The following is a 69,670-nucleotide window of genomic DNA, read 5'->3' on the forward strand; positions in this document are numbered from 1 at the left end:
ATTGTCACTATTTTGTTTTGCGAGGGGTGGTTGTGGTTTGATGTGATTGTCACTGTTTTGTTTTGCGAGGGGGTTGTGGTTTGATGTGATTGTCACTGTTTTGTTTTGCGAGGTGGTTGTGGATTGATGTGATTGTCACTGTTTTGTTTTGCGAGGTGGTTGTGGATTGATGTGATTGTCACTGTTTTGTTTTGCGAGGTGGTTGTGGATTGATGTGATTGTCACTGTTTTGTTTTGCGAGGGGGCGTTCTAATTTGCTGTCATTGTCACTGTTTTGTTTTGCTAGGGGGGGTTGTAGTTTGATGTTATTGTCTCTGTTTTGTTTTACGAAGGGGGTTTGTGGTTTGATGTGATTGTCACTGTTTTGTTTTGCTGGGGGGGGGGTTCTAATCTGCTGTCATTGTCACTGGTTTGTTTTACGAAGGGGGTTTGTGGTTTGATGTGATTGTCACTGTTTTGTTTTGCTGGGGGGGGGTTCTAATCTGCTGTCATTGTCACTGGTTTGTTTTACGAAGGGGGTTTGTGGTTTGATGTGATTGTCACTGTTTTGTTTTGCTGGGGGGGGGTTCTAATCTGCTGTCATTGTCACTGGTTTGTTTTACGAAGGGGGTTTGTGGTTTGATGTGATTGTCACTGTTTTGTTTTGCTGGGGGGGGTTCTAATCTGCTGTCATTGTCACTGGTTTGTTTTACGAAGGGGGTTTGTGGTTTGATGTGATTGTCACAGTTTCGTTTTGCGAGGGGCGGTTGTAGTTTGATGTTATTGTCACTGTTTTTTTTCGCGAGGGGGTTTGTAGTTTGATGTGATTGTCACTGTTTTGTATTGCGAGGGGGTTGTGGTTTGATATGATTGTCACTGTTTTGTTTTGCGGGCGGGGTTGTGGCTTGATGTGATTGTCACTGTTTTGTTTTGTAAGGGGCGTTGTGGTTTGATGTGATTGTCACTGTTTTGTTTTGCGAGGTGGGGTTGTAGTTTGATGTGATTGTCACTGTTTTGTTCTGTGAGGGGGGTTTGTCGTTTGATATCATTGTCACTGTTTTGTTTTGCGAGGGGGGTTGTAGTTTGATGTGATTGTCACTGCTTTGTTTTGCGAGGTGGATTGTAGTTTGATGTGATTGTCACAGTTTCGTTTTGCAAGGGGGGTTGTGGTTTGATGTGATTGTCACAGTTTTGTTTTGCGAGCGGGTATGTAGTTTGATGTGATTGTCACTGTTTTGTTTTGCGAGGGGCGGTTGTAGTTTGATGTTATTGTCTCTGTTTTTTTTTTCGCGAGGGGGGTTGTAGTTTGATGTGATTTTCACGGTTTTGTTTTGCGAGGGGGGTTGTGGTTTGATGTGATTTACACTTTTTTATTTTGCGTGGGGTGTTGTGGTTTGATGTGATTGTTACTGTTTTGCTTTGTGAGGGGGTTGATAGTTTGATGTGATTGTCACTTCGTTTTGCGAGGGGGTTTGTAGTTTGATGTCATTGCCACTGTTTTGTTTTGCTAGGGGGCGTTCTAATTTGCTGTCATTGTCACTGTTTTGTTTTGCTAGGGGGGGTTGTAGTTTGATGTTATTGTCTCTGTTTTGTTTTACGAAGGGGGTTTGTGGTTTGATGTTATTGTCACTGTTTTGTTTTGCGGGGGGGTTGTGGTTTGATGTTATTGTCACTGTTTTGTTTTGCGGGGGGGTTGTGGTTTGATGTGATTGTCACTGTTTTGTTTTGCGGGGGGGTTGTGGTTTGATGTGATTGTCACTGTTTTGTTTTGCTGGGGGGGGGTTCTAATCTGCTGTCATTGTCACTGGTTTGTTTTACGAAGGGGGTTTGTGGTTTGATGTGATTGTCACTGTTTTGTTTTGCTGGGGCGGGTTCTAATTTGCTGTTATTGTCACTGGTTTGTTTTACGAAGGGGGTTGTGGTTTGATCTGATTGTCACTGTTTTGTTTTGCCAGGGGGGGTTGTGTTTTGATGTGATTGTCACTGTTTTGTTTTACGAGGGGGTTGTGGTTTGATGTGATTGTCACTGTTTTGTTTTGCGGGGGGGTTGTGGTTTGATGTGATTGTCACTGTTTTGTTTTGCGGGGTGGTTGTGGTTTGATGTGATTGTCACTGTTTTGTTTTGCGGGGTGTTGTGGTTTGATGTGATTGTCACTGTTTTGTTTTGCGAGGGGGTTGTAGTTTGATGTGATTGTCACTGTTTTGTTTTGCGGGGGGGTTGCGGTTTGATGTGATTGTCACTGCTTTGTTTTGCGAGGGGGGGTTGTGGTTTGATGTGATTGTCACTGTTTTGTTTTGCGAGGGGAGGGTTTGTGGTTTGATGTGATTGTCAATGTTTTGTTTTGCGAAGGGGGTTTGTGGTTTGATGTGATTGTCACTGCTTTGTTTTGCGAGGGGGGGTTGTGGTTTGATGTGATTGTCACTGTTTTGTTTTGCGAGGGGGGTTTTGTGGTTTGATGTGATTGTCACTGTTTGTTTTGCGAGCAGGGTTGTAGTTTGATGTGATTGTCACTGTTTTGTTTTGCGAGGGGGGGGTTTGTGGTTTGATGTGATTGTCACTGTTTTGTTTTGTAAGGGGGGTTGTGGTTTGATGTGATTGTCACTGTTTTGTTTTGCTGGGGGGGGGTTCTAATTTGCTGTCATTGTCACTGGTTTGTTTTACGAAGGGTTTTTGTGGTTTGATGTGATTGTCACTGTTTTGTTTTGCGAGGGGGTTGTGGTTTGATGTGATTGTCACTATTTTGTTTTGCGAGGGGTGGTTGTGGTTTGATGTGATTGTCACTGTTTTGTTTTGCGAGGGGGTTGTGGTTTGATGTGATTGTCACTGTTTTGTTTTGCGAGGTGGTTGTGGTTTGATGTGATTGTCACTGTTTTGTTTTGCAAGGGGGGGTTTGTGGTTTGATGTGATTGTCACTGTTTTGTTTTGCGAGGTGTTGTGGTTTGATGTGATTGTCACTGTTTTGTTTTGCGAGGGGATTGTGGATTGATGTGATTGTCACTGTTTTGTTTTGCTAGGGGGCGTTCTAATTTGCTGTCATTGTCACTGTTTTGTTTTGCTAGGGGGGGTTGTAGTTTGATGTTATTGTCTCTGTTTTGTTTTACGAAGGGGGTTTGTGGTTTGATGTTATTGTCACTGTTTTGTTTTGCTGCGGGGATGTGGTTTGATGTGATTGTCACTGTTTTGTTTTGCTGGGGGGGGTTCTAATCTGCTGTCATTGTCACTGGTTTGTTTTACGAAGGGGGTTTGTGGTTTGATGTGATTGTCACTGTTTTGTTTTGCTGGGGGGGGTTCTAATCTGCTGTCATTGTCACTGGTTTGTTTTACGAAGGGGGTTTGTGGTTTGATGTGATTGTCACAGTTTCGTTTTGCGAGGGGCGGTTGTAGTTTGATGTTATTGTCACTGTTTTTTTTCGCGAGGGGGTTTGTAGTTTGATGTGATTGTCACTGTTTTGTATTGCGAGGGGGTTGTGGTTTGATGTGATTGTCACTGTTTTGTTTTGCGGGCGGGGTTGTGGCTTGATGTGATTGTCACTGTTTTGTTTTGTAAGGGGCGTTGTGGTTTGATGTGATTGTCACTGTTTTGTTTTGCGAGGTGGGGTTTGTAGTTTGATGTGATTGTCACTGCTTTGTTTTGCGAGGTGGATTGTAGTTTGATGTGATTGTCACTGCTTTGTTTTGCGAGGTGGATTGTAGTTTGATGTGATTGTCACAGTTTCGTTTTGCAAGGGGGGTTGTGGTTTGATGTGATTGTCACAGTTTTGTTTTGCGAGCGGGATTGTAGTTTGATGTGATTGTCACTGTTTCGTTTTGCGAGGGGCGGTTGTAGTTTGATGTTATTGTCTCTGTGTTTTTTTTCGCGAGGGGGGTTGTAGTTTGATGTGATTTTCACGGTTTTGTTTTGCGAGGGGGGTTGTGGTTTGATGTGATTTACACTTTTTTATTTTGCGTGGGGTGTTGTGGTTTGATGTGATTGTTACTGTTTTGCTTTGTGAGGGGGTTGATAGTTTGATGTGATTGTCACTGTTCGTTTTGCGAGGGGGTTTGTAGTTTGATGTCATTGTCACTGTTTTGTTTTGCGAGGGGGGTTGTGGTTTGATGTGATTTACACTTTTTTATTTTGCGAGGGGTGTTGTAGTTTGATGTGATTGTCATTGTTTTGTTTTGCTAGGGGGGGTTGTAGTTTGATGTTATTGTCTCTGTTTTGTTTTACGAAGGGGGTAGGTGGTTTGATTTTATTGTCACTGTTTTGTTTTGCGGGGGGGTTGTGTTTTGATGTGATTGTCACTGTTTTGTTTTGCTGGGGGGGGTTCTAATTTGCTGTTATTGTCACTGGTTTTTTTTACGAAGGGGGTTGTGGTTTGAAGTGATTGTCACTGTTTTGTTTTGCCGGGGGGGTTGTGGTTTGATGTGATTGTCACAGTTTTGTTTTACGAGGGGGTTGTGGTTTGATGTGATTGTCACTGTTTTGTTTTGCGGGGGGGTTGTGGTTTGATGTGATTGTCATTGTTTTGTTTTGCGAGGGGGTTGTGGTTTGATGTGATTGTCACTGTTTTGTTTTGCGGGGTGGTTGTGGTTTGATGTGATTGTCACTGTTTTGTTTTGCTGGGGGGTTGTGGTTTGATGTGATTGTCACTGTTTTGTTTTGCGAGTGGGTTGTAGTTTGATGTGATTGTCACTGTTTTGTTTTGCGGGGGGGTTGCGGTTTGATGTGATTGTCACTGCTTTGTTTTGCGAGGGGGGGTTGTGGTTTGATGTGATTGTCACTGTTTTGTTTTGCGAGGGGAGGGTTTGTGGTTTGATGTGATTGTCAATGTTTTGTTTTGCGAAGGGGGTTTGTGGTTTGATGTGATTGTCACTGCTTTTTTTTGCGAGGGAGGGTTGTGGTTTGATGTGATTGTCACTGTTTTGTTTTGCGAGGGGGGGGTTTGTGGTTTGATGTGATTGTCACTGTTTGTTTTGCCAGCAGGGTTGTAGTTTGATGTGATTGTCACTGTTTTGTTTTGCGAGGGGGGGGTTTGTGGTTTGATGTGATTGTCACTGTTTTGTTTTGTAAGGGGTGTTGTGGTTTGATGTGATTGTCACTGTTTGTTTTCCGAGCAGGGTTGTAGTTTGATGTGATTGTCACTGTTTTGTTTTGCGAGGGGGGGTTTGTAGTTTGACGTGATTGTCACTGTTTTGTTCTGCGAGGGGGGTTTGTCGTTTGATATCATTGTCATTGTTTTGTTTTGCGAGGGGGTATGTAGTTTGATGTGATTGTCACTGTTTTCTTTTGCGAGTGGGATTGTAGTTTGATGTGATTGTAACAGTTTCGTTTTGCGAGGTGCGGTTGTAGTTTGATGTGATTGTCACTGTTTTGTTTTGCTAGGCGGGGTTGTAGTTTGATGTTATTGTCTCTGTTTTGTTTTGCGAGGGGGGTTGTGTTTTGATGTGATTGTCACTGTTTTGTTTTGCAAGGGGGGTTGTGGTTTGATGTGATTGTCACTGTTTTGTTTTGCGAGCGGTTATGTAGTTTGATGTGATTGTCACTGTTTTGTTTTGAAAGCGGGATTGTAGTTTGATGTGATTGTCACAGTTTCGTTTTGCGAGGGGCGGTTGTAGTTTGATGTTATTGTCACTGTTTTTTTTTCGCGAGGGGGTTTGTAGTTTGATGTGATTGTCATGGTTTTGTTTTGCGAGGGGGTTGTGGTTTGATGTGATTTACACTTTTTTATTTTGCGAGGGGTGTTGTGGTTTGAAGTGATTGTTACTGTTCGTTTTGCGAGGGGGTTTGTAGTTTGATGTCATTGCCACTGTTTTGTTTTGCGAGGGGGGTTGTGGTTTGATGTGATTTACACTTTTTTATTTTGCGAGTGGTGTTGTAGTTTGATGTTATTGTCACTGTTTTTTTTTTGCGAGGGGGTTTGTAGTTTGATGTGATTGTCACGGTTTTGTTTTGCGAGGGGGGTTGTGGTTTGATGTGATTTACCCTTTTTTATTTTGCGAGGGGTGTTGTGGTTTGATGTGATTGTCACTGTTTTGTTTTGCTAGGGGGGTTTGTAGTTTGATGTTATTGTCTCTGTTTTGTTTTACGAAGGGGGTTTGTGGTTTGATGTAATTGTCACTGTTTTGTTTTGCGGGGGGGATGTGCTTTGATGTGATTGTCACTGTTTTGTTTTGCGAGGGGGGGTTGTGGTTTGAAGTGATTGTCACTGTTTTGTTTTGCGAGGGGGGGTTGTGGTTTGATGTGATTGTCACTGTTTTGTTTTGCGGGGGGGTTGTGGTTTGATGTGATTGTCTCTGTTTTGTTTTGCTGGGGGGGGTTCTAATTTGCTGTCATTGTCACTGGTTTGTTTTACGAAGGGGGTTTGTGGTTTGATGTGATTGTCACAGTTTTGTTTTGCGAGGGGGTTGTGGTTTGATGTGATTGTCACTGTTTTGTTTTGCAAGGGGTGGTTGTGGTTTGATGTGATTGTCACTGTTTTGTTTTGCGAGGGGGTTGTGGTTTGATGTGATTGTCACTGTTTAGTTTTGCGAGGGGGTTGTGGTTTGATGTGATTGTCACTGTTTTGTTTTGCTAGGGGGCGTTCTAATTTGCTGTCATTGTCACTGTTTTGTTTTGCGAGGGGGGTTGTGGTTTGATGTGATTGTCACTGTTTGTTTTGCGAGCAGGGTTGTAGTTTGATGTGATTGTCACTGTTTTGTTTTGCGAGTGGGGGTTTGTAGTTTGATGTGATTGTCACTGTTTTGTGCTGCGAGAGGTGTTTGTTGTTTGATATCATTGTCACTGTTTTGTTTTGCGAGGGGGTATGTAGTTTGATGTGATTGTCACTGTTTTGTTTTGCAAGGGGGATTGTAGTTTGATGTGATTGTCACAGTTTCGTTTTGCGAGGGGCTGTTCTAGTTTGATGTGATTGTCACTGTTTTGTTTTGCTAGGGGGTGTTGTAGTTTGATGTTATTGTCTCTGTTCTGTTTTGCGAGGGGGGTTGTGTTTTGATGTGATTGTCACTGTTTTGTTTTGCAAGGGGGGTTGTGGTTTGATATGATTGTCACTGTTTTGTTTTGCGAGCGGGTATGTCGTTTGATGTGATTGTCACTGTTTTGTTTTGCAAGGGGGATTGTAGTTTGATGTGATTGTCACAGTTTCGTTTTGCGAGGTGCGGTTGTAGTTTGATGTTATTGTCACTGTTCTTTTTTCGCGAGGGGGGTTGTAGTTTGATGTGATTGTCACGGTTTTGTTTTGCGAGGGGGTTGTGGTTTGATGTGATTTACACTTTTTTATTTTGCGAGGGGTGTTGTGGTTTGAAGTGATTGTTACTGTTCGTTTTGCGAGGGGGTTTGTAGTTTGATGTCATTGCCACTGTTTTGTTTTGCGAGGGGGGTTGTGGTTTGATGTGATTTACACTTTTTTATTTTGCGAGTGGTGTTGTAGTTTGATGTTATTGTCACTGTTTTTTTTTTGCGAGGGGGTTTGTAGTTTGATGTGATTGTCACGGTTTTGTTTTGCGAGGGGGGTTGTGGTTTGATGTGATTTACCCTTTTTTATTTTGCGAGGGGTGTTGTAGTTTGATGTGATTGTCACTGTTTTGTTTTGCTAGGGGGGTTTGTAGTTTGATGTTATTGTCTCTGTTTTGTTTTACGAAGGGGGTTTGTGGTTTGATGTAATTGTCACTGTTTTGTTTTGCGGGGGGGATGTGCTTTGATGTGATTGTCACTGTTTTGTTTTGCGAGGGGGGGTTGTGGTTTGAAGTGATTGTCACTGTTTTGTTTTGCGAGGGGGGGTTGTGGTTTGATGTGATTGTCACTGTTTTGTTTTGCGGGGGGGTTGTGGTTTGATGTGATTGTCTCTGTTTTGTTTTGCTGGGGGGGGTTCTAATTTGCTGTCATTGTCACTGGTTTGTTTTACGAAGGGGGTTTGTGGTTTGATGTGATTGTCACAGTTTTGTTTTGCGAGGGGGTTGTGGTTTGATGTGATTGTCACTGTTTTGTTTTGCAAGGGGTGGTTGTGGTTTGATGTGATTGTCACTGTTTTGTTTTGCGAGGGGGTTGTGGTTTGATGTGATTGTCACTGTTTAGTTTTGCGAGGGGGTTGTGGTTTGATGTGATTGTCACTGTTTTGTTTTGCTAGGGGGCGTTCTAATTTGCTGTCATTGTCACTGTTTTGTTTTGCGAGGGGGGTTGTGGTTTGATGTGATTGTCACTGTTTGTTTTGCGAGCAGGGTTGTAGTTTGATGTGATTGTCACTGTTTGTTTTGCGAGGGGGGTTGTGTTTTGATGTGATTGTCACTGTTTTGTTTTGCAAGGGGGGTTGTGGTTTGATATGATTGTCACTGTTTTGTTTTGCGAGCGGGTATGTCGTTTGATGTGATTGTCACTGTTTTGTTTTGCAAGGGGGATTGTAGTTTGATGTGATTGTCACAGTTTCGTTTTGCGAGGTGCGGTTGTAGTTTGATGTTATTGTCACTGTTCTTTTTTCGCGAGGGGGGTTGTAGTTTGATGTGATTGTCACGGTTTTGTTTTGCGAGGGGGTTGTGGTTTGATGTGATTTACACTTTTTTATTTTGCGAGGGGTGTTGTGGTTTGAAGTGATTGTTACTGTTCGTTTTGCGAGGGGGTTTGTAGTTTGATGTCATTGCCACTGTTTTGTTTTGCGAGGGGGGTTGTGGTTTGATGTGATTTACACTTTTTTATTTTGCGAGTGGTGTTGTAGTTTGATGTGATTGTCACAGTTTTGTTTTGCTGGGTGGGGTTGTAGTTTGATGTTATTGTCTCTGTTTTGTTTTACGAAGGGGGTTTGTGGTTTGATGTGATTGTCACTGTTTTGTTTTGCGAGGGGTGGTTGTGGTTTGATGTGATTGTCACTGTTTTGTTTTGCGAGGGGTGGTTGTGGTTTGATGTGATTGTCACTGTTTCGTTTTGCGAGGGGGTTGTGGTTTGATGTGATTGTCACTGTTTTGTTTTGCGAGGGGGTTGTGGTTTGATGTGATTGTCACTGTTTTGTTTTGCGAGGGGTGGTTGTGGTTTGATGTGATTGTCACTGTTTCGTTTTGCGAGGGGATTGTAGTTTGATGTCATTGTCACTGTTTTGTTTTGCTAGGGTAGTTGTGGTTTGATGTGATTGTCAGTGTTTTGTTTTGCGAGGGGGTTGTGGTTTGATGTGATTGTCACAGTTTTGTTTTGCGAGTGGGATTGTAGTTTGATGTGATTGTCACAGTTTCGTTTTCCGAGGTGCGGTTGTAGTTTGATGTGATTGTCACTGTTTTGTTTTGCTAGGGGGGGTTGTAGTTTGATGTTATTGTCTCTGATTTGTTTTGCGAGGGGGGTTGTGTTTTGATGTGATTGTCACTGTTTTGTTTTGCAAGGGGGCTGTGGTTTGATGTGATTGTCACTGTTTTGTTTTGCGAGCGGTTATGTAGTTTGATGTGATTGTCACTGTTTTGTTTTGCAATCGGGATTGTAGTTTGATGTGATTGTCACAGTTTCGTTTTGCGAGGGGCGGTTGTAGTTTGATGTTATTGTCACTGTTTTTTTTTCGCGAGGGGGTTTGTAGTTTGATGTGATTGTCACGTTTTTGTTTTGCGAGGGGAGTTGTGGTTTGATGTGATTTAAACTTTTTTATTTTGCGAGGGGTGTTGTAGTTTGATGTGATTGTCACTGTTTTGTTTTGCTAGGGGGGTTTGTAGTTTGATGTTATTGTCTCTGTTTTGTTTTACGAAGGGGGTTTGTGGTTTGATGTAATTGTCACTGTTTTGTTTTGCGGGGGGGATGTGGTTTGATGTGATTGTCACTGTTTTGTTTTGCGAGGGGGGGTTGTGGTTTGAAGTGATTGTCACTGTTTTGTTTTGCGAGCGGGTTGTGGTTTGATGTGATTGTCACTGTTTTGTTTTGCGAGGGGGTTGTGGTTTGATGTGATTCTCACTGTTTTGTTTTGCTAGGGGGTTGTGGTTTGATGTGATTGTCAATGTTTTGTTTTGCGTGGGGGGTTGTGGCTTGATGTGATTGTCACTGTTTTGTTTTGTAAGGGGGGTTGTGGTTTGATGTGATTGTCACTGTTTGTTTTGCGAGCAGGGTTGTAGTTTGATGTGATTGTCACTGTTTTGTTTTGCGAGTGGGGGTTTGTAGTTTGATGTGATTGTCACTGTTTTGTGCTGCGAGGGGTGTTTGTCGTTTGATATCATTGTCACTGTTTTGTTTTGCGAGGGGGTATGTAGTTTGATGTGATTGTCACTGTTTTGTTTTGCGAGGGGGATTGTAGTTTGATGTGATTGTCACAGTTTCGTTTTGCGAGGGGCGGTTCTAGTTTGATGTGATTGTCACTGTTTAGTTTTGCTAGGGGGTGTTGTAGTTTGATGTTATTGTCTCTGTTTTGTTTTGCGAGGGGGGTTGTGTTTTGATGTGATTGTCACTGTTTTGTTTTGCAAGGGGGGTTGTGGTTTGATATGATTGTCACTGTTTTGTTTTGCGAGCGGGTATGTAGTTTGATGTGATTGTCACTGTTTTGTTTTGCAAGGGGGATTGTAGTTTGATGTGATTGTCACAGTTTCGTTTTGCGAGGTGCGGTTGTAGTTTGATGTTATTGTCACTGTTTTTTTTTCGCGAGGGTGGTTGTAGTTTGATGTGATTGTCACGGTTTTGTTTTGCGAGGGGGTTGTGGTTTGATGTGATTTACACTTTTTTATTTTGCGAGGGGTGTTGTGGTTTGATGTGATTGTTACTGTTTTGTTTTGCGAGGGGGTTGATAGTTTGATGTGATTGTCACTGTTCGTTTTGCGAGGGGGTTTGTAGTTTGATGTCATTGCCACTGTTTTGTTTTGCGAGGGGGGTTGTGGTTTGATGTGATTTACACTTTTTTATTATGCGAGTGGTGTTGTAGTTTGATGTGATTGTCACAGTTTTGTTTTGCTGGGTGGGGTTGTAGTTTGATGTTATTGTCTCTGTTTTGTTTTGCGAGGGGGTTGTGGTTTGATGTGATTGTCACTGTTTTGTTTTGCGAGGGGTGGTTGTGGTTTGATGTGATTGTCACTGTTTCGTTTTGCGAGGGGTTTGTAGTTTGATGTCATTGTCACTGTTTTGTTTTGCTAGGGTGGTTGTGGTTTGATGTGATTGTCAGTGTTTTGTTTTGCGAGGGGGTTGTGGTTTGATGTGATTGTCACAGTTTTGTTTTGCGAGGGGGGTTGTAGTTTGATATTATTGTCATGGTTTTGTTTTGCGAGTGGGGTTTTGTCGTTTGATGTGATTGTCACTGTTTTGTTTTGCGAGGTGGGTTTGTGGTTTGATATAATTGTCACTGTTTTGTTTTGCGAGGGGGTATGTAGTTTGATGTGATTGTCACTGTTTTGTTTTGTGAGGGGGATTGTAGTTTGATGTGATTGTCACAGTTTCGTTTTGCGAGGGGCGGTTGTAGTTTGATGTGATTGTCACTGTTTTGTTTTGCGAGTGGGGGTTTGTAGTTTGATGTGATTGTCACTGTTTTGTTTTGCGAGGGGTGTTGTTGTTTGATGTGATTGTCACCGTCTTGTTTTGCGAGGGGTTGTAGTTTGATGTAATTGTCACTGTTTTGTTTTGTGAGGGGTGGTTGTGGTTTGATGTGTTTGTCACAGTTTTGTTTTGTAAGCGGGGTGTTACTTTGATGTGAATGTCACAGTTTTGTTTTGCGAGGGGGTTGTGGTTTGATGTGATTGTCACAGTTTTGTTTTGCGAGGGGGTTGTGGTTTGATGTGATTGTCACTGTTTTGTTTTGATAGTGCGGGTTTGTAGTTTGATGTGATTGTCACTGTTTTGTTTTGCGAGGGGGGTTTGTGGTTTGATATCATTGTCACTGTTTTGTTTTGCGAGGGGGTATGTAGTTTGATGTGATTGTAACTGTTTTGTTTTGTGAGGGGGATTGTAGTTTGATGTGATTGTCACAGTTTCGTTTTGCTAGGGGGGGTTGTAGTTTGATGTTATTGTCACGGTTTTGTTTTGCGAAGGGGGTTTGTGGAGTGATGTGATTGTCACGGTTTTGTTTTGCGAGAGGTGGGGTTGTGGTTTGATGTGATTGTCACAGTTTTGTTTTGCAAGGGTTTGTGGATTGATGTGATTGTCACTGTTTGTTTTGCGAGAGGGGGTTGTGGTTTGATGTGACTGTCACTGTTTTGTTTTGCGAAGGGGGTTTGTGGATTGATGTGGTTGTCATGGTTTTGTTTTGCGAGTGGGGGATTGTAGCTTGATGTGATTGTCACTGTTTTGTTTTGCGAGGGGGGTTCGTGGTTTGTTATTATTGTCACTGTTTTGTTTTGCGAGGGGGTATGTAGTTTGATGTGATTGTCACTGTTTTGTTTTGCGAGGGGAATTGTAGTTTGATGTGATTGTCACTGTTTCGTTTTGCTGGCGGGGTTGTAGTTTGATGTTATTGTCACTGTTTTTGTTTCGCGAGGGGGGTTGTAGTTTGATGTTGTTGTCACGATTTTCTTTTGCGAGGGGCGTTGTGGTTTGATGTGATTGTTGCTGTTTTGTTTTGCGAGGGGGTTGGTAGTTTGATGTGATTGTCACTGTTTCGTTTTGTGAGGGGGTTGTAGTTTGATGTCATTGTCACTGTTTTGTTTTGCGAGGGGGTTTGTAGTTTGACGTTATTGTCACTGTTTTGTTTTACGAAGGGAGTTTGTGGTTTGATGTGATTGTCACTGTTTTGTTTTGCTAGGGGGGGTTCTAATTTGCTGTTGTTGTCACTGGTTTGTTTTACGAAGGGGGTTGTGGTTTGATGTGATTGTCACTGTTTTGCTTTGCGAGGGGGTTGTGGTTTGAGGTGATTGTCACTGTTTTGTTTTACGAGGGGGTTGTGGTTTGATGTGATTGTCACTGTTTTGCTTTGTAAGGGGGGTTGTGGTTTGATGTGATTGTCACTGTTTGTTTTGCGAGCAGGGTTGTAGTTTGATGTGATTGTCACTGTTTTTTTTTGCGAGGGGGTGTTGTGGTTTGATGTGATTGTCACTGTTTTGTTTTGCGAGGGGGTTGTGGTTTGATGTGATTGTCACTGTTTTGTTTTGCGAGGGGGTTGTGGTTTGATGTGATTGTCACAGTTTTGTTTTGCGAGGGGGGTTGTAGTTTGATATTATTGTCATGGTTTTGTTTTGCGAGTGGGGTTTTGTAGATTGATGTGATTGTCACTGTTTTGTTTTGCGAGGTGGGTTTGTGGTTTGATATCATTGTCACTGTTTTGTTTTGCGAGGGGGTATGTGGTTTGATGTGATTGTAACTGTTTTGTTTTGCGAGGGGGGGTTGTGGTTTGATGTGATTGTCACTGTTTTGTTTTGCGAGGGGGGTTGTGGCTTGATGTGATTGTCAGTGTTTTGTTTTGTAAGGGGGGTTGTGGTTTGGTGTGATTGTCACTGTTTGTTTTGCGAGCAGGGTTGTAGTTTGATGTGATTGTCACTGTTTTGTTTTGCGAGTGGGGGTTTGTAGTTTGATGTGATTGTCACTGTTTTGTTCTGCGAGGGGTGTTTGTCGTTTGATATCATTGTCACTGTTTTGTTTTGCGAGGGGGTATGTAGTTTGATGTGATTGTCACAGTTTCGTTTTGCGAGGGGCGGTTGTAGTTTGATGTGATTGTCACTGTTTCGTTTTGCTAGGGGGGGTTGTGGTTTGATGTGATTGTCACGGTTTTGTTTTGTAAGGGGGGTGTTAGTTTGATGTGATTATCACTGTTTTGTTTTGCGAGGGGTGTTGTTGTTTGATGTGATTGTCACCGTCTTGTTTTGCGAGGGGTTGTAGTTTGATGTAATTGTCACTGTTTTGTTTTGTGAGGGGTGGTTGTGGTTTGATGTGTTTGTCACAGTTTTGTTTTGTAAGCGGGGTGTTACTTTGATGTGGTTGTCACTGTTTTGTTTTGCTAGGGGGGATGTGGTTTGATGTGATTGTCACAGTTTTGTTTTGCGAGGGGGTTGTGGTTTGATGTGATTGTCACAGTTTTGTTTTGAGAGGGGGTTGTGGTTTGATGTGATTGTCACTGTTTTGTTTTGATAGTGCGGGTTTGTAGTTTGATGTGATTGTCACTGTTTTGTTTTGCGAGGGGGGTTTGTGGTTTGATATCATTGTCACTGTTTTGTTTTGCGAGGGGGAGTTGTAGTTTAATGTGATTGTAACTGTTTTGTTTTGTGAGGGGGATTGTAGTTTGATGTGATTGTCACAGTTTCGTTTTGCTAGGGGGGGTTGTAGTTTGATGTTATTGTCACGGTTTTGTTTTGCTAAGGGGGTTTGTGGAGTGATGTGATTGTCACGGTTTTGTTTTGCGAGAGGTGGGGTTGTGGTTTGATGTGATTGTCACAGTTTTGTTTTGCGAGGGGGAGTTGTGGTTTAATGTGATTGGCACTGATTTGTTTTGCGAGGGGGTTGTGGTTTGATGTGATTGTCACTGTTTGTTTTGCGAGGGGGTTGTGGTTTGATGTGATTGTCACTGTTTGTTTTGCGAGGGGGTTGTGGTTTGATGTGATTGTCACTGTTTTGTTTTGCGAGGGGGGTTGTGGCTTGATGTGATTGTCACTGTTTTGTTTTGCGAGGGGAGGTTGTGGTTTAATGTGATTGGCACTGATTTGTTTTGTGAGGGGGTTGTGGTTTGATGTGATTGTCACTGTTTGTTTTGCGAGCAGGGTTGTAGTTTGATGTGATTGTCACTGTTTTGTTTTGCGAGTGGGGGTTTGTAGTTTGATGTGATTGTCACTGTTTTGTTCTGCGAGGGGTGTTTGTCGTTTGATATCATTGTCACAGTTTCGTTTTGCGAGGGGCGGTTGTAGTTTGATGTGATTGTCACTGTTTCGTTTTGCTAGGGGGGGTTGTGGTTTGATGTGATTGTCACTGTTTTGTTTTGCGAGGGGTGTGGTTGTTTGATGTGATTGTCACCGTCTTGTTTTGCGAGGGGTTGTAGTTTGATGTAATTGTCACTGTTTTGTTTTGTGAGGGGTGGTTGTGGTTTGATGTGTTTGTCACAGTTTTGTTTTGTAAGCGGGGTGTTAGTTTGATGTGGTTGTCACTGTTTTGTTTTGCTAGGTGGGATGTGGTTTGATGTGATTGTCACAGTTTTGTTTTGCGAGGGGGTTGTGGTTTGATGTGATTGTCACAGTTTTGTTTTGAGAGTGGGTTGTGGTTTGATGTGATTGTCACTGTTTTGTTTTGATAGTGCGGGTTTGTAGTTTGATGTGATTGTCACTGTTTTGTTTTGCGAGGGGGGTTTGTGGTTTGATATCATTGTCACTGTTCTGTTTTGCGAGGGGGTATGTAGTTTGATGTGATTGTAACTGTTTTGTTTTGTGAGGGGGATTGTAGTTTGATGTGATTGTCACAGTTTCGTTTTGCTAGGGGGGGTTGTAGTTTGATGTTATTGTCATGGTTTTGTTTTGCGAAGGGGGTTTGTGGAGTGATGTGATTGTCACGGTTTTGTTTTGCGAGAGGTGGGGTTGTGGTTTGATGTGATTGTCACAGTTTTGTTTTGCAAGGGTTTGTGGATTGATGTGATTGTCACTGTTTGTTTTGCGAGAGGGGGGTTGTGGTTTGATGTGACTGTCACTGTTTTGTTTTGCGAAGGGGGTTTGTGGATTGATGTGGTTGTCATGGTTTTGTTTTGCGAGTGGGGGGTTGTAGCTTGATGTGATTGTCACTGTTTTGTTTTGCGAGGGGGGTTCGTGGTTTGTTATTATTGTCACTGTTTTGTTTTGCGAGGGGGTATGTAGTTTGATGTGATTGTCACTGTTTCGTTTTGCGAGGGGCGGTTGTAGTTTGATGTGATAGTCTCTGTTTCGTTTTGCTAGGGGGGGTTGTAGTTTGATGTCATTGTCACTGTTTTGTTTTGCGAGGGGGGTTGTAGTTTGACGTTATTGTCACTGTTTTGTTTTACGAAGGGGGTTTGTGGTTTGATGTGATTGTCTGTTTTGTTTTGCTAGGGGGGGTTCTAATTTGCTGTTATTGTCACTGGTTTGTTTTACGAAGGGGTTTGTGGTTTGATGTGATTGTCACTGTTTTGCTTTGCGAGGGGGTTGTGGTTTGATGTGATTGTCACTGTTTTGTTTAACGAGGGGGTTGTGGTTTGATGTGATTGTCACTGTTTTGTTTTGCGACGGGGTTGTGGTTTGATGTTACTGTCACTGTTTTTTTTTCGCGAGGGGGGTTGTAGTTTGATGTGATTGTCACGGTTTTCTTTTGCGAGGGGGGTTGTGGTTTGATGTGATTTACACTTATTTATTTTGCGAGGGGCGTTGTGGTTTGATGTGATTGTTACTGTTTCGTTTTGTGAGGGGGTTGTAGTTTGATGTCATTGTCAGGGTTTTGTTTTGCGAGGGGGGTTGTAGTTTGACGTTATTGTCACTGTTTTGTTTTACGAAGGGGGTTGTGGTTTGATGTGATTGTCTGTTTTGTTTTGCTAGGGGGGGTTCTAATTTGCTGTTATTGTCACTGGTTTGTTTTACGAAGGGGTTTGTGGTTTGATGTGATTGTCACTGTTTTGCTTTGCGAGGGGGTTGTGGTTTGATGTGATTGTCACTGTTTTGTTTTACGAGGGGGTTGTGGTTTGATGTGATTGTCACTGTTTTGTTTTGCGGGGGGGTTGTGGTTTGATGTGATTGTCACTGTTTTGTTTTGCGACGGCGTTGTGGTTTGATGTGATTGTCACTGTTTTGTTTTGCGGGGGGGTTGTGGTTTGATGTGATTGTCACTGTTTTGTTTTGCGGGGGGGTTGTGGTTTGATGTGATTGTCACTGTTTTGTTTTGCAAGGGGGTTGTGGTTTGATGTGATTGTCACTGTTTTGTTTTGCGGGGGGGTTGTGGTTTGATGTGATTGTCACTGTTTTGTTTTGTAAGGGGGGTTGTGGTTTGAAGTGATTGTCACTGTTTGTTTTGCGAGCAGGGTTGTAGTTTGATGTGATTGTCACTGTTTTGTTTTGCGAGGGGGTGTTGTGGTTTGATGTGATTGTCACTGTTTTGTTTTGCGAGGGGGTTGTGGTTTGATGTGATTGTCACTGTTTTGTTTTGCGAGGGGTGGTTGTGGTTTGATGTGATTGTCACTGTTTCGTTTTGCGAGGGGTTTGTAGTTTGATGGCATTGTCACTGTTTTGTTTTGCCCGGGTGGTTGTGGTTTGATGTGATTGTCACTGTTTTGTTTTGCCGGGGGGTTGTGGTTTGATGTCATTGTCACTGTTTTGTTTTGCGAGGGGGGTTGTAGTTTGACGTTATTGTCACTGTTTTGTTTTACGAAGGGGGTTTGTGGTTTGATGTGATTGTCTGTTTTGTTTTGCTAGGGGGGGTTCTAATTTGCTGTTATTGTCACTGGTTTGTTTTATGAAGGGGTTTGTGGTTTGATGTGATTGTCACTGTTTTGCTTTGCGAGGGGGTTGTGGTTTGATGTGATTGTCACTGTTTTGTTTAACGAGGGGGTTGTGGTTTGATGTGATTGTCACTGTTTTGTTTTGCGGGGGGGTTGTGGTTTGATGTGATTGTCACTGTTTTGTTTTGCGACGGGGTTGTGGTTTGATGTTATTGTCACTGTTTTTTTTTCGCGAGGGGGGTTGTAGTTTGATGTGATTGTCACGGTTTTCTTTTGCGAGGGGGGTTGTGGTTTGATGTGATTTACACTTATTTATTTTGCGAGGGGCGTTGTGGTTTGATGTGATTGTTACTGTTTCGTTTTGTGAGGGGGTTGTAGTTTGATGTCATTGTCACTGTTTTGTTTTGCGAGGGGGGTTGTAGTTTGACGTTATTGTCACTGTTTTGTTTTACGAAGGGGGTTTGTGGTTTGATGTGATTGTATGTTTTGTTTTGCTAGGGGGGGTTCTAATTTGCTGTTATTGTCACTGGTTTGTTTTACGAAGGGGTTTGTGGTTTGATGTGATTGTCACTGCTTTGCTTTGCGAGGGGGTTGTGGTTTGATGTGATTGTCACTGTTTTGTTTTACGAGGGGGTTGTGGTTTGATGTGATTGTCACTGTTTTGTTTTGCGGGGGGGTTGTGGTTTGATGTGATTGTCACTGTTTTGTTTTGCGACAGGGTTGTGGTTTGATGTGATTGTCACTGTTTTGTTTTGCGGGGGTGTTGTGGTTTGATGTGATTGTCACTGTTTTGTTTTGCAGGGGGGGTTGTGGTTTGATGTGATTGTCACTGTTTTGTTTTGCAAGGGGGTTGTGGTTTGATGTGATTGTCACTGTTTTGTTTTGCGGGGGGGTTGTGGTTTGATGTGATTGTCACTGTTTTGTTTTGTAAGGGGGGTTGTGGTTTGATGTGATTGTCACTGTTTGTTTTGCGAGCAGGGTTGTAGTTTGATGTGATTGTCACTGTTTTGTTTTGCGAGGGGGTGTTGTGGTTTGATGTGATTGTCACTGTTTTGTTTTGCGAGGGGGTTGTGGTTTGATGTGATTGTCACTGTTTCGTTTTGTGAGGGGGTTGTAGTTTGATGTCATTGTCACTGATTTGTTTTGCGAGGGGGGTTGTAGTTTGACGTTATTGTCACTGTTTTGTTTTACGAAGGGAGTTTGTGGTTTGATGTGATTGTCACTGTTTTGTTTTGCTAGGGGGGGTTCTAATTTGCTGTTGTTGTCACTGGTTTGTTTTACGAAGGGGGTTGTGGTTTGATGTGATTGTCACTGTTTTGCTTTGCGAGGGGGTTGTGGTTTGATGTGATTGTCACTGTTTTGTTTTACGAGGGGGTTGTGGTTTGATGTGATTGTCACTGTTTTGCTTTGTAAGGGGGGTTGTGGTTTGATGTGATTGTCACTGTTTGTTTTGCGAGCAGGGTTGTAGTTTGATGTGATTGTCACTGTTTTGTTTTGCGAGGGGGTGTTGTGGTTTGATGTGATTGTCACTGTTTTGTTTTGCGAGGGGGTTGTGGTTTGATGTGATTGTCACTGTTTTGTTTTGCGAGGGGGTTGTGGTTTGATGTGATTGTCACAGTTTTGTTTTGCGAGGGGTGTTGTAGTTTGATATTATTGTCATGGTTTTGTTTTGCGAGTGGGGTTTTGTAGTTTGATGTGATTGTCACTGTTTTGTTTTGCGAGGTGGGTTTGTGGTTTGATATCATTGTCACTGTTTTGTTTTGCGAGGGGGTATGTGGTTTGATGTGATTGTAACTGTTTTGTTTTGCGAGGGGGGGTTGTGGTTTGATGTGATGGTCACTGTTTTGTTTTGCGAGGGGGGTTGTGGCTTGATGTGATTGTCAGTGTTTTGTTTTGTAAGGGGGGTTGTGGTTTGATGTGATTGTCACTGATTGTTTTGCGAGCAGGGTTGTAGTTTGATGTGATTGTCACTGTTTTGTTTTGCGAGTGGGGGTTTGTAGTTTGATGTGATTGTCACTGTTTTGTTCTGCGAGGGGTGTTTGTCGTTTGATATCATTGTCACTGTTTTGTTTTGCGAGGGGGTATGTAGTTTGATGTGATTGTCACAGTTTCGTTTTGCGAGGGGCGGTTGTAGTTTGATGTGATTGTCACTGTTTCGTTTTGCTAGGGGGGGTTGTGGTTTGATGTGATTGTCACGGTTTTGTTTTGTAAGGGGGGTGTTAGTTTGATGTGATTGTCACTGTTTTGTTTTGCGAGGGGTGTTGTTGTTTGATGTGATTGTCACCGTCTTGTTTTGCGAGGGGTTGTAGTTTGATGTAATTGTCACTGTTTTGTTTTGTGAGGGGTGGTTGTGGTTTGATGTGTTTGTCACAGTTTTGTTTTGTAAGCGGGGTGTTACTTTGATGTGGTTGTCACTGTTTTGTTTTGCTAGGGGGGATGTGGTTTGATGTGATTGTCACAGTTTTTTTTTGCGAGGGGGTTGTGGTTTGATGTGATTGTCACAGTTTTGTTTTGAGAGGGGGTTGTGGTTTGATGTGATTGTCACTGTTTTGTTTTGATAGTGCGGGTTTGTAGTTTGATGTGATTGTCACTGTTTTGTTTTGCGAGGGGGGTTTGTGGTTTGATATCATTGTCACTGTTTTGTTTTGCGAGGGGGAGTTGTAGTTTGATGTGATTGTAACTGTTTTGTTTTGTGAGGGGGATTGTAGTTTGATGTGATTGTCACAGTTTCGTTTTGCTAGGGGGGGTTGTAGTTTGATGTTATTGTCACGGTTTTGTTTTGCTAAGGGGGTTTGTGGAGTGATGTGATTGTCACGGTTTTGTTTTGCGAGAGGTGGGGTTGTGGTTTGATGTGATTGTCACAGTTTTGTTTTGCGAGGGGGGTTGTAGTTTGATATTATTGTCATGGTTTTGTTTTGCAAGTGGGGTTTTGTAGTTTGATGTGATTGTCACTGTTTTGTTTTGCGAGGTGGGTTTGTGGTTTGATATCATTGTCACTGTTTTGTTTTGCGAGGGGGTATGTGGTTTGATGTGATTGTAACTGTTTTGTTTTGCGAGGGGCGTTGTGGCTTGATGTGATTGTCACTGTTTTGTTTTGCGAGGGGGGGTCGTGGTTTGATGTGATTGTCACTGTTTTGTATTGTGAGGGGGTTGTGGCTTGATGTGATTGTCACTGTTTTGTTTTGCGAGGGGGAGTTGTGGTTTAATGTGATTGGCACTGATTTGTTTTGCGAGGGGGTTGTGGTTTGATGTGATTGTCACTGTTTGTTTTGCGAGGGGGTTGTGGTTTGATGTGATTGTCACTGTTTGTTTTGCGAGGGGTTGTGGTTTGATGTGATTGTCACTGTTTTGTTTTGCGAGGGGGGTTGTGGCTTGATGTGATTGTCACTGTTTTGTTTTGCAAGGGGGGGTTGTGGTTTAATGTGATTGGCACTGATTTGTTTTGCGAGGGGTTTGTGGTTTGATGTGATTGTCACTGTTTGTTTTGCGAGCAGGGTTGTAGTTTGATGTGATTGTCACTGTTTTGTTTAACGAGGGGGTTGTGGTTTGATGTGATTGTCACTGTTTTGTTTTGCGGGGGGGTTGTGGTTTGATGTGATTGTCACTGTTTTGTTTTGCGACGGGGTTGTGGTTTGATGTTATTGTCACTGTTTTTTTTTCGCGAGGGGGGTTGTAGTTTGATGTGATTGTCACGGTTTTCTTTTGCGAGGGGGGTTGTGGTTTGATGTGATTTACACTTATTTATTTTGCGAGGGGCGTTGTGGTTTGATGTGATTGTTACTGTTTTGTTTTGCGAGGGGGTTGGTAGTTTGATGTGATTGTCACTGTTTCGTTTTGTGAGGGGGTTGTAGTTTGATGTCATTGTCACTGTTTTGTTTTGCGAGGGGGGTTGTAGTTTGACGTTATTGTCAGTGTTTTGTTTTACGAAGGGGGTTTGTGGTTTGATGTGATTGTCTGTTTTGTTTTGCTGGGGGGGTTCTAATTTGCTGTTATTGTCACTGGTTTGTTTTACGAAGGGGTTTGTGGTTTGATGTGATTGTCACTGTTTTGCTTTGCGAGGGGGTTGTGGTTTGATGTGATTGTCACTGTTTTGTTTTACGAGGGGCTTGTGGTTTGATGTGATTGTCACTGTTTTGTTTTACGAGGGGGTTGTGGTTTGATGTGATTGTCACTGTTTTGTTTTGCGGGGGGGTTGTGGTTTGATGTGATTGTCACTGTTTTGTTTTCCGACGGGGTTGTGGTTTGATGTGATTGTCACTGTTTTGTTTTACGAGGGGGTTGTGGTTTGATGTGATTGTCACTGTTTTGTTTTGCGGGGGGGTTGTGGTTTGATGTGATTGTCACTGTTTTGTTTTGCGACGGGGTTGTGGTTTGATGTGATTGTCACTGTTTTGTTTTGCGGGGGGGTTGTGGTTTGATGTGATTGTCACTGTTTTGTTTTGCGTGGGGGTTGTGGTTTGATGTGATTGTCACTGTTTTGTTTTGCAAGGGGGTTGTGGTTTGATGTGATTGTCACTGTTTTGTTTTGCGGGGGGGTTGTGGTTTGATGTGATTGTCACTGTTTTGTTTTGTAAGGGGGGTTGTGGTTTGATGTGATTGTCACTGTTTGTTTTGCGAGCAGGGTTGTAGTTTGATGTGATTGTCACTGTTTTGTTTTGCAAGGGGGTTGTGGTTTGATGTGATTGTCACTGTTTTGTTTTGCGAGGGGGTTGGTAGTTTGATGTGATTGTCACTGTTTCGTTTTGTGAGGGGGTTGTAGTTTGATGTCATTGTCACTGTTTTGTTTTGCGAGGGGGGTTGTAGTTTGACGTTATTGTCACTGTTTTGTTTTACGAAGGGGGTTTGTGGTTTGATGTGATTGTCTGTTTTGTTTTGCTGGGGGGGTTCTAATTTGCTGTTATTGTCACTGGTTTGTTTTACGAAGGGGTTTGTGGTTTGATGTGATTGTCACTGTTTTGCTTTGCGAGGGGGTTGTGGTTTGATGTGATTGTCACTGTTTTGTTTTACGAGGGGCTTGTGGTTTGATGTGATTGTCACTGTTTTGTTTTGCGGGGGGGTTGTGGTTTGATGTGATTGTCACTGTTTTGTTTTGCGACGGGGTTGTGGTTTGATGTGATTGTCACTGTTTTGTTTTGCGGGGGGGTTGTGGTTTGATGTGATTGTCACTGTTTTGTTTTGCGAGGGGGGGTTGTGGTTTGATGTGATTGTCACTGTTTTGTTTTGCTAGGGGGCGTTCTAATTTGCTGTCATTGTCACTGTTTTGTTTTGCGAGGGGCGTTGTGGTTTGATGTGATTGTCACTGTTTGTTTTGCGAGCAGGGTTGTAGTTTGATGTGATTGTCACTGTTTGTTTTCCGAGCAGGGTTGTAGTTTGATGTGATTGTCACTGTTTGTTTTGCGAGGGGGGTTGTGGTTTGATGTGATTGTCACTGTTTGTTTTGCGAGCAGGGTTGTAGTTTGATGTGATTGTCACTGTTTGTTTTGCGAGGGGGGTTGTGGTTTGATGTGATTGTCACTGTTTGTTTTGCGAGCAGGGTTGTGGTTTGATGTGATTGTCACTGTTTGTTTTGCGAGGGGGGTTGTTGTTTGATGTTATTGTCTCTGTTTTGTTTTGCGAGGGGGGTTGTGTTTTGATGTGATTGTCACTGTTTTGTTTTGCTAGGGGGGGTTGTAGTTTGATGTTATTGTCTCTGTTTTGTTTTGCGAGGGGGGTTGTGTTTTGATGTGATTGTCACTGTTTTGTTTTGCGAGCGGGATTGTAGTTTGATGTGATTGTCACAGTTTCGTTTTGCGAGGTGCGGTTGTTGTTTGATGTGATTGTCACTGTTTTGTTTTGCTAGGGGGGGTTGTAGTTTGATGTTATTGTCTCTGTTTTGTTTTGCGAGGGGGGTTGTGTTTTGATGTGATTGTCACTGTTTTGTTTTGCGAGCGGGATTGTAGTTTGATGTGATTGTCACAGTTTCGTTTTGCGAGGGGCGGTTGTAGTTTGATGTTATTGTCACTGTTTTTTTTTCGCGAGGGGGTTTGTAGTTTGATGTGATTGTCACGGTTTTGTTTTGCGAGGGGGGTTGTGGTTTGATGTGATTTACACTTTTTTATTTTGCGAGGGTTGTTGAAGTTTGATGTGATTGTCACTGTTTTGTTTTGCTAGGGGGGGTTGTAGTTTGATGTTATTGTCTCTGTTTTGTTTTACGAAGGGGGTTTGTGGTTTGATGTAATTGTCACTGTTTTGTTTTGCGGGGGGGATGTGGTTTGATGTGATTGTCACTGTTTTGTTTTGCGAGGGGGGGTTGTGGTTTGAAGTGATTGTCACTGTTTTGTTTTGCGAGGGGGTTGTGGTTTGATGTGATTGTCACTGTTTTGTTTTACGAGGGGGTTGTGGTTTGATGTGATTGTCACTGTTTTGTTTTGCGGGGGGGTTGTGGTTTGATGTGATTGTCACTGTTTTGTTTTGCTGGGGGGGGTTCTAATTTGCTGTCATTGTCACTGGTTTGTTTTACGAAGGGGGTTTGTGGTTTGATATCATTGTCACTGTTTTGTTTTGCGAGGGGGTATGTAGTTTGATGTGATTGTAACTGTTTTGTTTTGTGAGGGGGATTGTAGTTTGATGTGATTGTCACAGTTTCGTTTTGCTAGGGGGGGTTGTAGTTTGATGTTATTGTCATGGTTTTGTTTTGGGAAGGGGGTTTGTGGAGTGATGTGATTGTCACGGTTTTGTTTTGCGAGAGGTGGGGTTGTGGTTTGATGTGATTGTCACAGTTTTGTTTTGCAAGGGTTTGTGGATTGATGTGATTGTCACTGTTTGTTTTGCGAGAGGGGGGTTGTGGTTTGATGTGACTGTCACTGTTTTGTTTTGCGAAGGGGGTTTGTGGATTGATGTGGTTGTCATGGTTTTGTTTTGCGAGTGGGGGGTTGTAGCTTGATGTGATTGTCACTGTTTTGTTTTGCGAGGGGGGTTCGTGGTTTGTTATTATTGTCACTGTTTTGTTTTGCGAGGGGGTATGTAGTTTGATGTGATTGTCACTGTTTTGTTTTGCGAGGGGAATTGTAGTTTGATGTGATTGTCACTGTTTCGTTTTGCTGGCGGGGTTGTAGTTTGATGTTATTGTCACTGTTTTTTTTTCGCGAGGGGGGTTGTAGTTTGATGTGATTGTCACGGTTTTCTTTTGCGAGGGGGGTTGTGGTTTGATGTGATTTACACTTATTTATTTTGCGAGGGGCGTTGTGGTTTGATGTGATTGTTACTGTTTTGTTTTGCGAGGGGGTTGGTAGTTTGATGTGATTGTCACTGTTTCGTTTTGTGAGGGGGTTGTAGTTTGATGTCATTGTCACTGTTTTGTTTTGCGAGGGGGGTTGTAGTTTGACGTTATTGTCACTGTTTTGTTTTACGAAGGGGGTTTGTGGTTTGATGTGATTGTCTGTTTTGTTTTGCTAGGGCGGGTTCTAATTTGCTGTTATTGTCACTGGTTTGTTTTACGAAGGGGTTTGTGGTTTGATGTGATTGTCACTGTTTTGCTTTGCGAGGGGGTTGTGGTTTGATGTGATTGTCACTGTTTTGTTTTACGAGGGGTTTGTGGTTTGATGTGATTGTCACTGTTTTGTTTTGCGGGGGGTTTGTGGTTTGATGTGATTGTCACTGTTTTGTTTTGCGACGGGGTTGTGGTTTGATGTGATTGTCACTGTTTTGTTTTGCGGGGGTGTTGTGGTTTGATGTGATTGTCACTGTTTTGTTTTGCGGGGGGGTTGTGGTTTGATGTGATTGTCACAGTTTTGTTTTGCGAGGGGTAGTGAATTGATGTGATTGTCACTGTTTTGTTTTGCGAGAGGGGTTGTGGTTTGATGTGATTGTCACTGTTTGTTTTGCGAGCAGGGTTGTATTTTGATGTGATTGTCACTGTTTGTTTTGCGAGCAGGGTTGTAGTTTGATATGATTGTCACTGTTTGTTTTGCGAGGGGGGTTGTGGTTTGATGTGATTGTCACTGTTTGTTTTGCGAGCAGGGTTGTATTTTGATGTGATTGTCACTGTTTGTTTTGCGAGCAGGGTTGTAGTTTGATATGATTGTCACTGTTTGTTTTGCGAGGGGGGTTGTGGTTTGATGTGATTGTCACTGTTTGTTTTGCGAGCAGGGTTGTAGTTTGATGTGATTGTCACTGTTTGTTTTGCGAGCAGGGTTGTAGTTTGATGTGATTGTCACTGTTTGTTTTGCGAGGGGGGTTGTGGATTGATGTGATTGTCACTGTTTGTTTTGCGAGCAGGGTTGTAGTTTGATGTGATTGTCAGTGTTTGTTTTGCGAGGGGGGTTGTGGTTTGATGTGATTGTCACAGTTTCGTTTTGCGAGGTGCAGTTGTTGTTTGATGTGATTGTCACTGTTTTGTTTTGCTAGGGGGGGTTGTAGTTTGATGTTATTGTCTCTGTTTTGTTTTGCGAGGGGGGTTGTGTTTTGATGTGATTGTCACTGTTTTGTTTTGCAAGGGGGGTTGTGGTTTGATGTGATTGTCACTGTTTTGTTTTGCGTGCGGTTATATAGTTTGATGTGATTGTCACTGTTTTGTTTTGCGAGGGGCGGTTGTAGTTTGATGTTATTGTCACTGTTTTTTTTTGCGAGGGGGTATGTAGTTTGATGTGATTGTAACTGTTTTGTTTTGTGAGGGGGATTGTAGTTTGATGTGATTGTCACAGTTTCGTTTTGCTAGGGGGGGTTGTAGTTTGATGTTATTGTCATGGTTTTGTTTTGCGAAGGGGGTTTGTGGAGTGATGTGATTGTCACGGTTTTGTTTTGCGAGAGGTGGGGTTGTGGTTTGATGTGATTGTCACAGTTTTGTTTTGCAAGGGTTTGTGGATTGCTGTGATTGTCACTGTTTGTTTTGCGAGAGGGGGGTTGTGGTTTGATGTGACTGTCACTGTTTTGTTTTGCGAAGGGGGTTTGTGGATTGATGTGGTTGTCATGGTTTTGTTTTGCGAGTGGGGGGTTGTAGCTTGATGTGATTGTCACTGTTTTGTTTTGCGAGGGGGGTTCGTGGTTTGTTATTATTGTCACTGTTTTGTTTTGCGAGGGGGTATGAAGTTTGATGCGATTGTCACTGTTTTGTTTTGCGAGGGGAATTGTAGTTTGATGTGATTGTCACTGTTTCGTTTTGCTGGCGGGGTTGTAGTTTGATGTTATTGTCACTGTTTTTTTTTCGCGAGGGGGGTTGTAGTTTGATGTGATTGTCACGGTTTTCTTTTGCGAGGGGGGTTGTGGTTTGATGTGATTTACACTTATTTATTTTGCGAGGGGCGTTGTGGTTTGATGTGATTGTTACTGTTTTGTTTTGCGAGGGGGTTGGTAGTTTGATGTGATTGTCACTGTTTCGTTTTGTGAGGGGGTTGTAGTTTGATGTCATTGTCACTGTTTTGTTTTGCGAGGGGGGTTGTAGTTTGACGTTATTGTCACTGTTTTGTTTTACGAAGGGGGTTTGTGGTTTGATGTGATTGTCTGTTTTGTTTTGCTAGGGTGGGTTCTAATTTGCTGTTATTGTCACTGGTTTGTTTTACGAAGGGGTTTGTGGTTTGATGTGATTGTCACTGTTTTGCTTTGCGAGGGGGTTGTGGTTTGATGTGATTGTCACTGTTTTGTTTTACGAGGGGGTTGTGGTTTGATGTGATTGTCACTGTTTTGTTTTGTGGGGGGTTTGTGGTTTGATGTGATTGTCACTGTTTTGTTTTGCGACGGGGTTGTGGTTTGATGTGATTGTCACTGTTTTGTTTTGCGGGGGTGTTGTGGTTTGATGTGATTGTCACTGTTTTGTTTTGCTAGGGGGGGTTGTAGTTTGATGTTATTGTCTCTGTTTTGTTTTGCGAGGGGGGTTGTGTTTTGATGTGATTGTCACTGTTTTGTTTTGCAAGGGGGGTTGTGGTTTGATGTGATTGTCACTGTTTTGTTTTGCGAGGGGGTTGTAGTTTGATGTGATTGTCACTGTTTTGTTTTACGAGGGGGTTGTGGTTTGATGTGATTGTCACTGTTTTGTTTTGCGGGGGGGTTGTGGTTTGATGTGATTGTCACTGTTTTGTTTTGCTGGGGGGGGTTCTAATTTGCTGTCATTGTCACTGGTTTGTTTTACGAAGGGGGTTTGTGGTTTGATATCATTGTCACTGTTTTGTTTTGCGAGGGGGTATGTAGTTTGATGTGATTGTAACTGTTTTGTTTTGTGAGGGGGATTGTAGTTTGATGTGATTGTCACAGTTTCGTTTTGCTAGGGGGGGTTGTAGTTTGATGTTATTGTCATGGTTTTGTGTTGCGAAGGGGGTTTGTGGAGTGATGTGATTGTCACGGTTTTGTTTTGCGAGAGGTGGGGTTGTGGTTTGATGTGATTGTCACAGTTTTGTTTTGCAAGGGTTTGTGGATTGATGTGATTGTCACTGTTTGTTTTGCGAGAGGGGGGTTGTGGTTTGATGTGACTGTCACTGTTTTGTTTTGTAAGGGGGGTTGTGGTTTGATGTGATTGTCACTGTTTGTTTTGCGAGCAGGGTTGTAGTTTGATGTGATTGTCACTGTTTTGTTTTGCGAGGGGGTGTTGTGGTTTGATGTGATTGTCACTGTTTTGTTTTGCGAGGGGTTTGTAGTTTGATGGCATTGTCACTGTTTTGTTTTGCTAAGGTGGTTGTGGTTTGATGTGATTGTCACTGTTTTGTTTTGCGAGGGGGTTGTGGTTTGATGTGATTGTCACAGTTTTGTTTTGCGAGGTGGGTTTGTGGTTTGATATCATTGTCACTGTTTTGTTTTGCGAGGGGGTATGTGGTTTGATGTGATTGTAACTGTTTTGTTTTGAGAGGGGCGTTGTGGCTTGATGTGATTGTCACTGTTTTGTTTTGCGAGGCGGGGTTGTGGTTTGATGTGATTGTCACTGTTTTGTTTTGCGAGGGGGTTGTGGTTTGATGTGATTGTCACTGTTTTGTTTTGCGAGGGGGTTGTGGTTTGATGTGATTGTCACTGTTTTGTTTTGCGAGGGGGTTGTGGTTTGATGTGATTGTCACTGTTTTGTTTTGCGGGGGGGTTGTGGTTTGATGTGATTGTCACTGTTTTGTTTTGCGAGCAGGGTTGTAGTTTGATGTGATTGTCACTGTTTGTTTTGCGAGCAGGGTTGTAGTTTGATGTGATTGTCACTGTTTGTTTTGCGAGGGGGGTTGTGGTTTGATGTGATTGTCACTGTTTTGCGAGGGGGGTTGTGGTTTGATGTGATTGTCACTGTTTGTTTTGCGAGGGGGGTTGTAGTTTGATGTGATTGTCACTGTTTGTTTTGCGAGGGGGGTTGTGGTTTGATGTGATTGTCACTGGTTTGTTTTGCGAGGGGGGTTGTGGTTTGATGTGATTGTCACAGTTTTGTTTTGCGAGGTGGGTTTGTGGTTTGATATCATTGTCACTGTTTTGTTTTGCGAGGGGGTATGTGGTTTGATGTGATTGTAACTGTTTTGTTTTGAGAGGGGCGTTGTGGCTTGATGTGATTGTCACTGTTTTGTTTTGCGAGGGGGGGTTGTGGTTTGATGTGATTGTCACTGTTTTGTTTTGCTAGGGGGTTGTGGCTTGATGTGATTGTCACTGTTTTGTTTTGCGAGGGGGTTGTGGTTTGATGTTATTGTCACTGTTTTGTTTTGCGAGGTGGGGGTTGTGGTTTGATGTTATTGTCACTGTTTTGTTTTGCGAGGTGGGGTTTGTGGTTTGATGTGATTGTCACTGTTTTGTTTTGCGAGGGGGTTGTGGTTTGATGTGATTGTCACTGTTTTGTTTTCTAAGGGGGGTTGTGGTTTGATGTGATTGTCACTGTTTGTTTTGCGAGCAGGGTTGTAGTTTGATGTGATTGTCACTGTTTTGTTTTGCGAGGGGGTTGTGATTTGATGTGATTGTCACTGTTTTGTTTTGCGAGGGGGTTGTGGTTTGATGTTACTGTCACTGTTTTGTTTTGCTAGGGGGCGTTCTAATTTGCTGTCATTGTCACTGTTTTGTTTTGCGAGGGGCGTTGTGGTTTGATGTGATTGTCACTGTTTTGTTTTGCGGGGGGGTTGTGGTTTGATGTGATTGTCACTGTTTTGTTTTGCGAGCAGGGTTGTAGTTTGATGTGATTGTCACTGTTTTGTTTTGCGAGGGGGGTTGTGGTTTGATGTGATTGTCACTGTTTTGTTTTGCGGGGGGGTTGTGGTTTGATGTGATTGTCACTGTTTTGTTTTGCGAGCAGGGTTGTAGTTTGATGTGATTGTCACTGTTTGTTTTGCGAGCAGGGTTGTAGTTTGATGTGATTGTCACTGTTTGTTTTGCGAGGGGGGTTGTGGTTTGATGTGATTGTCACTGTTTTGCGAGGGGGGTTGTGGTTTGATGTGATTGTCACTGTTTGTTTTGCGAGGGGGGTTGTAGTTTGATGTGATTGTCACTGTTTGTTTTGCGAGGGGGGTTGTGGTTTGATGTGATTGTCACTGGTTTGTTTTGCGAGGGGGGTTGTGGTTTGATGTGATTGTCACTGTTTGTTTTGCGAGCAGGGTTGTAGTTTGATGTGATTGTCACTGTTGTTTTCCGAGCAGGGTTGTAGTTTGACGTGATTGTCACTGTTTGTTTTGCGAGGGGGGTTGTGGTTTGATGTGATTGTCACAGTTTCGTTTTGCGAGGTGCGGTTGTTGTTTGATGTGATTGTCACTGTTTTGTTTTGCTAGGGGGGGTTGTAGTTTGATGTTATTGTCTCTGTTTTGTTTTGCGAGGGGGGTTGTGTTTTGATGTGATTGTCACTGTTTTGTTTTGCAAGGGGGGTTGTAGTTTGATGTGATTGTCACAGTTTCGTTTTGCGAGGGGCGGTTGTAGTTTGATGTTATTGTCACTGTTTTTTTTTCGCGAGGGGGTTTGTAGTTTGATGTGATTGTCACGGTTTTGTTTTGCGAGGGGGGTTGTGGTTTGATGTGATTTACACTTTTTTATTTTGCGAGGGTTGTTGTAGTTTGATGTGATTGTCACTGTTTTGTTTTGCTAGGGGGGGTTGTAGTTTGATGTGATTGTCACTGTTTTGTTTTGCTAGGGGGGGTTGTAGTTTGATGTTATTGTCTCTGTTTTGTTTTACGAAGGGGGTTTGTGGTTTGATGTAATTGTCACTGTTTTGTTTTGCGGGGGGGATGTGGTTTGATGTGATTGTCACTGTTTTGTTTTGCGAGGGGGGGTTGTGGTTTGAAGTGATTGTCACTGTTTTGTTTTGCGAGGGGGTTGTGGTTTGATGTGATTGTCACTGTTTTGTTTTACGAGGGGGTTGTGGTTTGATGTGATTGTCACTGTTTTGTTTTGCGGGGGGGTTGTGGTTTGATGTGATTGTCACTGTTTTGTTTTGCTGGGGGGGGTTCTAATTTGCTGTCATTGTCACTGGTTTGTTTTACGAAGGGGGTTTGTGGTTTGATGTGATTGTCACAGTTTTGTTTTGCGAGGGGGTTGTGGTTTGATGTGATTGTCACTGTTTTGTTTTGCGAGGGGGTTGTGGTTTGATGTAATTGTCACTGTTTTGTTTTGCGAGGGGGTTGTGGTTTGATGTGATTGTCACTGTTTTGTTTTGCGAGGGGGTTGTGGTTTGATGTGATTGTCACTGTTTTGTTTTGCGAGGGGGTTGTGGTTTGATGTGATTGTGAATGTTTTGTTTTGCGAGGGGGTTGTGGTTTGATGTGATTGTCACTGTTTTGTTTTACGAGGGGGTTGTGGTTTGATGTGATTGTCACAGTTTTGTTTTGCGGGGGGGTTGTGGTTTGATGTGATTGTCACTGTTTAGTTTTGCGACGGGGTTGTGGTTTGATGTGATTGTCACTGTTTTGTTTTGCGGGGGGGTTGTGGTTTGATGTGATTGTCACTGTTTTGTTTTGCGGGGGGGTTGTGGTTTGATGTGATTGTCACTGTTTTGTTTTGCGAGGGGGTATTGGTTTGATGTGATTGTCACTGTTTTCTTTTGCGGGGGGGTTGTGGTTTGATGTGATTGTCACTGTTTTGTTTTGCGAGGGGTGGTTGTGGTTTGATGTGATTGTCACTGTTTCGTTTTGCGAGGGGTTTGTAGTTTGATGGCATTGTCACTGTTTTGTTTTGCTAGGGTGGTTGTGGTTTGATGTGATTGTCACTGTTTTGTTTTGCGAGGGGGTTGTGGTTTGATGTGATTGTCACAGTTTTGTTTTGCGAGGGGGGTTGTAGTTTGATATTATTGTCATGGTTTTGTTTTGCGAGCGGTGTTTTGTAGTTTGATGTGATTGTCACTGTTTTGTTTTGCGAGGTGGGTTTGTGTTTGATATCATTGTCACTGTTTTGTTTTGCGAGGGGGTATGTGGTTTGATGTGATTGTAACTGTTTTGTTTTGCGAGGGGGTTGTGGCTTGATGTGATTGTCACTGTTTTGTTTTGCGAGGGGGTTGTAGTTTGATGTGATTGTCACTGTTTTGTTTTGCGAGGGGGGGTTGTGGTTTGATGTGATTGTCACTGTTTTGTTTTGCTAGGGGGTTGTGGTTTGATGTGATTGTCACTGTTTTGTTTTGCGAGGGGGGTTGTGGTTTGATGTGATTGTCACTGTTTTGTTTTGCGAGGGGGGTTTGTGGTTTGATGTGATTGTCACTGTTTTGTTTTGCGAGGGGGGTTGTGGTTTGATGTGATTGTCACTGTTTTATTTTGCGAGGGGCTGTTGTGGTTTGATGTGATTGTCACTGTTTGTTTTGCGAGGGGGGTTGTGGTTTGATGTGATTGTCACTGTTTGTTTTGCGAGCAGGGTTGTAGTTTGATGTGATTGTCACTGTTTGTTTTGCGAGCAGGGTTGTAGTTTGATGTGATTGTCACAGTTTCGTTTTGCGAGGTGCGGTTGTAGTTTGATGTTATTGTCACTGTTTTGTTTTGCTAGGGGGGGTTGTAGTTTGATGTTATTGTCTCTGTTTTGTTTTGCGAGGGGGGTTGTGTTTTGATGTGATTGTCACTGTTTTGTTTTGCAAGGGGGGTTGTGGTTTGATGTGATTGTCACTGTTTTGTTTTGCGAGCGGTTATATAGTTTGATGTGATTGTCACTGTTTTGTTTTGCAAGCGGGATTGTAGTTTGATGTGATTGTCACAGTTTCGTTTTGCGAGGGGCGGTTGTAGTTTGATGTTATTGTCACTGTTTTTTTTTCGCGAGGGGGTTTGTAGTTTGATGTGATTGTCACGGTTTTGTTTTGCGATGGGGGTTGTGGTTTGATGTGATTTACACTTTTTTATTTTGCGAGGGTTGTTGTAGTTTGATGTGATTGTCACTGTTTTGTTTTGCTAGGGGGGGTTGTAGTTTGATGTTATTGTCTCTGTTTTGTTTTACGAAGGGGGTTTGTGGTTTGATGTAATTGTCACTGTTTTGTTTTGCGGGGGGGATGTGGTTTGATGTGATTGTCACTGTTTTGTTTTGCGAGGGGGGGTTGTGGTTTGAAGTGATTGTCACTGTTCTGTTTTGCGAGGGGGTTGTGGTTTGATGTGATTGTCACTGTTTTGTTTTACGAGGGGGTTGTGGTTTGATGTGATTGTCACTGTTTTGTTTTGCGGGGGGGTTGTGGTTTGATGTGATTGTCACTGTTTTGTTTTGCTGGGGGGGGTTCTAATTTGCTGTCATTGTCACTGGTTTGTTTTACGAAGGGGGTTTGTGGTTTGATGTGATTGTCACAGTTTTGTTTTGCGAGGGGGTTGTGGTTTGATGTGATTGTCACTGTTTTGTTTTGCGAGGGGGTTGTGGTTTGATGTGATTGTCACTGTTTTGTTTTGCGAGGGGGTTGTGGTTTGATGTGATTGTAACTGTTTTGTTTTGCGAGGGGGTTGTGGTTTGATGTGATTGTCACTGTTTTGTTTTGCGAGGGGGTTGTGGTTTGATGTGAATGTCACTGCTTTGTTTTGCGAGGGGGTTGTGGTTTGATGTGATTGTCACTGTTTTGTTTTACGAGGGGGTTGTGGTTTGATGTGATTGTCACTGTTTTGTTTTGCGGGGGGGTTGTGGTTTGATGTGATTGTCACTGTTTAGTTTTGCGACGGGGTTGTGGTTTGATGTGATTGTCACTGTTTTTTTTGCGGGGGTTTGTGGTTTGATGTGATTGTCACTGTTTTGTTTTGCGGGGGGGTTGTGGTTTGATGTGATTGTCACTGTTTTGTTTTGCGAGGGGGTTGTGGTTTGATGTGATTGTCACTGTTTTGTTTTGCGGGGGGGTTGTGGTTTGATGTGATTGTCACTGTTTTGTTTTGCGAGGGGTGGTTGTGGTTTGATGTGCTTGTCACTGTTTCGTTTTGCGAGGGGTTTGTAGTTTGATGGCATTGTCACTGTTTTGTTTTGCTAGGGTGGTTGTGGTTTAATGTGATTGTCACTGTTTTGTTTTGCGAGGGGGTTGTGGTTTGATGTGATTGTCACAGTTTTGTTTTGCGAGGGGGGTTGTGGTTTGATGTGATTGTCACTGTTTTGTTTTGCGAGGTGGGTTTGTGGTTTGATATCATTGTCACTGTTTTGTTTTGCGAGGGGGTATGTGGTTTGATGTGATTGTAACTGTTTTGTTTTGCGAGGGGGTTGTGGCTTGATGTGATTGTCACTGTTTTGTTTTGCGAGGGGGTTGTAGTTTGATGTGATTGTCACTGTTTTGTTTTGCGAGGGGGGGTTGTGGTTTGATCTGATTGTCACTGTTTTGTTTTGCTAGGGGTTTGTGGTTTGATGTGATTGTCACTGTTTTGTTTTGCGAGGGGGGTTGTGGTTTGATGTGATTGTCACTGTTTTGTTTTGCGAGGGGGGTTTGTGGTTTCATGTGATTGTCACTGTTTTGTTTTGCGAGGGGGGTTGTGGTTTGATGTGATTGTCACTGTTTTGTTTTGCGAGGGGGTGTTGTGGTTTGATGTGATTGTCACTGTTTTGTTTTGCGAGGGTGTTGTGATTTGATGTGATTGTCACTGTTTTGTTTTGCGAGGGGGCTGTGGTTTGACGTGATTATCTCCTTTTTGTTTTGCGAGGGGGGGTTGTGGTTTGATGTGATTGTAACTGTTTTGTTTTGCGAGGGGGGTTGTGGTTTGATGTGATTGTCACTGTTTTGTTTTGCTAGGGGGCGTTCTAATTTGCTGTCATTGTCACTGTTTTGTTTTGCGAGGGGGGGTTGTGGTTTGATGTGATTGTCACTGTTTTGTTTTGTGAAGGGGGTTTGTGGAGTGATGTGATTGTCACGGTTTTGTTTTGCGAGGGGGGGTTGTGGTTTGAAGTGATTGTCACTGTTTTGTTTTGCGAGGGGGTTGTGGTTTGATGTGATTGTCACTGTTTTGTTTTACGAGGGGGTTGTGGTTTGATGTGATTGTCACTGGTTTGTTTTACGAAGGGGGTTTGTGGTTTGATGTGATTGTCACAGTTTTGTTTTGCGAGGGGGTTGTGGTTTGATGTGATTGTCACTGTTTTGTTTTGTGAAGGGGGTTTGTGGAGTGATGTGATTGTCACGGTTTTGTTTTGCGAGGGGGGGTTGTGGTTTGAAGTGATTGTCACTGTTTTGTTTTGCGGGGGGGTTGTGGTTTGATGTGATTGTCACTGTTTTGTTTTGCTGGGGGGGGTTCTAATTAGCTGTCATTGTCACTGGTTTGTTTTACGAAGGGGGTTTGTGGTTTGATGTGATTGTCACAGTTTTGTTTTGCGAGGGGGTTGTGGTTTGATGTGATTGTCACTGTTTTGTTTTGCGAGGGGGTTGTGGTTTGATGTGATTGTCACTGTTTTGTTTTGCGAGGGGGTTGTGGTTTGATGTGATTGTCACTGTTTTGTTTTGCGAGGGGGTTGTGGTTTGATGTGATTGTCACTGTTTTGTTTTGCGAGGGGGTTGTGGTTTGATGTGATTGTCAATGTTTTGTTTTGCGAGGGGGTTGTGGTTTGATGTGATTGTCACTGTTTTGTTTTACGAGGGGGTTGTGGTTTGATGTGATTGTCACAGTTTTGTTTTGCGGGGGGGTTGTGGTTTGATGTGATTGTCACTGTTTAGTTTTGCGACGGGGTTGTGGTTTGATGTGATTGTCACTGTTTTGTTTTGCGGGGGGGTTGTGGTTTGATGTGATTGTCACTGTTTTGTTTTGCGGGGGGGTTGTGGTTTGATGTGATTGTCACTGTTTTGTTTTGCGAGGGGGTATTGGTTTGATGTGATTGTCACTGTTTTCTTTTGCGGGGGGGTTGTGGTTTGATGTGATTGTCACTGTTTTGTTTTGCGAGGGGTGGTTGTGGTTTGATGTGATTGTCACTGTTTCGTTTTGCGAGGGGTTTGTAGTTTGATGGCATTGTCACTGTTTTGTTTTGCTAGGGTGGTTGTGGTTTGATGTGATTGTCACTGTTTTGTTTTGCGAGGGGGTTGTGGTTTGATGTGATTGTCACAGTTTTGTTTTGCGAGGGGGGTTGTAGTTTGATATTATTGTCATGGTTTTGTTTTGCGAGTGGTGTTTTGTAGTTTGATGTGATTGTCACTGTTTTGTTTTGCGAGGTGGGTTTGTGGTTTGATATCATTGTCACTGTTTTGTTTTGCGAGGGGGTATGTGGTTTGATGTGATTGTAACTGTTTTGTTTTGCGAGGGGTTTGTGGCTTGATGTGATTGTCACTGTTTTGTTTTGCGAGGGGGTTGTAGTTTGATGTGATTGTCACTGTTTTGTTTTGCGAGGGGGGGTTGTGGTTTGATGTGATTGTCACTGTTTTGTTTTGCTAGGGGGTTGTGGTTTGATGTTATTGTCTCTGTTTTGTTTTGCGAGGGGGGTTGTGTTTTGATGTGATTGTCACTGTTTTGTTTTGCAAGGGGGGTTGTGGTTTGATGTGATTGTCACTGTTTTGTTTTGCGAGCGGTTATATAGTTTGATGTGATTGTCACTGTTTTGTTTTGCAAGCGGGATTGTAGTTTGATGTGATTGTCACAGTTTCGTTTTGCGAGGGGCGGTTGTAGTTTGATGTTATTGTCTCTGTTTTTTTTTCGCGAGGGGGTTTGTAGTTTGATGTGATTGTCACGGTTTTGTTTTGCGATGGGGGTTGTGGTTTGATGTGATTTACACTTTTTTATTTTGCGAGGGTTGTTGTAGTTTGATGTGATTGTCACTGTTTTGTTTTGCTAGGGGGGGTTGTAGTTTGATGTTATTGTCTCTGTTTTGTTTTACGAAGGGGGTTTGTGGTTTGATGTAATTGTCACTGTTTTGTTTTGCGGGGGGGATGTGGTTTGATGTGATTGTCACTGTTTTGTTTTGCGAGGGGGGGTTGTGGTTTGAAGTGATTGTCACTGTTCTGTTTTGCGAGGGGGTTGTGGTTTGATGTGATTGTCACTGTTTTGTTTTACGAGGGGGTTGTGGTTTGATGTGATTGTCACTGTTTTGTTTTGCGGGGGGGTTGTGGTTTGATGTGATTGTCACTGTTTTGTTTTGCTGGGGGGGGTTCTAATTTGCTGTCATTGTCACTGGTTTGTTTTACGAAGGGGGTTTGTGGTTTGATGTGATTGTCACAGTTTTGTTTTGCGAGGGGGTTGTGGTTTGATGTGATTGTCACTGTTTTGTTTTGCGAGGGGGTTGTGGTTTGATGTGATTGTCACTGTTTTGTTTTGCGAGGGGGTTGTGGTTTGATGTGATTGTAACTGTTTTGTTTTGCGAGGGGGTTGTGGTTTGATGTGATTGTCACTGTTTTGTTTTGCGAGGGGGTTGTGGTTTGATGTGAATGTCACTGCTTTGTTTTGCGAGGGGGTTGTGGTTTGATGTGATTGTCACTGTTTTGTTTTACGAGGGGGTTGTGGTTTGATGTGATTGTCACTGTTTTGTTTTGCGGGGGGGTTGTGGTTTGATGTGATTGTCACTGTTTAGTTTTGCGACGGGGTTGTGGTTTGATGTGATTGTCACTGTTTTTTTTGCGGGGGTTTGTGGTTTGATGTGATTGTCACTGTTTTGTTTTGCGGGGGGGTTGTGGTTTGATGTGATTGTCACTGTTTTGTTTTGCGAGGGGGTTGTGGTTTGATGTGATTGTCACTGTTTTGTTTTGCGGGGGGGTTGTGGTTTGATGTGATTGTCACTGTTTTGTTTTGCGAGGGGTGGTTGTGGTTTGATGTGATTGTCACTGTTTCGTTTTGCGAGGGGTTTGTAGTTTGATGGCATTGTCACTGTTTTGTTTTGCTAGGGTGGTTGTGGTTTAATGTGATTGTCACTGTTTTGTTTTGCGAGGGGGTTGTGGTTTGATGTGATTGTCACAGTTTTGTTTTGCGAGGGGGGTTGTGGTTTGATGTGATTGTCACTGTTTTGTTTTGCGAGGTGGGTTTGTGGTTTGATATCATTGTCACTGTTTTGTTTTGCGAGCGGGTATGTGGTTTGATGTGATTGTAACTGTTTTGTTTTGCGAGGGGGTTGTGGCTTGATGTGATTGTCACTGTTTTGTTTTGCGAGGGGGTTGTAGTTTGATGTGATTGTCACTGTTTTGTTTTGCGAGGGGGGGTTGTGGTTTGATCTGATTGTCACTGTTTTGTTTTGCTAGGGGTTTGTGGTTTGATGTGATTGTCACTGTTTTGTTTTGCGAGGGGGGTTGTGGTTTGATGTGATTGTCACTGTTTTGTTTTGCGAGGGGGGTTTGTGGTTTCATGTGATTGTCACTGTTTTGTTTTGCGAGGGGGGTTGTGGTTTGATGTGATTGTCACTGTTTTGTTTTGCGAGGGGGTGTTGTGGTTTGATGTGATTGTCACTGTTTTGTTTTGCGAGGGTGTTGTGATTTGATGTGATTGTCACTGTTTTGTTTTGCGAGGGGGCTGTGGTTTGACGTGATTATCACCTTTTTGTTTTGCGAGGGGGGGTTGTGGTTTGATGTGATTGTAACTGTTTTGTTTTGCGAGGGGGGTTGTGGTTTGATGTGATTGTCACTGTTTTGTTTTGCTAGGGGGCGTTCTAATTTGCTGTCATTGTCACTGTTTTGTTTTGCGAGGGGGGGTTGTGGTTTGATGTGATTGTCACTGTTTTGTTTTGTGAAGGGGGTTTGTGGAGTGATGTGATTGTCACGGTTTTGTTTTGCGAGGGGGGGTTGTGGTTTGAAGTGATTGTCACTGTTTTGTTTTGCGAGGGGGTTGTGGTTTGATGTGATTGTCACTGTTTTGTTTTACGAGGGGGTTGTGGTTTGATGTGATTGTCACTGGTTTGTTTTACGAAGGGGGTTTGTGGTTTGATGTGATTGTCACAGTTTTGTTTTGCGAGGGGGTTGTGGTTTGATGTGATTGTCACTGTTTTGTTTTGTGAAGGGGGTTTGTGGAGTGATGTGATTGTCACGGTTTTGTTTTGCGAGGGGGGGTTGTGGTTTGAAGTGATTGTCACTGTTTTGTTTTGCGGGGGGGTTGTGGTTTGATGTGATTGTCACTGTTTTGTTTTGCTGGGGGGGGTTCTAATTTGCTGTCATTGTCACTGGTTTGTTTTACGAAGGGGGTTTGTGGTTTGATGTGATTGTCACAGTTTTGTTTTGCGAGGGGGTTGTGGTTTGATGTGATTGTCACTGTTTTGTTTTGCGAGGGGGTTGTGGTTTGATGTGATTGTCACTGTTTTGTTTTGCGAGGGGGTTGTGGTTTGATGTGATTGTCACTGTTTTGTTTTGCGAGGGGGTTGTGGTTTGATGTGATTGTCACTGTTTTGTTTTGCGAGGGGGTTGTGGTTTGATGTGATTGTCAATGTTTTGTTTTGCGAGGGGGTTGTGGTTTGATGTGATTGTCACTGTTTTGTTTTACGAGGGGGTTGTGGTTTGATGTGATTGTCACAGTTTTGTTTTGCGGGGGGGTTGTGGTTTGATGTGATTGTCACTGTTTAGTTTTGCGACGGGGTTGTGGTTTGATGTGATTGTCACTGTTTTGTTTTGCGGGGGGGTTGTGGTTTGATGTGATTGTCACTGTTTTGTTTTGCGGGGGGGTTGTGGTTTGATGTGATTGTCACTGTTTTGTTTTGCGAGGGGGTATTGGTTTGATGTGATTGTCACTGTTTTCTTTTGCGGGGGGGTTGTGGTTTGATGTGATTGTCACTGTTTTGTTTTGCGAGGGGTGGTTGTGGTTTGATGTGATTGTCACTGTTTCGTTTTGCGAGGGGTTTGTAGTTTGATGGCATTGTCACTGTTTTGTTTTGCTAGGGTGGTTGTGGTTTGATGTGATTGTCACTGTTTTGTTTTGCGAGGGGGTTGTGGTTTGATGTGATTGTCACAGTTTTGTTTTGCGAGGGGGGTTGTAGTTTGATATTATTGTCATGGTTTTGTTTTGCGAGTGGTGTTTTGTAGTTTGATGTGATTGTCACTGTTTTGTTTTGCGAGGTGGGTTTGTGGTTTGATATCATTGTCACTGTTTTGTTTTGCGAGGGGGTATGTGGTTTGATGTGATTGTAACTGTTTTGTTTTGCGAGGGGGTTGTGGCTTGATGTGATTGTCACTGTTTTGTTTTGCGAGGGGGTTGTAGTTTGATGTGATTGTCACTGTTTTGTTTTGCGAGGGGGGGTTGTGGTTTGATGTGATTGTCACTGTTTTGTTTTGCTAGGGGGTTGTGGTTTGATGTGATTGTCACTGTTTTGTTTTGCGAGGGGGGTTGTGGTTTGATGTGATTGTCACTGTTTTGTTTTGCGAGGGGGGTTTGTGGTTTGATGTGATTGTCACTGTTTTGTTTTGCGAGGGGGGTTGTGGTTTGATGTGATTGTCACTGTTTTATTTTGCGAGGGGCTGTTGTGGTTTGATGTGATTGTCACTGTTTGTTTTGCGAGGGGGGTTGTGGTTTGATGTGATTGTCACTGTTTGTTTTGCGAGCAGGGTTGTAGTTTGATGTGATTGTCACTGTTTGTTTTGCGAGCAGGGTTGTAGTTTGATGTGATTGTCACAGTTTCGTTTTGCGAGGTGCGGTTGTTGTTTGATGTGATTGTCACTGTTTTGTTTTGCTAGGGGGGGTTGTAGTTTGATGTTATTGTCTCTGTTTTGTTTTGCGAGGGGGGTTGTGTTTTGATGTGATTGTCACTGTTTTGTTTTGCAAGGGGGGTTGTGGTCTGATGTGATTGTCACTGTTTTGTTTTGCGAGCGGTTATATAGTTTGATGTGATTGTCACTGTTTTGTTTTGCAAGCGGGATTGTAGTTTGATGTGATTGTCACAGTTTCGTTTTGCGAGGGGCGGTTGTAGTTTGATGTTATTGTCACTGTTTTTTTTTCGCGAGGGGGTTTGTAGTTTGATGTGATTGTCACGGTTTTGTTTTGCGATGGGGGTTGTGGTTTGATGTGATTTACACTTTTTTATTTTGCGAGGGTTGTTGTAGTTTGATGTGATTGTCACTGTTTTGTTTTGCTAGGGGGGGTTGTAGTTTGATGTTATTGTCTCTGTTTTGTTTTACGAAGGGGGTTTGTGGTTTGATGTAATTGTCACTGTTTTGTTTTGCGGGGGGGATGTGGTTTGATGTGATTGTCACTGTTTTGTTTTGCGAGGGGGGGTTGTGGTTTGAAGTGATTGTCACTGTTCTGTTTTGCGAGGGGGTTGTGGTTTGATGTGATTGTCACTGTTTTGTTTTACGAGGGGGTTGTGGTTTGATGTGATTGTCACTGTTTTGTTTTGCGGGGGGGTTGTGGTTTGATGTGATTGTCACTGTTTTGTTTTGCTGGCGGGGGTTCTAATTTGCTGTCATTGTCACTGGTTTGTTTTACGAAGGGGGTTTGTGGTTTGATGTGATTGTCACAGTTTTGTTTTGCGAGGGGGTTGTGGTTTGATGTGATTGTCACTGTTTTGTTTTGCGAGGGGGTTGTGGTTTGATGTGATTGTAACTGTTTTGTTTTGCGAGGGGGTTGTGGTTTGATGTGATTGTCACTGTTTTGTTTTGCGAGGGGGTTGTGGTTTGATGTGAATGTCACTGCTTTGTTTTGCGAGGGGGTTGTGGTTTGATGTGATTGTCACTGTTTTGTTTTACGAGGGGGTTGTGGTTTGATGTGATTGTCACTGTTTTGTTTTGCGGGGGGGTTGTGGTTTGATGTGATTGTCACTGTTTAGTTTTGCGACGGGGTTGTGGTTTGATGTGATTGTCACTGTTTTTTTTGCGGGGGTTTGTGGTTTGATGTGATTGTCACTGTTTTGTTTTGCGGGGGGGTTGTGGTTTGATGTGATTGTCACTGTTTTGTTTTGCGAGGGGGTTGTGGTTTGATGTGATTGTCACTGTTTTGTTTTGCGGGGGGGTTGTGGTTTGATGTGATTGTCACTGTTTTGTTTTGCGAGGGGTGGTTGTGGTTTGATGTGATTGTCACTGTTTCGTTTTGCGAGGGGTTTGTAGTTTGATGGCATTGTCACTGTTTTGTTTTGCTAGGGTGGTTGTGGTTTAATGTGATTGTCACTGTTTTGTTTTGCGAGGGGGTTGTGGTTTGATGTGATTGTCACAGTTTTGTTTTGCGAGGGGGGTTGTGGTTTGATGTGATTGTCACTGTTTTGTTTTGCGAGGTGGGTTTGTGGTTTGATATCATTGTCACTGTTTTGTTTTGCGAGGGGGTATGTGGTTTGATGTGATTGTAACTGTTTTGTTTTGCGAGGGGGTTGTGGCTTGATGTGATTGTCACTGTTTTGTTTTGCGAGGGGGTTGTAGTTTGATGTGATTGTCACTGTTTTGTTTTGCGAGGGGGGGTTGTGGTTTGATCTGATTGTCACTGTTTTGTTTTGCTAGGGGTTTGTGGTTTGATGTGATTGTCACTGTTTTGTTTTGCGAGGGGGGTTGTGGTTTGATGTGATTGTCACTGTTTTGTTTTGCGAGGGGGGTTTGTGGTTTCATGTGATTGTCACTGTTTTGTTTTGCGAGGGGGGTTGTGGTTTGATGTGATTGTCACTGTTTTGTTTTGCGAGGGGGTGTTGTGGTTTGATGTGATTGTCACTGTTTTGTTTTGCGAGGGTGTTGTGATTTGATGTGATTGTCACTGTTTTGTTTTGCGAGGGGGCTGTGGTTTGACGTGATTATCACCTTTTTGTTTTGCGAGGGGGGGTTGTGGTTTGATGTGATTGTAACTGTTTTGTTTTGCGAGGGGGGTTGTGGTTTGATGTGATTGTCACTGTTTTGTTTTGCTAGGGGGCGTTCTAATTTGCTGTCATTGTCACTGTTTTGTTTTGCGAGGGGGGGTTGTGGTTTGATGTGATTGTCACTGTTTTGTTTTGCGAGGGGGGTTGTGGCTTGATGTGATTGTCACTGTTTTGTTTTGCGAGAGGGGGGGTTGTGGCTTGATGTGATTGTCACTGTTTTGTTTTGTAAGGGTGGTTGTGGTTTGATGTGATTGTCACTGTTTGTTTTGCGAGCAGGGTTGTAGTTTGATGTGATTGTCACAGTTTCGTTTTGCGAGGTGCGGTTGTTGTTTGATGTGATTGTCACTGTTTTGTTTTGCGAGGGGGGGTTGTGGTTTGATGTGATTGTCACTGTTTTGTTTTGCGGGGGGGTTGTGGTTTGATGTGATTGTCACTGTTTAGTTTTGCGACGGGGTTGTGGTTTGATGTGATTGTCACTGTTTTTTTTGCGGGGGTTTGTGGTTTGATGTGATTGTCACTGTTTTGTTTTGCGGGGGGGTTGTGGTTTGATGTGATTGTCACTGTTTTGTTTTGCGAGGGGGTTGTGGTTTGATGTGATTGTCACTGTTTTGTTTTGCGGGGGGGTTGTGGTTTGATGTGATTGTCACTGTTTTGTTTTGCGAGGGGTGGTTGTGGTTTGATGTGATTGTCACTGTTTCGTTTTGCGAGGGGTTTGTAGTTTGATGGCATTGTCACTGTTTTGTTTTGCTAGGGTGGTTGTGGTTTGATGTGATTGTCACTGTTTTGTTTTGCGAGGGGGTTGTGGTTTGATGTGATTGTCACAGTTTTGTTTTGCGAGGGGGGTTGTGGTTTGATGTGATTGTCACTGTTTTGTTTTGCGAGGTGGGTTTGTGGTTTGATATCATTGTCACTGTTTTGTTTTGCGAGGGGGTATGTGGTTTGATGTGATTGTAACTGTTTTGTTTTGCGAGGGGGTTGTGGCTTGATGTGATTGTCACTGTTTTGTTTTGCGAGGGGGTTGTAGTTTGATGTGATTGTCACTGTTTTGTTTTGCGAGGGGGGGTTGTGGTTTGATGTGATTGTCACTGTTTTGTTTTGCTAGGGGGTTGTGGTTTGATGTGATTGTCACTGTTTTGTTTTGCGAGGGGGGTTGTGGTTTGATGTGATTGTCACTGTTTTGTTTTGCGAGGGGGGTTTGTGGTTTGATGTGATTGTCACTGTTTTGGTTTGCGAGGGGGGTTGTGGTTTGATGTGATTGTCACTGTTTTGTTTTGCGAGGGGGTGTTGTGGTTTGATGTGATTGTCACTGTTTTGTTTTGCGAGGGTGTTGTGATTTGATGTGATTGTCACTGTTTTGTTTTGCGAGGGGGCTGTGGTTTGACGTGATTATCACCTTTTTGTTTTGCGAGGGGGGGTTGTGGTTTGATGTGATTGTCACTGTTTTGTTTTGCGAGGGGGGTTGTGGTTTGATGTGATTGTCACTGTTTTGTTTTTCTAGGGGGCGTTCTAATTTGCTGTCATTGTCACTGTTTTGTTTTGCGAGGAGGGGTTGTGGTTTGATGTGATTGTCACTGTTTTGTTTTGCGAGGGGGGTTGTGGCTTGATGTGATTGTCACTGTTTTGTTTTGCGAGAGGGGGGGTTGTGGCTTGATGTGATTGTCACTGTTTTGTTTTGTAAGGGTGGTAGTGGTTTGATGTGATTGTCACTGTTTGTTTTGCGAGCAGGGTTGTAGTTTGATGTGATTGTCACAGTTTCGTTTTGCGAGGTGCGGTTGTTGTTTGATGTGATTGTCACTGTTTTGTTTTGCGAGCGGTTATATAGTTTGATGTGATTGGCACTGTTTTGTTTTGCAAGCGGGATTGTAGTTTGATGTGATTGTCACAGTTTCGTTTTGCGAGGGGCGGTTGTAGTTTGATGTTATTGTCACTGTTTTTTTTTCGCGAGGGGGTTTGTAGTTTGATGTGATTGTCACGGTTTTGTTTTGCGATGGGGTTGTGGTTTGATGTGATTGTCACTGTTTTGTTTTGCGAGGGGGTTGTGGTTTGATGTGATTGTCACCGTCTTGTTTTGCGAGGGGGTATGTAGTTTGATGTTATTGTCTCTGTTTTGTTTTGCGGGGGGGTTGTGGTTTGATGTGATTGTCACTGTCTTGTTTTGCGAGGTGGGGTTGTGGTTTGATGTGATTGTCACTGTCTTGTTTTGCGAGGGGGGGTTGTGGTTTGAAGTGATTGTCACTGTTTTGTTTTGCGAGGGGGTTGTGGTTTGATGTGATTGTCACTGTTTTGTTTTGCGAGGGGGTTGTGGTTTGATGTGATTGTCACTGTTTTGTTTTACGAGGGGGTTGTTGTTTGATGTGATTGTCACTGTTTTGTTTTGCGGGGGGTTTGTGGTTTGATGTGATTGTCACTGTTTTGTTTTGCGGGGGGGGTTCTAATTTGCTGTCATTGTCACTGGTTTGTTTTACGAAGGGGGTTTGTGGTTTGATGTGATTGTCACAGTTTTGTTTTGCGAGGGGGTTGTGGTTTGATGTGATTGTCACTGTTTTGTTTTGCGAGGGGTTTGTGGTTTGATGTGATTGTCACTGTTTTGTTTTGCGAGGTGGTTGTGGTTTGATGTGATTGTCACTGTTTTGTTTTGCAAGGGGGTTGTGGTTTGATGTGATTGTCACTGTTTTCTTTTGCTAGGGGGCGTTCTAATTTGCTGTCATTTTCACTGTTTTGTTTTGCGAGGGGGGTTGTGGTTTGATGTGATTGTAACTGTTTTGTTTTGCGAGGGGCGTTCTAATTTGCTGTCATTGTCACTGTTTTGTTTTGCAAGGGGGATTGTAGGTTGATGTGATTGTCACAGTTTCGTTTTGCGAGGGGCGGTTGTAGTTTGATGTGATTGTCACTGTTTCGTTTTGCTAGGGGGGGTTGTGGTTTGATGTGATTGTCACGGTTTTGTTTCGTAAGGGGGGTGTTAGTTTGATGTGATTGTCACTGTTTTGTTTTGCGAGGGGTGTTGTTGTTTGATGTGATTGTCACCGTCTTGTTTTGCGAGGGGTTGTAGTTTGATGTGATTGTCACTGTTTTGTTTTGTGAGGGGTGGTTGTGGTTTGATGTGTTTGTCACAGTTTTGTTTTGTAAGCGGGGTGTTAGTTTGAAGTGGTTGTCACTGTTTTGTTTTGCTAGGGGGGATGTGGTTTGATGTGATTGTCACAGTTTTGTTTTGCGAGGGGGTTGTGGTTTGATGTGATTGTCACTGTTTTGTTTTGCGAGTGGGGGTTGTGGTTTGATGTGATTGTAACTGTTTTGTTTTGCGAGGGGCGTTCTAATTTGCTGTCATTGTCACTGTTTTGTTTTGCGAGGGGGTTGTGGTTTGATGTGATTGTCACTGTATGATTTGCGAGCAGGGTTGTAGTTTGATGTGATTGTCACTGTTTTGTGCTGCGAGGCGTGTTTGTCGTTTGATATCATTGTCACTGTTTTGTTTTGCGATGGGGTATGTAGTTTGATGTGATTGTCACTGTTTTGTTTTGCGAGGGGGATTGTAGTTTGATGTGATTGTCTCAGTTTCCTTTTGCGAGGGGCGGTTCTAGTTTGATGTGATTGTCACTGTTTTGTTTTGCTAGGGGGTGTTGTAGTTTGATGTTATTGTCTCTGTTTTGTTTTGCGAGGGGGGTTGTGTTTTTATGTGATTGTCACTGTTTTGTTTTGCAAGGGGGGTTGTGGTTTGATATGATTGTCACTGTTTTGTTTTGCGAGAGGGTATGTAGTTTGATGTGATTGTCACTGTTTTGTTTTGCAAGGGGGATTGTAGGTTGATGTGATTGTCACAGTTTCGTTTTGCGAGGTGAGGTTGTAGTTTGATGTTATTGTCACTGTTTTTTATTCGCGAGGGGGGTTGTAGTTTGATGTGATTGTCACGGTTTTGTTTTGCGAGGGAGTTGTGGTTTGATGTGATTTACACTTTTTTATTTTGCGAGGGGTGTTGTGGTTTGATGTGATTGTTACTGTTTTGTTTTGCGAGGGGGTTGATAGTTTGATGTGATTGTCACTGTTCGTTTTGCGAGGGGGTTTGTAGTTTGATGTCATTGCCACTGTTTTGTTTTGCGAGGGGGGTTGTGGTTTGATGTGATTTACACTTTTTTATTTTGCGAGTGGTGTTGTAGTTTGATGTGATTGTCACAGTTTTGTTTTGCTGGGTGGGGTTGTAGTTTGATGTTATTGTCTCTGTTTTGTTTTACGAAGGGGGTTTGTGGTTTGATGTGATTGTCACTGTTTTGTTTTGCGAGGGGGTTGTGGTTTGATGTGATTGTCACTGTTTTGTTTTGCGAGGGGTGGTTGTGGTTTGATGTGATTGTCACTTTCGTTTTGCGAGGGGTTTGTAGTTTGATGTCATTGTCACTGTTTTGTTTTGCTAGGGTGGTTGTGTTTTGATGTGATTGTCAGTGTTTTGTTTTGCGAGGGGGTTGTGGTTTGATGTGATTGTCACAGTTTTGTTTTGCGAGGGGGGTTGTAGTTTGATATTATTGTCATGGTTTTGTTTTGCGAGTGGGGTTTTGTAGTTTGATGTGATTGTCACTGTTTTGTTTTGCGAGGTGGGTTTGTCGTTTGATATCATTGTCACTGTTTTGTTTTGCGAGGGGGTATGTAGTTTGATGTGATTGTCACTGTTTTGTTTTGTGAGGGGGATTGTAGTTTGATGTGATTGTCACAGTTTCGTTTTGCGAGGGGCGGTTGTAGTTTGATGTGATTGTCACTGTTTCGTTTTGCTAGGGGGGGTTGTGGTTTGATGTGATTGTCACGGTTTTGTTTCGTAAGGGGGGTGTTAGTTTGATGTGATTGTCACTGTTTTGTTTTGCGAGGGGTGTTGTTGTTTGATGTGATTGTCACCGTCTTGTTTTGCGAGGGGTTGTAGTTTGATGTGATTGTCACTGTTTTGTTTTGTGAGGGGTGGTTGTGGTTTGATGTGTTTGTCACAGTTTTGTTTTGTAAGCGGGGTGTTAGTTTGATGTGATTGTCACTGTTTTGTTTTGCGGGGGGGGTTGTGGTTTCATGTGATTGTCACTGTTTTGTTTTGCGAGGGGGTTGTGGTTTGATGTGATTGTCACTGTTTTGTTTTGCGGGGGGGTTGTGGTTTGATGTGATTGTCACTGTTTTGTTTTGTAAGGGGGGTTGTGGTTTGATGTGATTGTCACTGTTTGTTTTGCGAGCAGGGTTGTAGTTTGATGTGATTGTCACTGTTTTGTTTTGCGAGGGGGTGTTGTGGTTTGATGTGATTGTCACTGTTTTGTTTTGCGAGGGGGTTGTGGTTTGATGTGATTGTCACTGTTTTGTTTTGCGAGGGGTGGTTGTGGTTTGATGTGATTGTCACTGTTTCGTTTTGCGAGGGGTTTGTAGTTTGATGGCATTGTCACTGTTTTGTTTTGCTAGGGTGGTTGTGGTTTGATGTGATTGTCACTGTTTTGTTTTGCGAGGGGGTTGTGGTTTGATGTGATTGTCGCCGTTTTGTTTTGCGAGGGGGGTTGTAGTTTGATATCATTGTCATGGTTTTGTTTTGCGAGGGGGGGTTGTGGTTTGATGTGATTGTCACTGTTTTGTTTTGCGAGGGGTTTGTAGTTTGATGTGATTGTCACGGTTTTGTTTTGCGAGGGGGGTTGTGGTTTGATGTGATTTACACTTTTTTATTTTGCGAGGGGGTTGTGGTTTGATGTGATTGTCACGGTTTTGTTTTGCGAGAGGTGGGGTTGTGGTTTGATGTGTCTCACTGTTTTGTTTTGCGAAGGGGGTTTGTGGATTGATGTGGTCGTCATGGTTTTGTTTTGCGAGTGGGGGGTTGTAGCTTGATGTGATTGTCACTGTTTTGTTTTGCGAGGGGGGTTTGTGGTTTGATATTATTGTCACTGTTTTGTTTTGCGAGGGGGATTGTAGTTTGATGTGATTGTCACTGTTTTGTTTTGTGTGTGGTGGTTGTGGTTTGATGTGATTGTCACAGTTTTGTTTTGCGAGGGGGATTGTAGATTGATGTGATTGTCACTGTTTCGTTTTGCTAGGGGGGGTTGTAGTTTGATGTTATTGTCACTGTTTTGTTTTGCGAAGGTGGTTTGTGGAGTGATGTGATTGTCATGGTTTTGTTTTGCGAGAGGTGGGGTTGTGGTTTGATGTGATTGTCACAGTTTCGTTTTGCGAGGGGTTGTGGTTTGATGTGATTGTAACTGTTTTGTTTTGTAAGGTGGGTGTTAGTTTGATGTGATTGTCACTGTTTTGTTTTGCTAGGGGGGGGTTGTGGTTTGATGTGATTGTGACAGTTATGCTTTGCGAGGGGGTTGTGGTTTGATGTGATTGTCACAGTTTTGTTTTGCGAGGGTGTTGTGGTTTGATGTGATTGTCACGGTTTTGTTTTGTAAGGGGGTTGTTAGTTTGATGTGATTGTCACTGTTTTGTTTTGTGAGTGGTGGTTGTGGTTTGATGTGATTGTCACAGTTTTGTTTTGCGAGGGGGGGTTGTAGTTTGATATTATTGTCATGGTTTTGTTTTGCGAGTGGGGGTTTGTAGTTTGATGTGATTGTCACTGTTTTGTTTTGCGAGGGGGTTTTGTGGTTTGATATCATTGTCACTGTTTTGTTTTGCGAGGGGGTATGTAGTTTGATGTGATTGTCACTGTTTTGTTTTGTGAGGGGAATTGTAGTTTGATGTTATTGTCACAGTTTCGTTTTGCGAGGGGCGGCTGTAGTTTGATGTGATTGTCACTGTTTCGTTTTTGCTAGGGGGGGTTGTAGTTTGATTTTATTGTCACTGCTTTGTTTTGCGAAGGGGGTTTGTGGAGTGATGTGATTGTCACGGTTTTGTTTTGCGAGAGGTGGGGTTGTGGTTTGATGTGATTGTCACCGTTTTGTTTTGCGAGGGGTTGAGGATTGATGTGGCTGTCACGGTTTTGTTTTGCGAGAGGTGGTGTTGTGGTTTGATGTGATTGTCACAGTTTCGTTTTGCGAGGGGTTGTGGTTTGATGTGATTGTCACGGTTTTGTTTTGCTGGGGGGTTTGTGGTTTGATGTGATTGTCACAGTTATGTTTTGCGAGGGGGTTGTGGTTTGATGTGATTGTCACAGTTTTGTTTTGCGAGGGTGTTGTGGTTTGATGTGATTGTCACGGTTTTGTTTTGCGAGGGGGGGTTGTGGTTTGATGTGACTGTAACTGTTTTTTTTCGCGAGGGGGGTTGTAGTTTGATGTGATTGTCACGGTTTTGTTTTGCGAGGGGGGTTGTGGTTTGATGTGATTTACACTTTTTTATTTTGCGAGGGGGTTGTGGTTTGATGTGATTTTCACAGTTTTGTTTTGCGAAGGGGGTTTGTGGAGTGATGTGATTGTCACGGTTTTGTTTTACGAGAGGTGGGGTTGTGGTTTGATGTGATTGTCACAGTTTTGTTTTGCGAAGGGGGTTTGTGGAGTGATGTGATTGTCACGGTTTTGTTTTGCGAGAGGTGGGGTTGTGGTTTGATGTGATTGTGACAGTTTTGTTTTGCGAAGGGGGTTTGTGGAGTGATGTGATTGTCACGGTTTTGTTTTGCGAGGGGGGTTGTGGTTTGATGTGATTTACACTTTTTTATTTTGCGAGGGGGTTGTGGTTTGATGTGATTGTCACAGTTTTGTTTTGCGTAGGAGGTTTGTGGAGTGATGTGATTATCACGGTTTTGTTTTGCGAGGGGGGGTTGTGGTTTGATGTGATTGTCACTGTTTTGTTTTGCGAAGGGGGTTTGTGGAGTGATGTGATTATCACGGTTTTTTTTCACGAGGGGGGTTGTAGTTTGATGTGATTGTCATGGTTATGTTTTGCGAGGGGGGTTTGTGGTTTGATATTATTGTCACTGTTTTGTTTTGCGAAGCGGGTTTGTGGAGTGATGTGATTGTCACGGTTTTGTTTTGCGAGGGGTTGTGGTTTGATGTGATTGTAACTCTTTTGTTTTGTAAGGTGGGTGTTAGTTTGATGTGATTGTCACTGTTTTGTTTTGCTGGGGGGGGGGTTGTGGTTTGATTTGATTGTCACCGTCTTGTTTTGCGAGGGGGTTGTGGTTTGATGTGAGTGTCACTGTTTTGTTTTGCTAGGGGGGGTTGTAGTTTGATGTTATTGTCACTGTTTCGTTTTGCAAGGGGGGTTGTTGTTTGATTTGATTGTCACCGTCTTGTTTTGCGAGGGTTTGTAGTTTGATGTGATTGTGATGGTTTTGTTTTGCGAGGGGGCATTGTGGTTTGATGGGATTGTCACTGTTCTGTTTTGCGAGCAGGGTTGTAGTTTGATGTCATTGTCATTGTTTTGTTTTGCGAGCGGGGTTGTGGTTTGATGTGATTGTCACGGTTTTGTTTTGCTGGGGGGTTTGTGGTTTGATGTGATTGTCACAGTTATGTTTTGCGAGGGGGTTGTGGTTTGATGTGATTGTCACAGTTTTGTTTTGCGAGGGTGTTGTGGTTTGATGTGATTGTCACGGTTTTGTTTTGCGAGGGGGGGTTGTGGTTTGATGTGATTTACACTTTTTTATTTTGCGAGGGGTTTGTGGTTTGATGTGATTTTCACAGTTTTGTTTTGCGAAGGGGGTTTGTGGAGTGATGTGATTGTCACGGTTTTGTTTTGCGAGAGGTGGGGTTGTGGTTTGATGTGATTGTCACAGTTTTGTTTTGTGAAGGGGGTTTTTGGAGTGATGTGATTGTCACGGTTTTGTTTTGCAAGAGGTGGGGTTGTGGTTTGATGTGATTGTGACAGTTTTGTTTTGCGAAGGGGGTTTGTGGAGTGATGTGATTGTCACGGTTTTGTTTTGCGAGGGAGGTTGTGGTTTGATGTGATTTACACTTTTTTATTTTGCGAGGGGGTTGTGGTTTGATGTGATTGTCACAGTTTTGTTTTGCGTAGGAGGTTTGTGGAGTGATGTGATTGTCACGGTTTTGTTTTGCGAGAGGTGGGGTTGTGGTTTGATGTGATTGTCACAGTTTTGTTTTGCGAAGGGGGTTTGTGGAGTGATGTGATTGTCACGGTTTTGTTTTGCGAGAGGTGGGGTTGTGGTTTGATGTGATTGTGACAGTTTTGTTTTGCGAAGGGGGTTTGTGGAGTGATGTGATTGTCACGGTTTTGTTTTGCGAGTGGTGGTTGTGGTTTGATGTGATTGTAACTGTTTTTTTTCGCGAGGGGGGTTGTAGTTTGATGTGATTGTCACGGTTTTGTTTTGCGAGGGGGGTTGTGGTTTGATGTGATTTACACTTTTTTATTTTGCGAGGGGGTTGTGGTTTGATGTGATTTTCACAGTTTTGTTTTGCGAAGGGGGTTTGTGGAGTGATGTGATTGTCACGGTTTTGTTTTGCGAGAGGTGGGGTTGTGGTTTGTTGTGATTGTCACAGTTTTGTTTTGCGAAGGGGGTTTGTGGAGTGATGTGATTGTCACGGTTTTGTTTTGCGAGAGGTTGGGTTGTGGTTTGATGTGATTGTGACAGTTTTATTTTGCGAAGGGGGTTTGTGGAGTGATGTGATTGTCACGGTTTTGTTTTGCGAGGGGGGTTGTGGTTTGATGTGATTGTCACTGTTTTGTTTTGCGAGGGGCTATGTAGTTTGATGTGATTGTCACTGTTTTGTTTTGTGAGGGGAATTGTAGTTTGATGTGATTGTCACTGTTTTGTTTTGTGAGGGGAATTGTAGTTTGATGTGATTGTCACAGTTTCGTTTTGCGAGGGGCGGTTGTAGTTTGATGTGATTGTCACAGTTTCGTTTTGCGAGGGGCGGTTGTAGTTTGATGTGATTGTCACTGTTTCGTTTTTGCTGGGGGGGTTGTAGTTTGATTTTATTGTCACTGTTTTGTTTTGCGAAGGGGGTTTGTGCAGTGATGTGATTGTCACGGTTTTGTTTTGCGAGAGGTGGGGTTGTGGTTTGATGTGATTGTCACCGTTTTGTTTTGCGAGGGGTTGAGGATTGATGTGGCTGTCACGGTTTTGTTTTGCGAGAGGTGGTGTTGTGGATTGATGTGATTGTCACAGTTTCTTTTTGCGAGGGGTTGTGGTTTGATGTGATTGTCACGGTTTTGTTTTGTAAGGGGGGTGTTAGTTTGATGTGATTGTCACTGTTTTGTTTTGCTGGGGGGGGTTGTGGTTTGATGTGATTGTCACAGTTATGTTTTGCGAGGGGGTTGTGGTTTGATGTGATTGTCACTGTTTTGTTTTGCTAGGGGGGGTTGTAGTTTGATGTTATTGTCACTGTTTCGTTTTGCAAGGGGGGTTGTTGTTTGATTTGATTGTCACCGTCTTGTTTTGCGAGGGTTTGTAGTTTGATGTGATTGTGATGGTTTTGTTTTGCGAGGGGGCATTGTGGTTTGATGGGATTGTCACTGTTCTGTTTTGCAAGGGGGGTTGTAGTTTGATGTCATTGTCACTGTTTTGTTTTGCAAGGGGGGTTGTGGATTGATGTGATTGTCAGTCTTCTGTTTTGCGAGGGGGGGTTGTAATTTGATGTTATTGTCATTGTTTTGTTTTGCGAGCGGGGTTGTGGTTTGATGTGATTGTCACGGTTTTGTTTTGCTGGGGGGTTTGTGGTTTGATGTGATTGTCACAGTTATGTTTTGCGAGGGGGTTGTGGTTTGATGTGATTGTCACAGTTTTGTTTTGCGAGGGTGTTGTGGTTTGATGTGATTGTCACGGTTTTGTTTTGCGAGGGGGGGTTGTGGTTTGATGTGATTTACACTTTTTTATTTTGCGAGGGGGTTGTGGTTTGATGTGATTTTCACAGTGTTGTTTTGCGAAGGGGGTTTGTGGAGTGATGTGATTGTCACGGTTTTGTTTTGCGAGAGGTGGGGTTGTGGTTTGATGTGATTGTCACAGTTTTGTTTTGCGAAGGGGGTTTGTGGAGTGATGTGATTGTCACGGTTTTGTTTTGCGAGAGGTGGGGTTGTGGTTTGATGTGATTGTGACAGTTTTGTTTTGCGAAGGGGGTTTGTGGAGTGATGTGATTGTCACGGTTTTGTTTTGCGAGGGAGGTTGTGGTTTGATGTGATTTACACTTTTTTATTTTGCGAGGGGGTTGTGGTTTGATGTGATTGTCACAGTTTTGTTTTGCGTAGGAGGTTTGAGGAGTGATGTGATTGTCACGGTTTTGTTTTGCGAGAGGTGGGGTTGTGGTTTGATGTGATTGTCACAGTTTTGTTTTGCGAAGGGGGTTTGTGGAGTGATGTGATTGTCACGGTTTTGTTTTGCGAGAGGTGGGGTTGTGGTTTGATGTGATTGTGACAGTTTTGTTTTGCGAAGGGGGTTTGTGGAGTGATGTGATTGTCACGGTTTTGTTTTGCGAGTGGTGGTTGTGGTTTGATGTGATTGTAACTGTTTTTTTTCGCGAGGGGGGTTGTAGTTTGATGTGATTGTCACGGTTTTGTTTTGCGAGGGGGGTTGTGGTTTGATGTGATTTACACTTTTTTATTTTGCGAGGGGTTTGTGGTTTGATGTGATTTTCACAGTTTTGTTTTGCGAAGGGGGTTTGTGGAGTGATGTGATTGTCACGGTTTTGTTTTGCGAGAGGTGGGGTTGTGGTTTGTTGTGATTGTCACAGTTTTGTTTTGCGAAGGGGGTTGTGGAGTGATGTGATTGTCACGGTTTTGTTTTGCGAGAGGTGGGGTTGTGGTTTGATGTGATTGTGACAGTTTTGTTTTGCGAAGGGGGTTTGTGGAGTGATGTGATTGTCACGGTTTTGATTTGCGAGGGGGGTTGTGGTTTGATGTGATTTACACTTTTTTATTTTGCGAGGGGGTTGTGGTTTGATGTGATTGTCACAGTTTTGTTTTGCGTAGGAGGTTTGTGGAGTGATGTGATTATCATGGTTTTGTTTTGCGAGGGGGGGTTGTGGTTTGATGTGATTGTCACTGTTTTGTTTTGCGAGGGGGATTGTAGATTGATGTGATTGTCACTGTTTCGTTTTGCTAGGGGGGGTTGTAGTTTGATGTGATTGTCACTGTTTTGTTTTGCGAAGGGGGTTTGTGGAGTGATGTGATTGTCATGGTTTTGTTTTGCGAGAGGTGGGGTTGTGGTTTGATGTGATTGTCACAGTTTCGTTTTGCGAGGGGTTGTGGTTTGATGTGATTGTAATTGTTTTGTTTTGTAAGGTGGGTGTTAGTTTGATGTGATTGTCACTGTTTTGTTTTGCTAGGGGGGGGGTTGTGGTTTGATGTGATTGTGACAGTTATGTTTTGCGAGGGGGTTGTGGTTTGATGTTATTGTCATTGTTTTGTTTTGCGAGCGGGGTTGTGGTTTGATGTGATTGTCACGGTTTTGTTTTGCTGGGGGGTTTGTGGTTTGATGTGATTGTCACAGTTATGTTTTGCGAGGGGGTTGTGGTTTGATGTGATTGTCACAGTTTTGTTTTGCGAGGGTGTTGTGGTTTGATGTGATTGTCACGGTTTTGTTTTGCGAGGGGGGGTTGTGGTTTGATGTGATTTACACTTTTTTATTTTGCGAGGGGGTTGTGGTTTGATGTGATTTTCACAGTTTTGTTTTGCGAAGGGGGTTTGTGGAGTGATGTGATTGTCACGGTTTTGTTTTGCGAGAGGTGGGGTTGTGGTTTGATGTGATTGTCACAGTTTTGTTTTGCGAAGGGGGTTTGTGGAGTGATGTGATTGTCACGGTTTTGTTTTGCGAGGGAGGTTGTGGTTTGATGTGATTTACACTTTTTTATTTTGCGAGGGGGTTGTGGTTTGATGTGATTGTCACAGTTTTGTTTTGCGTAGGAGGTTTGTGGAGTGATGTGATTGTCACGGTTTTGTTTTGCGAGAGGTGGGGTTGTGGTTTGATGTGATTGTCACAGTTTTGTTTTGCGAAGGGGGTTTGTGGAGTGATGTGATTGTCACGGTTTTGTTTTGCGAGAGCTGGGGTTGTGGTTTGATGTGATTGTGACAGTTTTGTTTTGCGAAGGGGGTTTGTGGAGTGATGTGATTGTCACGGTTTTGTTTTGCGAGTGGTGGTTGTGGTTTGATGTGATTGTAACTGTTTTTTTTCGCGAGGGGGGTTGTAGTTTGATGTGATTGTCACGGTTTTGTTTTGCGAGGGGGGTTGTGGTTTGATGTGATTTACACTTTTTTATTTTGCGAGGGGGTTGTGGTTTGATGTGATTTTCACAGTTTTGTTTTGCGAAGGGGGTTTGTGGAGTGATGTGATTGTCACGGTTTTGTTTTGCGAGAGGTGGGGTTGTGGTTTGTTGTGATTGTCACAGTTTTGATTTGCGAAGGGGGTTTGTGGAGTGATGTGATTGTCACGGTTTTGTTTTGCGAGAGGTGGGGTTGTGGTTTGATGTGATTGTGACAGTTTTGTTTTGCGAAGGGGGTTTGTGGAGTGATGTGATTGTCACTGTTTTGTTTTGCGAGGGGGGTTGTGGTTTGATGTGATTTACACTTTTTTATTTTGCGAGGGGGTTGTGGTTTGATGTGATTGTCACAGTTTTGTTTTGCGTAGGAGGTTTGTGGAGTGATGTGATTATCATGGTTTTGTTTTGCGAGGGGGGGTTGTGGTTTGATGTGATTGTCACTGTTTTGTTTTGCGAGGGGGATTGTAGATTGATGTGATTGTCACTGTTTCGTTTTGCTAGGGGGGGTTGTAGTTTGATGTGATTGTCACTGTTTTGTTTTGCGAAGGGGGTTTGTGGAGTGATGTGATTGTCATGGTTTTGTTTTGCGAGAGGTGGGGTTGTGGTTTGATGTGATTGTCACAGTTTCGTTTTGCGAGGGGTTGTGGTTTGATGTGATTGTAATTGTTTTGTTTTGTAAGGTGGGTGTTAGTTTGATGTGATTGTCACTGTTTTGTTTTGCTAGGGGGGGGGGTTGTGGTTTGATGTGATTGTGACAGTTATGTTTTGCGAGGGGGTTGTGGTTTGATGTGATTGTCACAGTTTTGTTTTGCGAGGGTGTTGTGGTTTGATGTGATTGTCACGGTTTTGTTTTGTAAGGGGGGTTGTTGTTTGATGTGATTGTCAAGGTCTTGTTTTGCGAGGGGTTGTAGTTTGATGTGATTGTCACTGTTTTGTTTTGCAAGGGGGGTTGTTGTTTGATGTGATTGTCAAGGTCTTGTTTTGCGAGGGGTTGTAGTTTGATGTGATTGTCACTGTTTTGTTTTGTGAGGGGTGGTTGTGGTTTGATGTGATTGTCATAGTTTTGTTTTGCGAGGGGGAGTTGTAGTTTGATATTATTGTCATGGTTTTGTTTTGCGAGTGGGGGTTTGTAGTTTGATGTGATTGTCACTGTTTTGTTTTGCAAGGGGGGTTGTTGTTTGATGTGATTGTCAAGGTCTTGTTTTGCGAGGGGTTGTAGTTTGATGTGATTGTCACTGTTTTGTTTTGTGAGGGGTGGTTGTGGTTTGATGTGATTGTCATAGTTTTGTTTTGCGAGGGGGAGTTGTAGTTTGATATTATTGTCATGGTTTTGTTTTGCGAGTGGGGGTTTGTAGTTTGATGTGATTGTCACTGTTTTGTTTTGCGAGGGGGTTTTGTGGTTTGATATCATTGTCACTGTTTTGTTTTGCGAGGGGGTATGTAGTTTGATGTGATTGTCACTGTTTTGTTTTGTGAGGGGAATTGTAGTTTGATGTGATTGTCACAGTTTCGTTTTGCGAGGGGTGGTTGTAGTTTGATGTGATTGTCACTGTTTCGTTTTTGCTAGGGGGGTTTGTAGTTTGATTTTATTGTCACTGTTTTGTTTTGCGAAGGGGGTTTGTGGAGTGATGTGATTGTCATGGTTTTGTTTTGCGAGAGGTGGGGTTGTGGTTTGATGTGATTGTCACCGTTTTGTATTGCGAGGGGTTGAGGATTGAGGTGGCTGTCACGGTTTTGTTTTGCGAGAGGTGGTGTTGTGGTTTGATGTGATTGTCACAGTTTCGTTTTGCGAGGGGTTGTGGTTTGATGTGATTGTCACGGTTTTGTTTTGCTGGGGGGTTTGTGGTTTGATGTGATTGTCACAGTTATGTTTTGCGAGGGGGTTGTGGTTTGATGTGATAGTCACAGTTTTGTTTTGCGAGGGTGTTGTGGTTTGATGTGATTGTCACGGTTTTGTTTTGCGAGGGGTGGTTGTGGTTTGATGTGATTGTAACTGTTTTTTTTCGCGAGGGGGGTTGTAGTTTGATGTGATTGTCACGGTGTTGTTTTGCGAGGGGGGTTGTGGTTTGATGTGATTTACACTTTTTTATTTTGCGAGGGGGTTGTGGTTTGATGTGATTTTCACAGTTTTGTTTTGCGAAGGGGGTTTGTGGAGTGATGTGATTGTCACGGTTTTGTTTTGCGAGAGGTGGGGTTGTGGTTTGTTGTGATTGTCACAGTTTTGTTTTGCGAAGGGGGTTTGTGGAGTGATGTGATTGTCACGGTTTTGTTTTGCGAGAGGTGGGGTTGTGGTTTGATGTGATTGTGAAAGTTTTGTTTTGCGAAGGGGGTTTGTGGAGTGATGTGATTGTCACGGTTTTGTTTTGCGAAGGGGGTTTGTGGAGTGATGTGATTATCATGGTTTTGTTTTGCGAGGGGGGTTGTGTTTTGATGTGATTTACACTTTTTTATTTTGCGAGGGGGTTGTGGTTTGATGTGATTGTCACAGTTTTGTTTTGCGTAGGAGGTTTGTGGAGTGATGTGATTATCATGGTTTTGTTTTGCGAGGGGGGGTTGTGGTTTGATGTGATTGTCACTGTTTTGTTTTGCGAGGGGGATTGTAGATTGATGTGATTGTCACTGTTTCGTTTTGCTAGGGGGGGTTGTAGTTTGATGTGATTGTCACTGTTTTGTTTTGCGAAGGGGGTTTGTGGAGTGATGTGATTGTCATGGTTTTGTTTTGCGAGAGGTGGGGTTGTGGTTTGATGTGATTGTCACAGTTTCGTTTTGCGAGGGGTTATGGTTTGATGTGATTGTAATTGTTTTGTTTTGTAAGGTGGGTGTTAGTTTGATGTGATTGTCACTGTTTTGTTTTGCTAGGGGGGGGGTTGTGGTTTGATGTGATTGTGACAGTTATGTTTTGCGAGGGGGTTGTGGTTTGATGTGATTGTCACAGTTTTGTTTTGCGAGGGTGTTGTGGTTTGATGTGATTGTCACGGTTTTGTTTTGTAAGGGGGGTGTTAGTTTGATGTGATTGTCACTGTTTTGTTTTGCAAGGGGGGTTGTTGTTTGATGTGATTGTCAAGGTCTTGTTTTGCGAGGGGTTGTAGTTTGATGTGATTGTCACTGTTTTGTTTTGTGAGGGGTGGTTGTGGTTTGATGTGATTGTCATAGTTTTGTTTTGCGAGGGGGAGTTGTAGTTTGATATTATTGTCATGGTTTTGTTTTGCGAGTGGGGGTTTGTAGTTTGATGTGATTGTCACTGTTTTGTTTTGCGAGGGGGTTTTGTGGTTTGATATCATTGTCACTGTTTTGTTTTGCGAGGGGGTATGTAGTTTGATGTGATTGTCACTGTTTTGTTTTGTGAGGGGAATTGTAGTTTGATGTGATTGTCACAGTTTCGTTTTGCGAGGGGTGGTTGTAGTTTGATGAGATTGTCACTGTTTCGTTTTTGCTAGGGGGGTTTGTAGTTTGATTTTATTGTCACTGTTTTGTTTTGCGAAGGGGGTTTGTGGAGTGATGTGATTGTCATGGTTTTGTTTTGCGAGAGGTGGGGTTGTGGTTTGATGTGATTGTCACCGTTTTGTTTTGCGAGGGGTTGTGGTTTGATGTGATTGTCACGGTTTTGTTTTGCTGGGGGGTTTGTGGTTTGATGTGATTGTCACAGTTATGTTTTGCGAGGGGGTTGTGGTTTGATGTGATTGTCACAGTTTTGTTTTGCGAGGGTGTTGTGGTTTGATGTGATTGTCACGGTTTTGTTTTGCGAGGGGGGGTTGTGGTTTGATGTGATTGTCACTGTTTTGTTTTGCGAGGGGGATTGTAGATTGATGTGATTGTCACTGTTTCGTTTTGCTAGGGGGGGTTGTAGTTTGATGTGATTGTCACTGTTTTGTTTTGCGAAGGGGGTTTGTGGAGTGATGTGATTGTCATGGTTTTGTTTTGCTGGGGGGTTTGTGGTTTGATGTGATTGTCACAGTTATGTTTTGCGAGGGGGTTGTGGTTTGATGTGATAGTCACAGTTTTGTTTTGCGAGGGTGTTGTGGTTTGATGTGATTGTCACGGTTTTGTTTTGCGAGGGGTGGTTGTGGTTTGATGTGATTGTAACTGTTTTTTTTCGCGAGGGGGGTTGTAGTTTGATGTGATTGTCACGGTGTTGTTTTGCGAGGGGGGTTGTGGTTTGATGTGATTTACACTTTTTTATTTTGCGAGGGGGTTGTGGTTTGATGTGATTTTCACAGTTTTGTTTTGCGAAGGGGGTTTGTGGAGTGATGTGATTGTCACGGTTTTGTTTTGCGAGAGGTGGGGTTGTGGTTTGTTGTGATTGTCACAGTTTTGTTTTGCGAAGGGGGTTTGTGGAGTGATGTGATTGTCACGGTTTTGTTTTGCGAGAGGTGGGGTTGTGGTTTGATGTGATTGTGACAGTTTTGTTTTGCGAAGGGGGTTTGTGGAGTGATGTGATTGTCACGGTTTTGTTTTGCGAAGGGGGTTTGTGGAGTGATGTGATTATCATGGTTTTGTTTTGCGAGGGGGGTTGTGGTTTGATGTGATTTACACTTTTTTATTTTGCGAGGGGGTTGTGGTTTGATGTGATTTACACTTTTTTATTTTGCGAGGGGGTTGTGGTTTGATGTGATTGTCACAGTTTTGTTTTGCGTAGGAGGTTTGTGGAGTGATGTGATTATCATGGTTTTGTTTTGCGAGGGGGGGTTGTGGTTTGATGTGATTGTCACTGTTTTGTTTTGCGAGGGGGATTGTAGATTGATGTGATTGTCACTGTTTCGTTTTGCTAGGGGGGGTTGTAGTTTGATGTGATTGTCACTGTTTTGTTTTGCGAAGGGGGTTTGTGGAGTGATGTGATTGTCATGGTTTTGTTTTGCGAGAGGTGGGGTTGTGGTTTGATGTGATTGTCACAGTTTCGTTTTGTGAGGGGTTATGGTTTGATGTGATTGTAATTGTTTTGTTTTGTAAGGTGGGTGTTAGTTTGATGTGATTGTCACTGTTTTGTTTTGCTAGGGGGGGGGTTGTGGTTTGATGTGATTGTGACAGTTATGTTTTGCGAGGGGGTTGTGGTTTGATGTGATTGTCACAGTTTTGTTTTGCGAGGGTGTTGTGGTTTGATGTGATTGTCACGGTTTTGTTTTGTAAGGGGGGTGTTAGTTTGATGTGATTGTCACTGTTTTGTTTTGCAAGGGGGGTTGTTGTTTGATGTGATTGTCAAGGTCTTGTTTTGCGAGGGGTTGTAGTTTGATGTGATTGTCACTGTTTTGTTTTGTGAGGGGTGGTTGTGGTTTGATGTGATTGTCATAGTTTTGTTTTGCGAGGGGGAGTTGTAGTTTGATATTATTGTCATGGTTTTGTTTTGCGAGTGGGGGTTTGTAGTTTGATGTGATTGTCACTGTTTTGTTTTGCGAGGGGGTTTTGTGGTTTGATATCATTGTCACTGTTTTGTTTTGCGAGGGGGTATGTAGTTTGATGTGATTGTCACTGTTTTGTTTTGTGAGGGGAATTGTAGTTTGATGTGATTGTCACAGTTTCGTTTTGCGAGGGGTGGTTGTAGTTTGATGAGATTGTCACTGTTTCGTTTTTGCTAGGGGGGTTTGTAGTTTGATTTTATTGTCACTGTTTTGTTTTGCGAAGGGGGTTTGTGGAGTGATGTGATTGTCATGGTTTTGTTTTGCGAGAGGTGGGGTTGTGGTTTGATGTGATTGTCACCGTTTTGTTTTGCGAGGGGTTGTGGTTTGATGTGATTGTCACGGTTTTGTTTTGCTGGGGGGTTTGTGGTTTGATGTGATTGTCACAGTTATGTTTTGCGAGGGGGTTGTGGTTTGATGTGATTGTCACAGTTTTGTTTTGCGAGGGTGTTGTGGTTTGATGTGATTGTCACGGTTTTGTTTTGCGAGGGGTGGTTGTGGTTTGATGTGATTGTAACTGTTTTTTTTCGCGAGGGGGGTTGTAGTTTGATGTGATTGTCACGGTTTTGTTTTGCGAGGGGGGTTGTGGTTTGATGTGATTTACACTTTTTTATTTTGCGAGGGGGTTGTGGTTTGATGTGATTTTCACAGTTTTGTTTTGCGAAGGGGGTTTGTGGAGTGATGTGATTGTCACGGTTTTGTTTTACGGGAGGTGGGGTTGTGGTTTGATGTGATTGTCACAGTTTTGTTTTGCGAAGGGGGTTTGTGGAGTGATGTGATTGTCACGGTTTTGTTTTGCGAGAGGTGGGGTTGTGGTTTGATGTGATTGTGACAGTTTTGTTTTGCGAAGGGGGTTTGTGGAGTGATGTGATTGTCACGGTTTTGTTTTGCGAGGGGGGTTGTGGTTTGATGTGATTTACACTTTTTTATTTTGCGAGGCGGTTGTGGTTTGATGTGATTGTCACAGTTTTGTTTTGCGTAGGAGGTTTGTGGAGTGATGTGATTATCACGGTTTTGTTTTGCGAGGGGGGGTTGTGGTTTGATGTGATTGTCACTGTTTTGTTTTGCGAAGGGGGTTTGTGGAGTGATGTGATTGTCACGGTTTTTTTCACGAGGGGGGTTGTAGTTTGATGTGATTGTCACGGTTTTGTTTTGCGAGGGGGGTTGTGGTTTGATGTGATTTACACTTTTTTATTTTGCGAGGAGGTTGTGGTTTGATGTGATTGTCACTGTTTTGTTTTGCGAATGGGGTTTGTGGAGTGATGTGATTGTCACGGTTTTGTTTTGCGAGAGGTGGGGTTGTGGTTTGATGTGACTCACTGTTTTGTTTTGCGAAGGGGGTTTGTGGATTGATGTGGTCGTCATGGTTTTGTTTTGCGCGTGGGGGGTTGTAGCTTGATGTGATTGTCACTGTTTTGTTTTGCGAGTGGGGTTTGTGGTTTGATATTATTGTCACTGTTTTGTTTTGCGAGGGGGGTTTGTGGTTTGATATTATTGTCACTGTTTTGTTTTGCAAGGGGAATTGTAGTTTGATGTGATTGTCACTGTTTCGTTTTGCTAGGGGGGGGTTGTAGTTTGATGTTATTGTCACTGTTTTGTTTTGCGAAGGGGGTTTGTGGAGTGATGTGATTGTCACGGTTTTGTTTTGCGAGAGGTGGGGTTGTGGTTTGATGTGATTGTCACAGTTTCGTTTTGCGAGGGGTTGTGGTTTGATGTGATTGTAACTGTTTTGTTTTGTAAGGTGGGTGTTAGTTTGATGTGATTGTCACTGTTTTGTTTTGCTGGGGGGGGTTGTTGTTTGATGTGATTGTGACAGTTATGTTTTGCGAGGGGGTTGTGGTTTGATGTGATTGTCACAGTTTTGTTTTGCGAGGGTGTTGTGGTTTGATGTGATTGTCACGGATTTGTTTTGTAAGGGGGGTGTTAGTTTGATGTGATTGTCACTGTTTTGTTTTGCGAGGGGGGTTGTTGTTTGATGTGAGTGTCACCGTCTTGTTTTGCGAGGGGTTGTAGTTTGATGTGATTGTCACTGTTTTGTTTTGTGAGGGGTGATTGTGGTTTGATGTGATTGTCACAGTTTTGTTTTGCGAGGGGGGGTTGTAGTTTGATATTATTGTCATGGTTTTGTTTTGCGAGTGGGGGTTTGTAGTTTGATGTGATTGTCACTGTTTTGTTTTGCGAGGGGGTTTTGTGGTTTGATGTGATTGTCACTGTTTTGTTTTGCGAGGGGCGGTTGTAGTTTGATGTCATTGTCACTGTTTTGTTTTGCGAGGGGCTATGTAGTTTGATGTGATTGTCACTGTTTTGTTTTGCGAGCGGGGTTGTGGTTTGATGTGATTGTCACGGTTTTGTTTTGCTGGGGGGTTTGTGGTTTGATGTGATTGTCACAGTTATGTTTTGCGAGGGGGTTGTGATTGGATGTGATTGTCACAGTTTTGTTTTGCGAGGGTGTTGTGGTTTGATGTGATTGTCACGGTTTTGTTTTGCGAGGGGGGGTTGTGGTTTGATGTGATTTACACTTTTTTATTTTGCGAGGGGGTTGTGGATTGATGTGATTTTCACAGTTTTGTTTTGCGAAGGGGGTTTGTGGAGTGAAGTGATTGTCACGGTTTTGTTTTGCGAGGGGGGTTGTGGTTTGATGTGATTTACACTTTTTTATTTTGCGAGGGGGTTGTGGTTTGATGTGATTGTCACAGTTTTGTTTTGCGTAGGAGGTTTGTGGAGTGATGTGATTATCATGGTTTTGTTTTGCGAGGGGGGGTTGTGGTTTGATGTGATTGTCACTGTTTTGTTTTGCGAGGGGGATTGTAGATTGATGTGATTGTCACTGTTTCGTTTTGCTAGGGGGGGTTGTAGTTTGATGTGATTGTCACTGTTTTGTTTTGCGAAGGGGGTTTGTGGTTTGATGTGATTGTCATGGTTTTGTTTTGCGAGAGGTGGGGTTGTGGTTTGATGTGATTGTCACAGTTTCGTTTTGCGAGGGGTTGTGGTTTGATGTGATTGTAATTGTTTTGTTTTGTAAGGTGGGTGTTCGTTTGATGTGATTGTCACTGTTTTGTTTTGCTAGGGGGGGGGTTGTGGTTTGATGTGATTGTGACAGTTATGTTTTGCGAGGGGGTTGTGGTTTGATGTGATTGTCACAGTTTTGTTTTGCGAGGGTGTTGTGGTTTGATGTGATTGTCACGGTTTTGTTTTGTAAGGGGGGTGTTAGTTTGATGTGATTGTCACTGTTTTGTTTTGCAAGGGGGGTTGTTGTTTGATGTGATTGTCAAGGTCTTGTTTTGCGAGGGGTTGTAGTTTGATGTGATTGTCACTGTTTTGTTTTGTGAGGGGTGGTTGTGGTTTGATGTGATTGTCATAGTTTTGTTTTGCGAGGGGGAGTTGTAGTTTGATATTATTGTCATGGTTTTGTTTTGCGAGTGGGGGTTTGTAGTTTGATGTGATTGTCACTGTTTTGTTTTGCGAGGGGGTTTTGTGGTTTGATATCATTGTCACTGTTTTGTTTTGCGAGGGGGTATGTAGTTTGATGTGATTGTCACTGTTTTGTTTTGTGAGGGGAATTGTAGTTTGATGTGATTGTCACAGTTTCGTTTTTGCTAGGGGGGTTTGTAGTTTGATTTTATTGTCACTGTTTTGTTTTGCGAAGGGGGTTTGTGGAGTGATGTGATTGTCATGGTTTTGTTTTGCGAGAGGTGGGGTTGTGGTTTGATGTGATTGTCACCGTTTTGTATTGCGAGGGGTTGAGGATTGAGGTGGCTGTCACGGTTTTGTTTTGCGAGAGGTGGTGTTGTGGTTTGATGTGATTGTCACAGTTTCGTTTTGCGAGGGGTTGTGGTTTGATGTGATTGTCACGGTTTTGTTTTGCTGGGGGGTTTGTGGTTTGATGTGATTGTCACAGTTATGTTTTGCGAGGGGGTTGTGGTTTGATGTGATAGTCACAGTTTTGTTTTGCGAGGGTGTTGTGGTTTGATGTGATTGTCACGGTTTTGTTTTGCGAGGGGTGGTTGTGGTTTGATGTGATTGTAACTGTTTTTTTTCGCGAGGGGGGTTGTAGTTTGATGTGATTGTCACGGTTTTGTTTTGCGAGGGGGGTTGTGGTTTGATGTGATTTACACTTTTTTATTTTGCGAGGGGGTTGTGGTTTGATGTGATTTTCACAGTTTTGTTTTGCGAAGGGGGTTTGTGGAGTGATGTCATTGTCACGGTTTTGTTTTGCGAGAGGTGGGGTTGTGGTTTGTTGTGATTGTCACAGTTTTGTTTTGCGAAGGGGGTTTGTGGAGTGATGTGATTGTCACGGTTTTGTTTTGCGAGAGGTGGGGTTGTGGTTTGATGTGATTGTGACAGTTTTGTTTTGCGAAGGGGGTTTGTGGAGTGATGTGATTGTCACGGTTTTGTTTTGCGAAGGGGGTTTGTGGAGTGATGTGATTGTCACGGTTTTGTTTTGCGAGAGGTGGGGTTGTGGTTTGATGTGATTGTCACAGTTTCGTTTTGCGAGGGGTTGTGGTTTGATGTGATTGTAACTGTTTTGTTTTGTAAGGTGGGTGTTAGTTTGATGTGATTGTCACTGTTTTGTTTTGCTGGGGGGGGTTGTTGTTTGATGTGATTGTGACAGTTATGTTTTGCGAGGGGGTTGTGGTTTGATGTGATTGTCACAGTTTTGTTTTGCGAGGGTGTTGTGGTTTGATGTGATTGTCACGGATTTGTTTTGTAAGGGGGGTGTTAGTTTGATGTGATTGTCACTGTTTTGTTTTGCGAGGGGGGTTGTTGTTTGATGTGAGTGTCACCGTCTTGTTTTGCGAGGGGTTGTAGTTTGATGTGATTGTCACTGTTTTGTTTTGTGAGGGGTGATTGTGGTTTGATGTGATTGTCACAGTTTTGTTTTGCGAGGGGGGGTTGTAGTTTGATATTATTGTCATGGTTTTGTTTTGCGAGTGGGGGTTTGTAGTTTGATGTGATTGTCACTGTTTTGTTTTGCGAGGGGGTTTTGTGGTTTGATGTGATTGTCACTGTTTTGTTTTGCGAGGGGCGGTTGTAGTTTGATGTCATTGTCACTGTTTTGTTTTGCGAGGGGCTATGTAGTTTGATGTGATTGTCACTGTTTTGTTTTGCGAGCGGGGTTGTGGTTTGATGTGATTGTCACGGTTTTGTTTTGCTGGGGGGTTTGTGGTTTGATGTGATTGTCACAGTTATGTTTTGCGAGGGGGTTGTGATTGGATGTGATTGTCACAGTTTTGTTTTGCGAGGGTGTTGTGGTTTGATGTGATTGTCACGGTTTTGTTTTGCGAGGGGGGGTTGTGGTTTGATGTGATTTACACTTTTTTATTTTGCGAGGGGGTTGTGGATTGATGTGATTTTCACAGTTTTGTTTTGCGAAGGGGGTTTGTGGAGTGAAGTGATTGTCACGGTTTTGTTTTGCGAGGGGGGTTGTGGTTTGATGTGATTTACACTTTTTTATTTTGCGAGGGGGTTGTGGTTTGATGTGATTGTCACAGTTTTGTTTTGCGTAGGAGGTTTGTGGAGTGATGTGATTATCATGGTTTTGTTTTGCGAGGGGGGGTTGTGGTTTGATGTGATTGTCACTGTTTTGTTTTGCGAGGGGGATTGTAGATTGATGTGATTGTCACTGTTTCGTTTTGCTAGGGGGGGTTGTAGTTTGATGTGATTGTCACTGTTTTGTTTTGCGAAGGGGGTTTGTGGAGTGATGTGATTGTCATGGTTTTGTTTTGCGAGAGGTGGGGTTGTGGTTTGATGTGATTGTCACAGTTTCGTTTTGCGAGGGGTTGTGGTTTGATGTGATTGTAATTGTTTTGTTTTGTAAGGTGGGTGTTCGTTTGATGTGATTGTCACTGTTTTGTTTTGCTAGGGGGGGGTTGTGGTTTGATGTGATTGTGACAGTTATGTTTTGCGAGGGGGTTGTGGTTTGATGTGATTGTCACAGTTTTGTTTTGCGAGGGTGTTGTGGTTTGATGTGATTGTCACGGTTTTGTTTTGTAAGGGGGGTGTTAGTTTGATGTGATTGTCACTGTTTTGTTTTGCAAGGGGGGTTGTTGTTTGATGTGATTGTCAAGGTCTTGTTTTGCGAGGGGTTGTAGTTTGATGTGATTGTCACTGTTTTGTTTTGTGAGGGGTGGTTGTGGTTTGATGTGATTGTCATAGTTTTGTTTTGCGAGGGGGAGTTGTAGTTTGATATTATTGTCATGGTTTTGTTTTGCGAGTGGGGGTTTGTAGTTTGATGTGATTGTCACTGTTTTGTTTTGCGAGGGGGTTTTGTGGTTTGATATCATTGTCACTGTTTTGTTTTGCGAGGGGGTATGTAGTTTGATGTGATTGTCACTGTTTTGTTTTGTGAGGGGAATTGTAGTTTGATGTGATTGTCACAGTTTCGTTTTGCGAGGGGTGGTTGTAGTTTGATGTGATTGTCACTGTTTCGTTTTTGCTAGGGGGGTTTGTAGTTTGATTTTATTGTCACTGTTTTGTTTTGCGAAGGGGGTTTGTGGAGTGATGTGATTGTCATGGTTTTGTTTTGCGAGAGGTGGGGTTGTGGTTTGATGTGATTGTCACCGTTTTGTATTGCGAGGGGTTGAGGATTGAGGTGGCTGTCACGGTTTTGTTTTGCGAGAGGTGGTGTTGTGGTTTGATGTGATTGTCACAGTTTCGTTTTGCGAGGGGTTGTGGTTTGATGTGATTGTCACGGTTTTGTTTTGCTGGGGGGTTTGTGGTTTGATGTGATTGTCACAGTTATGTTTTGCGAGGGGGTTGTGGTTTGATGTGATAGTCACAGTTTTGTTTTGCGAGGGTGTTGTGGTTTGATGTGATTGTCACGGTTTTGTTTTGCGAGGGGTGGTTGTGGTTTGATGTGATTGTAACTGTTTTTTTTCGCGAGGGGGGTTGTAGTTTGATGTGATTGTCACGGTTTTGTTTTGCGAGGGGGGTTGTGGTTTGATGTGATTTACACTTTTTTATTTTGCGAGGGGGTTGTGGTTTGATGTGATTTTCACAGTTTTGTTTTGCGAAGGGGGTTTGTGGAGTGATGTCATTGTCACGGTTTTGTTTTGCGAGAGGTGGGGTTGTGGTTTGTTGTGATTGTCACAGTTTTGTTTTGCGAAGGGGGTTTGTGGAGTGATGTGATTGTCACGGTTTTGTTTTGCGAGAGGTGGGGTTGTGGTTTGATGTGATTGTGACAGTTTTGTTTTGCGAAGGGGGTTTGTGGAGTGATGTGATTGTCACGGTTTTATTTTGCGAAGGGGGTTTGTGGAGTGATGTGATTATCATGGTTTTGTTTTGCGAGGGGGGTTGTGGTTTGATGTGATTTACACTTTTTTATTTTGCGAGGGGGTTGTGGTTTGATGTGATTGTCACTGTTTTGTTTTGCGAGGGGGATTGTAGATTGATGTGATTGTCACTGTTTCGTTTTGCTAGGGGGGGTTGTAGTTTGATGTGATTGTCACTGTTTTGTTTTGCGAAGGGGGTTTGTGGAGTGATGTGATTGTCATGGTTTTGTTTTGCGAGAGGTGGGGTTGTGGTTTGATGTGATTGTCACAGTTTCGTTTTGCGAGGGGTTGTGGTTTGATGTGATTGTAATTGTTTTGTTTTGTAAGGTGGGTGTTAGTTTGATGTGATTGTCACTGTTTTGTTTTGCTAGGGGGGGGGTTGTGGTTTGATGTGATTGTGACAGTTATGTTTTGCGAGGGGGTTGTGGTTTGATGTGATTGTCACAGTTTTGTTTTGCGAGGGTGTTGTGGTTTGATGTGATTGTCACGGTTTTGTTTTGTAAGGGGGGTGTTAGTTTGATGTGATTGTCACTGTTTTGTTTTGCAAGGGGGGTTGTTGTTTGATGTGATTGTCAAGGTCTTGTTTTGCGAGGGGTTGTAGTTTGATGTGATTGTCACTGTTTTGTTTTGTGAGGGGTGGTTGTGGTTTGATGTGATTGTCATAGTTTTGTTTTGCGAGGGGGAGTTGTAGTTTGATATTATTGTCATGGTTTTGTTTTGCGAGTGGGGGTTTGTAGTTTGATGTGATTGTCACTGTTTTGTTTTGCGAGGGGGTTTTGTGGTTTGATATCATTGTCACTGTTTTGTTTTGCGAGGGGGTATGTAGTTTGATGTGATTGTCACTGTTTTGTTTTGTGAGGGGAATTGTAGTTTGATGTGATTGTCACAGTTTCGTTTTGCGAGGGGTGGTTGTAGTTTGATGAGATTGTCACTGTTTCGTTTTTGCTAGGGGGGTTTGTAGTTTGATTTTATTGTCACTGTTTTGTTTTGCGAAGGGGGTTTGTGGAGTGATGTGATTGTCATGGTTTTGTTTTGCGAGAGGTGGGGTTGTGGTTTGATGTGATTGTCACCGTTTTGTTTTGCGAGGGGTTGTGGTTTGATGTGATTGTCACGGTTTTGTTTTGCTGGGGGGTTTGTGGTTTGATGTGATTGTCACAGTTATGTTTTGCGAGGGGGTTGTGGTTTGATGTGATTGTCACAGTTTTGTTTTGCGAGGGTGTTGTGGTTTGATGTGATTGTCACGGTTTTGTTTTGCGAGGGGTGGTTGTGGTTTGATGTGATTGTAACTGTTTTTTTTCGCGAGGGGGGTTGTAGTTTGATGTGATTGTCACGGTTTTGTTTTGCGAGGGGGTTTGTGGTTTGATGTGATTTACACTTTTTTATTTTGCGAGGGGGTTGTGGTTTGATGTGATTTTCACAGTTTTGTTTTGCGAAGGGGGTTTGTGGAGTGATGTGATTGTCACGGTTTTGTTTTACGGGAGGTGGGGTTGTGGTTTGATGTGATTGTCACAGTTTTGTTTTGCGAAGGGGGTTTGTGGAGTGATGTGATTGTCACGGTTTTGTTTTGCGAGAGGTGGGGTTGTGGTTTGATGTGATTGTGACAGTTTTGTTTTGCGAAGGGGGTTTGTGGAGTGATGTGATTGTCACGGTTTTGTTTTGCGAGGGGGGTTGTGGTTTGATGTGATTTACACTTTTTTATTTTGCGAGGCGG

The sequence above is a fragment of the Hypanus sabinus genome, chromosome 18 (genome assembly GCF_030144855.1).
Source record: "Hypanus sabinus isolate sHypSab1 chromosome 18, sHypSab1.hap1, whole genome shotgun sequence".
NCBI classification, from domain to species: domain Eukaryota; kingdom Metazoa; phylum Chordata; class Chondrichthyes; order Myliobatiformes; family Dasyatidae; genus Hypanus; species Hypanus sabinus.